This window comes from Camellia sinensis, chromosome 11 (genome assembly GCF_055761805.1).
Source record: "Camellia sinensis isolate YWXY chromosome 11, ASM5576180v1, whole genome shotgun sequence".
Taxonomy (NCBI): Eukaryota; Viridiplantae; Streptophyta; class Magnoliopsida; order Ericales; family Theaceae; genus Camellia; species Camellia sinensis.
In genome coordinates this window covers 11,579,999-11,652,087 of record NC_138971.1, presented here as the reverse complement: position 1 = coordinate 11,652,087, position 72,089 = coordinate 11,579,999, and the positions used below count along the sequence as shown (strand labels likewise).

The window sequence follows — 72,089 nt, the reverse complement described above, 5'->3', positions numbered from 1 at the left end:
AGTAATAATTTGGGCCTTTTAGCCCCATTGAGCTTGTTTCAAAAGAAGGTAAGATTGGGTTGAATAATGCAGTCTGGGTCTATAAAAAATATCTCTGTTCAAAGGCCCAAAAAAATAAGAAGGAATTGTTATTTATTGGGTTGCCGAATAAAACATTCCTTGTCTAAAATAATAATAATAATAACAATAATAATAATAATAATAATAATAATAATAAAATTCTTATTTAAAGTCTCAACAAAATTAAAACCAGGTTAAACAATTACCTTGTCTCCAACTTCCTAATCCCTAGTCGAAAAAGATTGTTGAAACTGATGCATCTAAATAGGGATTTGGTGGTAGTCTTAATTATATTAGAGATTACTATCATTAATTAGCCCAGGATGCTTCCATCCTTTATAATCGACTCCAGAAAAATCCTCCACTTTGGTCTGAGGAACATACAATAGCAGTACATATACCATATAAGGTGTTTGTGATTCACCAGCTAATACAGTAAATGCATTGGCACCTTCATCTTCGGAATCTTCCTGTTCGTGATTGCTGATGACAAATTTCATGGAGGAGTCATCTTTGGAGAGAGTTTGAAGAAATTGCTCCTTCATGAAATCCATGTTTTTTATAATTAATTCTGTTTCAGACAAATTGGGAAATTTTTGCCTTAATTCTGTTTGAATTTGAACAAAGAGATTTGAAGTAGCTGGTTGGCTGGGTAGTGCTTTAGGAATAGCATCCCAGCAGGCCTAAGTATGAGCCTTAATTTTTTGGACAGTTTTTGTTAAGGTAGGGTTCATACCCTTATCCCACCATCTGACAAAGAAAACTCTTTTAAGACACGGGATTTTATTATGGTAATCACATTGAAAGTCCCATTTCCATATCCATGGAATTCCAAAGCGGATAACGAAATGGACTAATGATTTACTGATAGAAATGTCCTTGTTTGCTGGTAAATGGGAATAAGCAGCATGCCAATCATTATATGCTTTCCGGACTGGTATTGGTAAAATTTCAAACTGGAGCCCAAATTTATCCCACCAAATGAGGAACCAATTTGGTAAATCATTTTTGAGAACATCAGGGCAAATGCGGATAAACCATGAATGGTTGTTGATTGGATTCTGGTATTAAAATGCATGGGTGAAAGCATCAATATAGTCCCAATAACTATATTGAGTTTCACGATTTCGAATATCCAACTGGCGCGTTGTATGCAGATGAATGCCCCAAGTGGTAATAGGCATAATATTTCTGATGGTAATCTTGCTATACTGGATTGGACTAGCTGTTTTAGACGGATCATGCAAAGTATGCTTGATCTCGGCAGATCCTGTCTCAATGAGTATCTGTTCATACACATATCTATATTGGTCAAAGTGAGGAGGAAATTGTTGCGTGGTAAGCTACTGACACTTAATTTCCCATGGATTTGTCATCCATTTCTCATTTGCTGGTTCAATGTAGAGGATTGTTTTCTTTGTAATACTGTTAGGGGTATACTGTTCATCAGGCTTAAGGAGAATATCCTTAACTGATTGACTAGTTGCACTTTTACTAGTAGAGGCATGGAGCCTAGGAAATTCTGTTTGATAGGGGTTAGAACCCCTACCGCGACCTCTGCGGCCTCTGCTGGTCATTCAAAAATATGGGCTTGACCCTGCAAATATTCACGGGTTAGAAAGTCAGGTAAAGAATTCTATTCACCTTCGATATATTCAATATCAAAGTCAAATACTGATAAAACACTTTACCATGCTGCAAATATCTGTTTGGATGCTAAGTTTAAAACATCTTTTTTGAAAATATGTTTAGCTGCTGAACAATCAACTCTTATAAGAAAATGTTGATTAAGAAGATCATCCTGGAATTTTAAAACACATTTAACAATTGCTAAACATTCCTGTTTAATAGTTGGATAGTTTAAAGCTGCGCCTTTCCAACTGCCAGAATGAAAAACGTAAAAGTTCTTCTGTTGAAGTAGTAGGATTAATTTGTTCTAAAATCCCACCAAATCCCTGTTTAGATGTATCAGTTTCAACAATCTTTTTCCACTGGGGATTAGGAAGTTGGAGACAAGGTAATTGTTTAACCTTAGCTTTAACTTTTTGTACTGCTGTTGTATGTTCCTCAGACCAAGGTAGAGGATTTTTCTGGAGTCGGTTTTGAGGGATGGAAGCATCCTAGGCTAATTGATGATAGTAATCTCTAATATAATTAAGACTACCAAGAAATCTTTGTATTGGGTTTTATCCTTAATTTCATCAGGAAATTTGAATGCAAACTCAATGCTCCTGTTGATTGGTATAATACTCCCATTATGGATATTATGTCCAAGGAAACGTACTGTTGTGTGGAAAAGTTTCATTTTAGGTGCAGATATAACTAATTCATTTCTGATAATAACATTCTTAAATATATTAAGATGTTTTATATGCTGATCAATTGATGATGAGAAAATAAAAACATCATCTATATATCAGATAGCAAATTTTGTGTAAGGAGTAAATATATCATTCATAATATGCTGAAATTCTGATGGGGCATTTTTTAATCCAAATGGCATAACATTCCATTCATAACGCCTAAAGGGTACTGTAAAAGCTGTCACGACCCGCTCCCCGTACCCAAGGGTTAAGCATTGTGATAGCTAGTAACTGAAGTTACCTCCGACCAATTCTTAAACAAATTAACAAACACGAGCGGAAATAATATTTAAGTAAGGGTACCAAAATAATCATTGGAGCTTCTATTTTTATAACAAAATTTATTGACCAAAAATCCGATATTTACATATAAACATATCCATAAAAGTGTTGTATGTGTCTATTCCGTAGCCCAGCATATAAGACTTTTCAAAAGCTATTTCTGAAGTGTATTGTTTCCTGAAAATTGGTAAACAGCTATAAGCACATGGCAGAGTGAGAAATATTATACTAAGAGTATAAGGGACACAAAATAACCATGGATAGTTATGTAACTAAAATATTTAAGATAACTTAGTCTGAATAAATAACCTTTTAAGTGGCAAAATTGAGATTATGTAAATAAATAACCATAACCACGGTACCGAACAGAACAGAACAGAGGTCACATGAATGATAGTCAGAACAGAAATACGGATTCAAGAGGTGGCTCGTACGGATTGTAGAGGTGACTCCCACAATAGTGTAGCACTTATCTCCGCACAGCACTTTGCTCCGCACAGAACAGAGATCAATGGATCCATGATAACAGAGAGTCACAAAGTGATCAAACAGATGCCAATGATTATTTAAGTCCCCCAAGAGGTGGGACTCCCGTGGTGGTACTCTCGTGGTGATACTTACAAAACATAATTATTTATAAAGTTACAGTCAAATATTCTTTAAAATATAAACAAACATATCCATGGGTTTCATTTTAACAAATAGAGTTTAGAAATTAATCCACGTAATTGAAATATTTATGGAACATAACTTATATTAATATAACTAATTAAATACAACTTGTATAAAATCAATTATGGTAAGTCAAAACATACGTAAAATATATTATGATAACTCAAGGTATAATATAACTCACCTTAACTTTAATACCTCCCTTTTTCTTTCTACTATCAAAAATCTTCTCGACTTCCGTTATTTTTTTCCCTTTCTTTTCTTCCTGTCTTTCCTTTCTCCTTCCTCTCTTTTTTCCTTTTCTTTCCTTTCTTTCTTTCTGTTCCTTTCTTTTCCCTGAGTTGATCAACTCCTCCCTATAAATAAGGAGGTAAAAGCTTCATTCGGCCAACACGTGGCCAGGCGCGAACCTTCTCACAGATTCAATTAGATTTATACTTATCTTTAATAAATATTTAAGATAATTACACTTTAGTCTAATTTTCTAATATAACTATATAAATAAATTAATCCCTAATTAAATTACACTCTACCGTATACCAATAGAAAATTAATTATTTATTTTACTTATCATTATTATTGTTGTCAATATTATTATTTATTTACTCTTACTTTTATATTTATTTATTTACTATCTTTAACTTTAATTTGGCCCAACTAGTATGATAATTCTATATTTCTATTAATTTGGCCCCAAATAATAATCCCTAATTTAATTACACTTTATCTCATACACCCGTTACATTTAATATTTTATTTTACTCTTACGGAATATTTAATTAAACAATTAAGGTTTTTCTCATTTATAATTAAATAATACTAATATAAAATTTAAAGGACAACTTAAATTTTCGGGTTGTTACAATCTTCCCTCATTTTAAAAATTTCGTCCTCGAAATTTGTCATATGTGTAAATTAACCACTGCGCACTCTGATAAATATATATTTGATGATTAATCAGATATAAAATATTACCTCAAAAAAAAAAAAAAAAAGTTTACCAAAAATACTCACTGTCTAGTTGTCAAAAATTGTTTTGGGTCAAAATGAGAAACAATCGATGACTTTAAAAACTTTTCAGTAGTTTTATTTTCGAAAAAAATAAATAAAAATAAAATGAGAACACAATCAAACAAGCGATTGGAAGTGAAATGACAGAATTATATGCAAGAGTTGAAGGAATTTGAGATGAACTTCCATTTCTTTTTTCCGTGAATCTTCCATTGATGGGAAATAGTTTCAAAATTAGTATCTTTAAAATTTGAATCCACTAATAAAAAGTCGAAATGAATTATTATTTTTTTTTTGAATACTGAACTGGAAATTATAGGTATTTAATTACATTATAATTTTGGTAGGTGCTTGAACCCGACACCCTCTATATATTTTCTTTCTTTTGCTATAACAAATAAAAATTATATCTAATATCCTTCACAAATTATGCACAAAATAAATAAATAAATTAATATACATATATAATCATAAAAAATTGTAATATAATTAAATCGACTAACAAAATATAATATTTAGGTATTAATTACCCGCTATCGTACTTCTTAAATGTGCGTGTATCCTATGCTCCAATGATGATTTATTTATTTATTTATAAACCATTGCTCTGATACCATTTGTCATGACCCGCTCTCTGTACCCAAGGGTTAAGCATCGTGATGGCCAGTAATTGAAGTTACCTCCGGCCAATTTTTGAATAAACTAATAAACGCGAGCGGAAATAATATTTAAGTGAGAGTACCAAAATAATCATTGGAGTTTCTATTTTTATTACAAAATTTATTGACCAAAAAGACCGATATTTACATATAATTATATCCATAAAAGTGTTGTGTATGTCTATTCTGCAGCCCCGCATCTAAGACTTCCCAAAAGTTATTTCTGAATTGCATTGTTTCCTAAAAATTGGTAAACAACTATAAACACATGGCAGAGTGAGAAATATTGTACCAAGAGTATAAGGGACACGAAATAATCATGAATAGTTATATAACTAAAATATTTAAGATAACTTAGTCTGAACAAATAATCATTTAAGTAACAAAACTGAGATTATGCAAATAACTAACCATACCACGGTACCGAACAGAACATAACAGAGGTCACATGAGTGACAGTCAGAACAAAGGTACGGATTCAAGAGGTGGCTCGTACGGATTGTAAAGGTGGCTCCCACAATAGTGTAGCACTTATCTCCGCACAACACTTTGCTCCGCCCAGAACAGAGGTCAATAGATCCATGACAACAGAGGGCCACAAAGGGACCAAACAGAGCCGATGGTTATTTAAGTCCCCCAAGGTGTGGGACTCCCGTGGTGGTACTTACAAAACATAATTGTTTATAAGGTTATAGTCAAATATTCTTTAAAATATAAACAAACATATCCATGGGTTTCATTTTAAATAAATAGGGGTCAGGAAATAATCCACATAATCGAAATATTAATATAACTTAATATAATTTATAAAACATAACTTGTATAAAATAAATTATGGTAAATCAAAATATACGTAAAATATATTATGGTAACTCAAGGTATAATATAACTCACCTTAACTTTAATAACTCACTCTTTCTTTCCACTACCAAAGACATTCTCAGCTTCCATTATTTTCTTTCCCTTTCTTCCTTCAGTCCTCCCTATTTATAGGGAGGTAAGAGCATACGTGGCCCACGTGTCTTCAAAAGATTTGATTCATAAATTATATAGATTTATACTTATCTTTAATAAATATTTAAGATAATTACACTTTAGCTCAGTTTTCTAATATAACTATATAAATAAATTAACCCCTAATTAAATTACACTCTATCGTATACCAACAGAAAATTAATTATTTATTTTACTACCACACCCATATCATTATTATTGTTATCAATATTATTATTTATTTACTCTTACTTTTATATTTATTTATTTACTATCTTTAACTTTAATTTGGCCCAACTAGTATATAATTCCATATTTCTATTAATTTGGCCCCAAATAATAATCCCTAATTTAATTACACTTTATCTCATACACCCGTAACATTTAATATTTTATTTTACTCTTACGGAATATTTAATTAAGCATTTAGGATTTTTTAAATAATACTAATATAAAATTTAAAGGGCAACTTAAATTTTCAGGTTGTTACAAAAGTAGTTTTGTATCTGTCTGATTCAGCAACTTGTACTTGCCAATATTATGATTTTAAGTCAAATTTTGAAAATAGGACTGCATCCTGTAATCGATCTAAAAGATCTTTTTTATTTGGAATTGCGTACTTGATCCATTTCAAAACATCATTAAGAGGTTTATAACTGATTATTAATCTAGGTACACCTCTTTTTATTTCGGCATTTTTATTCACATAAAATGTTGTACAATTCCAAGGGGAATGACTTGTTCTGATTACTTTCTTTTGTAAAAGACTTTGGATTTCTATTTTGCACATTTCTAAATATTCTTTCTTCATTTGGCTAGGATGAGCTCTGGTGGGGATAAATTTTTCATCAAAGTTTGGTTCATATGGAAGAGAGACTATATGACGCTTCCTTTCCCAAGAGGCATTGGGAATATCACTGCAAATTTCTGATTGAAATTCTTTTTCTATTGTTTTAATTTTATTTTGCAAAGATGGTTGTTGTAAACGTTGCTCAGTGGTGAGAAAATGAATATCGGTTTGAAAAAAATTTATTTGTTTTTCTTTAAAACTGACAAGATCTTTTATTTGGTCCGATTCTTTAGTATAAGGTTCTGTTATGAATTCAAAAACTATGGGTTGATTTCTGATGTTTGTATGAATACCTATGGAATCTATCTTTGTGATAGGCATGAGTAAACATAAAAATGGTGTCCCTAAAATAATATTTTGAGACATATTTCTGATGAGAACAAAAGCTGTTGGTAGACAAATTCCTTGATTACAGATAAATGCTTATGGAATTTTATATTTGATTTTCATAGAAGTTCCATTTGCACTAGTTAAAGATTGTGTAGTTTTGTGGAAGTATTGGGTTGGAATTAATCCTTCCTGGATACCGTTCATATCTGCTCCACTATCAACTAAGGCGATAGCATCTTTAATAATAAAATCGGGTTTTATTATGAAAGTAATTCTGATATGCCATTTCTGAAAAGTAATTTGATTCATTAACATCAAATATTGATTTTCGGGTTTCTCCTTCTTTTCGTTTTGATCAGAGGGTTGCCCTTTATCTTTTAGTTTACTGTTAATCTTTTTAATGTCATTAATGATTGACTGATTAGCTATTTGGAGATGTTTAACTTCTGTTTTAATTACATTAATTTTCATTTTTAAATCTTGAATTATTACTGGTTTTTCAATAGTAAATGATGATTGAATTCTGTTCAACACATCTTTCATACTGTAAGAATCAACTGGAATTAATGGAGGTTCTTTAATAGCTTGTTGGTGTTGATAACAAATTTCAAGAAATTTGATTTTCATATCTGGATCTTTAATTTGGTCAGCCAAATCTAACATAGATTTCTGGTCATCAGTTAGGACATGAATGGTAGGACCTCTAAGGTATAAGTCATTCATTTCAACAATAGATTTCCAATAATTGATTTCAGAAATCTGATTTAGGTTTGTGGAACAGGAACAACTTGGTTCTGGTTCTTTAACTTCTTCACTAGAAGTTGATGGAGAGTAAAGCTCAGCAAGTCCATCAGACTCAGAGCTAGTTTCTGATCCTTCTTCTTCTTCTTTTTCTTCTTCGAGCGCTTGAAGTATCTGTTGAGCTATATGAGGATCCAAGGATAGTTCATTAATTTTGGTTTCTAGTTTGGATCTACATCGATTAGCATAATGACCTGTTACCCCACACTTGTAACATTTAACATCTTTCTTAGTGGGCTTTGACATTCTGTTAAGAGGAGAAAACTTTTTCTGGTAAGAAGTATGACTAAGTTTCTTATTTTGCTTGCGATATTGTTTAGTAAATTTCTTCGGATAAGATTTCCTGGATTTAAATGGATATTGGATTTTTGTATCATAGGCAAATTGATCACAAAATTCACCTAATTCTTTCTTTCCGATAAGATTCTGTTTTTTGAGTTAATACTGCAATTTGAGGTCATTACATAATGAAAGACCTTTATCAATGACTACATCAATAAGCTGGCCATAAGTATACTGGTCATAGGGTATAGTCATACGATTATGGCGATCCCTAAGTTTTTTCCGAACTCGTTCAGCAAAAAGAGTTAGAAGGCCATCAATAAATTTGGCTTTCCAGTGTTCACTGTTGGCATCTGGACGCTGCACAACCTTTAGAAGGAAAACATCTTTATACCATTAAAAATGGGTTAAAGATGGACAGCGTAAATTCTGGTGTAGTTCTCGACTACGATCATTTGTGCCAGAACTGGGTCCAACGAAATGGAGGATAATGGTCTGGACAAGAGTATAAACAACATTCTCTTTTTGGGCAGGAGCATTAGTAGTAGGATCATATTCAATTTTAGTGGCTGTTAAAATTTCGTTCTGTTGAGTGGTAGTGAGAATATTATCCCACCAACCTTTCAGTATACCTGTAAATCCATTAATAATAAAATGGACAATTTGATGATCGGTATTACTATTCTGTTTACATACGGTAGCATACATAATCATTTGATGTATGCATTAAAAAATACGGTAGTTTGTAGCACCATCTATATTCCATTCATAAATGGTTTTTCCATGGTAAGAATTATGGGCTTGGAAATATCCTTCTTCATAAAGAATATCTTGAGGGGTAAGTCTATGATAATAATACCTACTAGATCCTAGTTGGACATTTCTGCTGATTTCTTTGGAAAAGTTAACTTTATTAACAGATTGAACATCCTGGAAATTCTTCTATAATTCCTGAATTAAGGAATGAGTGATTTCTTCACTATAATCTTCTGGTGGATCATTCTGTTGGGGAATAGACATCATATGAATAGAACTACTCCATTCTGGAGGTGGTACTCTTCCTAAATTAAAGTTAGACATTTTCTTTAACAGAGTTTTCATAAATTCATTATCCTGTTTGTCAGAACGTAACTTCAAATTAGTTACTTCTAAGGGTGGTTTTACATTAATAGGTTGAATAACAGGTTCTGTTGGAACAAATTGACGATCTTTAAAATGGTCAATTGATTCTTCAATTCTGGTTAATTGTTTACCAACTGTTTGAAAATACAAATTAGTATAATTGTTCTGTTTCATGATTGGTAGAATATCTTTTCGTTGGATTATTTCTCTTTGAGATGTGTTTGATGGAATTTCCACATATGCTGTTGTCATTAAAGGTTATAGAGTCGTAGTTCATGTCAATTCAAATTTTTACATAAATTTAAAATTAAATTAGATGAAAATTTAAAGAATGGTTAGAGATGTTCTTACAATTTACAAATATCTCATTTTTTGTTGTGTGATGGCACCAAACTCTTTTACTCGACATCTTTTGTATATCTATTTTTGCTCATTACCAATCAATGCTAAAATTTTCTTTTGTCCAAATTTAACGTTTGAGAATATATTTTTTTAGTATGACACAAAAAAATTATTAAAAATATAAATCATCTTCATACGTCTTTTTTAAGTGCTAAAATAAAAAATTATCATAACATTTTATAATAATTTTATGTATAAATTTTTTATTTGTGCAACACTACTCTTTTTGTACCATAGAATAATCCCAAAAGGGTCAAATGTGTCCAATTAGCAGTGTTTTGTTTGGGGCTCCCCAACCATTTGTATGGGCCTTCTAGGGTCCAAATAAGCAGGGATGGAACTAGGAGAAGACTATAGGGGGCCATAGCCCCCTGTTTCTATGAAAATTATTCACCTTGCTTGTTTTTTATTTTTCAAAAACACTTTTCAGAAAATTCTACTTTCTTATTTTTTGTATTTTTTTGTTTTTATTGAAATTTTTTTCATATTTTAAGCAATTTTTTTTTTTAATTTTTAGACACACCTAACATAAATACACATAAAAAGTATAATTTTTATAAAAAAAATCTTTTAAAAATTCACTAAATATCAAAAATACAAAAAAAAAAAAAAACGAGAATTCAGTATATTTTTCTTATTTTTATGTATTTATTAATTTTTTAAAATATTTTTTCACAAATTTTTTACCTTTTAGATACATCTAAGTAAGGTGCATTCAAAAAAGTAAAAAAAAATGCTTAAAATTTTAAAAATATTCACTAAAAACAAAAAAACTCGAAAAACAAAAAACTCAATTTTCAAAAAATTTAATCTAAAAAACTCAAACCAAACATACAGATTGTTTGCCATAGAATTTTAAATATATATATATATATATATATCATTTTATATATAAAATGGGCCCCCAGTATAAAAAATATATATGTCATCCTTCTTTCATGTTGAATTCTCTTTCTTACATATAAAAAAAAACTTATTCATCTTATTAAAAATTGCTTCTATGGTATTTAATTTTTTTTTATGTATATATATTTTATATATCATATATACATACATGTGTGTTTTATGTATATGGTGAATTTTTTTTTTTTTTTTTTTTTTGGCCCGTCTAGTAATGAAATCCTAATTCTGTCCCAACAAATAAGCCAATACATAGCTTTGATTACGGGTTAGCAACCTATTGTATTAGATCTTATTCGTATCTTGTCACGTCAAGTTGATATAATAATTACCTTAATATTAATTCAACTCGTTTATTATTTCATGTTATCATATTGTGTTATTTTCAATGCATGTCTTATTCGCATCCTGTTAATATGCTTAATTAAAAATTTAACTGTATGAAAAGAATAAAAATTTTACTCACAAAATAAAGTTAATGAAGTTATTCTTTATTGAATAAAATTATTCATAAGAATATTTTATATCAATTCAACCTTATTTTCTTAATTTACATTATATCCTATTATTATTATGCTTTTTACTAAATTAACTATATAATGGTAGACAAAACACATTATCTTGAATTAAAACTATATTTATTAGCTTTAAAATCTTACTTTATATATATTTTTTAATAAGGTAGATCGAGTTATATAAGGGATTAAAAAAGGTTTGGCTTCTTTTAAGGTGGTTATTTCAATTTGAGAGAGCGTTTGGATTTGATATGCCAATTTTGAGATCGATTTAAACAATTCGAACCGTTCAATTTTTAAAACTCATTAAGTAAAATATCCAAATAAAAATAAAGATGATCGAATTACTGAAATCAATATTACAATGGACCAAACCCATTAAAAAATGCCATGGCACCCTCTAATGAAAATTATATTAAAAAGTGTAACTAAATTTTTATTGAAAAAATCATTTGTGTCAACTTTATATTATGCAAGTTTGACACTAATTTGACTTATTTAATTGAGTCATATCAATATATATATTTATATATTCATGCCGAAAAATAGTCAACTCTAAGCTGCTTCTTTCGCATACAATTTGAGTCGTGCTATCATGTCAAAAATTCTAACCCTTAGAGTTGATAAAGTATAGACATGATGTTTTAGGCTAATCCCACCAAAGTATATTGAATGCATAGAGTTGAATCTAAATGGATTTTGGTCTATTTTGAGAAGTACAAAAAACGTTAATTTTTTGTTGTTTTTTTATAAAATATAAAATAATAAAGAGATAATGTGATCAAAATAATTCGATAAATCTATAAGTTGGCTTTTTTCTTAATTGTCAAAATAAGCCTTAATTGATTATTTGGGCCTTTTAGACCCAATGGACTTGTTCTAATAGTAGGCAAGCTTTGGGTTGGATAATGCAGTCTGGGGTTATTTTATCTATGGGCTTTGAGTTTAGTAATAATTTGGGCCTTTTAGCCCCATTGAGCTTGTTTCAAAAGAAGGTAAGATTGGGTTGAATAATGCAGTCCGGGTCTATAAAAAATATCTCTGTTCAAAGGCCCAAAAAAATGAGAGGGAATTGTTATTTATTGGGTTGCCGAATAAAACTTTCCCTGTCTAAAATAATAATAATAATAATAAAATTCTTATTTAAAGTCTCAACAAAATTAAAACCATCCTTGTCCAAATGTCCTCAGTAGTAAAAGTGGTAAAATATATAATAATTACAGTAATTATTAAATAACAAATTTTATAATGTATAATTAAATAATATTATGAAAAATAGGTTAAAAGTTAATTTTTTGAACTTTTTTGTTAAGAAAACGTGTAAAAAAGTAGAGAAATAATATGATCTAAAAGAGATTAAAAGTAAAAAAATGCTTTTAACATCTATCCCAAATATTATGAATACAAATTTTATAATGAGATTTTGGCTAAGGAAATGAAAACTATTTTCAAAATATATACAACCAAATAACTTTTGAATTTTCAAATTTTTAAAAATTATTTTCAAAATATATGCAATCAAATAAAATTTTAAATTTTAGTAAGCTTTTTTGGGCGAATTACACCGTCTTTGTAGTTTGGAACTCGTGTCATTTTGATTCTTGACTTTTCAATTGTGATACATTTGATTCTGAATTTTGAATCTTATTTCAAACAAGAACAATTAAAGATATTTCCTTTACAAACGGTCTATTTCAAGAGTAAAATTATCATACAACTTATTTTGTGTTGATTAACTTGTATGCTGTTTGAAATGTAATGATCTTTTTTTTTTATGAAAATACTGGAACTCTTGGTCATAAAGTTCTATTTGGTTTGATTTTCATAATCTATTTTTAGAAAAAATTTCTAAGAAACGAAAAATTGAATTGGTGAAAAAATTAAAAATACATTATTTTTATATAATTTTATATTTTGGAATGGTAGAAATAAATTTTTAAATTAATTTTTTATGTATTTATTTTTGTTAAATTAGTTTACATTTTTTCGAAAGTCAAACATAACGACAACTTTAATATCATTATTAAACTAATCCATTAAATCAAAAAATCTAAAATTAAAAATATTTCATACATTAAATATATCAATTACACATTAAAATCACCCATTACATTACATGATAATCATCTAAAAATATCTGTTAATAACAAAAATAATCATCTATTACATTATGGCCATGTTTGTTTGGGCGGACTGGATTAGCATTCCCATGACTAATAATCCTAGGATAACCAATCCGTTGGATTATGTATCCTATCTTAACTAATAGTAAGTGTAAAATAATTAATCCGTACTTGAATTGTTTAACCAAACATCGGATTAATAATTTTATTGGACTATTAGTCCAATCCCAAGCTCATGTCTACCCAAACAAACATGGCCTATAACTATAAAAAAACCCATTATATGATCATTATTCAAACATATAATAAAATTAATTTAGTAAAAAAATAAAAATGTAAAAGATTTATTATTTTTATATAATTTTATCTTTGATGAGTAGAAATAATTTTTAAAAAATCAAAAATAACTTCTTAATATTTATTTTTGTTAAATTAATTTCTTTTTTTGCAAAAGTAAAAAATAACATATATCTTCTTTCTAACGGAATCTCATCGTTACTGGACTCCTGAAACTTTTACAACTTCCAACTTAAAACCAGCAATAATACAAAGACTCAGTTAAAACCAGCAACAATACAGAGCCTCTCTCTCTCTCTCTCTCTCTCTCTCTCTCTCTCTCTCTCTCTCAAATTACTGTTTTAAGGAGATCCCAATCACATATGCTTTATGTTTGGAGATTACTCTTTGGAGTACTCCCTATTATAATATACACACGCAAAATCGAAGCCACCATAAATTCCATTACGAACCAGTTAAGTAGAATCGAAAGAAGTAGAAACTTATAACAGAGTAATGCCATCAAAATTGAAAACCATTTTTGCATGGAAAATATTACAACAAATATGATCCTGTCCCATGGACAAACAAAAATAATCCACATTTTCTCACAATTATCTTGAATCGTTCAAGTATTTTAATCATCATATCAATGGTTCCTTCACGTTCCTTCTTTTATATATCGTGGGACCTCTCTGTGAAATCTCTCTAAAATTTAACTCAAAGGTTATTTTTTGAAAAATGTTAATTTGTTTAGAACAAACAAGAACATAACAGCAACAGTTGTCCCAAATCCAGTCCCAAATCCCATCCCAAATGACATTTTGACAATAATCTCTCCCCACATCGACTTGCTAGGAGAGATTACTTGAGGAACTAGATTACTAATCGGAAACGGGGACGAAAGTTTACCACTACGTAGACCTAGGTTGCCTTCAAAGCTCGAGTTTGGAAAGGTTTCAAACTGCCCTCCCGTAGGGATTGTCCCGTACAATTGATTGTAAGCAACATTGAACTTGGATAGAAAGCTGAGATTTACCAACGAAAGAGGTATAGCTCCGGATAGATAGTTGTGGGACAAATCCAAAATCTCTATGTTTGTCATACCAGACAAATCCTCTGGAATGTTTCCAGATAAATTGTTGCATTTTAAGTCCAAACAATGCAATTTTTTTAGGTTCCCAAACTCGGGCCAGATGGATCCTGTGAGAAAGTTATTGCTGAGGTCAAGTGTCGGTGGAAACCTCCAAATTTGATTATATTGCAACCTGCTAACGCTCGTGACTCGTTCGATGACATATGGGAATGGCAAGCCTAGAGAAGGGTCTTCCGGTAAGACTTCCCTGGAGATGAAGCACTCTAACCTAATCAAGTTCTTTGGTATCTCCCCGGTAAAAGAGTTGTTCGACAAGTCAATGAAAAACAGAAACTCAAAATTACAACCATGGAGGAATTGTTCCATCCAATTGATTCCCCGATAAATCCAACGATTGCAAATTTGTTAAACCTCTCAACCACTGGGGGAACACACCAGTGAGTCTGCAATTGCCGATAAGAAAGCCTTCAAATTTTTAAACCCTAGACTGGGACAGGAAGGCAATTGTTCACCATGAAAACTAGAGGTAAGAGCCAAAATAGTCAAGTTCTGGCGATGCTGCAAGATATCAAGGGCAGCTGAGAGGTTAAAAATGGTCGAATTCGATAATGAAAGCCTAGAGAGGCCATGAAAATTCCTAAAGCTTTCGGGGATTTGCCCGGTAAAGTTGTTTCCTGCAAGACCGATTATTTTCAGTCGCGGGCAGAGTGGGAGATTATCAGGAATTGGCCCGGTGAATTGATTACCGGTTAAGCTGAGCGAAACCAGACGGATCATTTCAGAACAATTCAAATCAATTACACCATTCAAAAAATTGTTTCTCAAAACTAGTGAAGTAATAGTCCTAGAATTCGCCAGAGAACTGGGAATTCTACTGGAAAAATTATTGGATTCAGTGAAAAATTCTTGTAACTTTGCAAATCCACGAAAAACATCTGGGATAGGCCCTGAAAACGAATTCCATGATATATCCAAATGAACAAGATCAGAGAGATTACCAATTCCGCTGCTGAGCTCACCTGAAAACCGATTATACTGAATACCCAACTGGTTCAATCTCGGTAGCCGGAAAATATCCTCCGGTATATCTCCGGCGAGAGAATTTTGACCAAGCCAGAGGTGTTCTAACGAGCTGCAATTCCCAAACCCGGATGGAATTCTACCAAAGAAGTGATTCACCGCAAAATCAATGATCCGAATTCGAGTTGAATTGATACAAATCCCGACAAGAACGGAGCCTTCGAATGAATTAGCAGAAATGTCGAAGATCTCGAGAAAAGAGAGGTTGATACTCATCGGAATTGAACCAGAGAAATCGTTTTTGCTGAGGTCGACGACTTATAGATTCGGCAGTTGAAACAGAGATGGAGGAAGAGAGCCTCCAAGGAAATTGATAGAGAGGTTTAGGGTTCTGAGTTGGTCTAAACCAGTGAAAGTAGTTTGGTTGAGTTTGCCAGCTAATATCTTCCCCGAGAGTTCCAATTTCATAACCCTACCGGAATCGATAGGATCGTTGAAGAAACCGAGTGAAGAAGATGAATTGCAGGTGATTCCTGACCAGTTACAGCAATTTGAGGTTCCCCAACCATTGATAGTTCCTGAATCTAATCCAATCAAGAAAGCCTCCAAAGCCTTGAGATCGTTCGAATTGCATGTAAGGTGTTAATGTATTATATTAATATGTATTATATTAATGTATCCTAATATTATATTAACATGTATATATTATATACACATATAGCTGTATCATACTAATGCATATATTAATATATCATATATAGCTATAGGATGCCAGAGCAGTGCCTTCGCTTTCGGCTGCTTTATCTTATTTTATGTTCTGCTTTCATAATGATGTTGTATCAAACAACTCCTATAAATGGAGTCCCTTCTTACACTTTCAGATACATTCAATACAAGAGTTTTCTTACTCTCTCAATATCACTCTCTTATTTGTTTCATGGTATCAGAGCACAGGTGTATTGCCTAGTCTCTTTTGCATCGCATTTTTATTTTGAGCAAATTGTTGCATATCTCGTCCTTATCTAAATTACAGATTGGACCACACCAAAACCTTCGTCTCCTCACGACGAATCCAACGCCACCAGATTCATCATCATCCGACGTTCCACGCGCCTCCACGCGCCGCCAGAACTTTCATCCACGCGTCTCCTCGCCTCTCAGACGCGCTCTACGCGCCTCACACTTGCCCTGTGCTATCGTGCGCCGCGGCCTCATCTGCTAACGTAAGCCGCGTGTTTTTGATGTCAGCTGACGTCAGCCCTGGCTGCTTCCGTGCGCCGCTTGCTACCTCCGCTATCGTGCGCCGCGCCTGTCTGTGCTAACGTGCGCCGCGCCTGTGACACAGCAGTGACGTCATCTTTGACCAGATTGTGACGTCATCTTTGACCAGAATTGTTGACCAACTTTGACCAGCCAATTTAGTGCCTTCTGGTCATCTTTTTTTTGGTCCGTTCACTCATTTCCCACTGATTTCGACCCTCTACATTCACTGGTAACCTCAGATTTTTCAGATTCGGCTTCGATAGTACTGCTTTTTTCTCATGGATCGCTTGGACTCCTCCAACCACCCTATTTCCGTTGTTCTTGACGGAACTAACTATGTCTTATGGGCACAAGCTATGTCTGGGTTTCTCAAAGGAAAGAAACTTTGGCGCATCATCACTGGAGATGTGTGCAAACCCATCCCAGCCACCACAGAATCCGCTGCCACCACGGACTCCGTTGCCAAATATGTTGACCGTCTAGAGGATTGGGATAGCAAAAATTATCAGATCATCACTTGGCTCCGTAATACTTCTATTACTTCTATCAGCCTTCAGTTTGGTCGGTTCCAACTTGACTCTGCTTCCTCTCCAGCCAAAGCCATCTGGGATTTTTTACAAGAACGCTACCAGACTACTGGCCTTGCTCACCAATATCAGCTTCTGAGTCAACTTCACCGTATGCGCCAAGACACAACTCAAACCATTAATGATTTCCTCTCACAAATGTATTATGTTTGGGATCAACTCGCTCTCTCTGAACCTCCCTGGGATTGTACTAAGGATGCTGCCTTGTTCACTACTTACCGTGACCAACAACGCTTGGTTCAGTTTCTCATGGCTCTCACTTCCCGTTTTGAGCCAGTCCGCGCATCTCTCCTTCATCGCACTCCTTTACCCACTCTTGAGCAAGCAATTTCTGAACTACTGTCAGAGGAAACCAGGTTTGGTACTCTCCATCCACACCCTGTGGACTCTGTTCTTGCTACTCCCCAGCTTCGAAGTTCTCCTTCACCATCTTCCCCACAGAAGACACCTATCTGCAACTACTGTCACAACCGCAGTCTTCCATCGACTCATCTTCTGGTTAATTGTCCGGTTCGTCTTTGTCGGTTTTACAACAAGACTGGTCCTGATCATCTCCAGCATGATTGCTTCCGCAACCCTGCCCGTGCCTCTCGCAATGGTCCCTCCCCCGGGCATTTTTCCCGCAACAACTCTCACCGTTCTGGGACTCCGTCTAAACCCATGCCTGCTCCACGCACTGCTGCTGCTGCCTCAGAGGATTTACCTACCTCTGTCCCTATAGATCCTTCCACTCCAGTCTTCTCTCACACAGATGTTGAAGCCCTGTTTCACAATTGGCAGAATTCTGGTACTCCTCCATCTCCTGCTTTGTCTGTCACCGCGGGTAACACTTCCTGGTACTTTGACTCCGCTTGTTGTAATCACATGACCTTTGACCCTACTATTTTTACTCATCTCTCTTCTACTTCTCCTGTTCCTTCTATCCATACTGCTGATGGGTCTCTTCTATCTGTAAGTCATGTTGGTTCTGTTTCCACCTCTCACTTATCTTTATCTCATGTCTATCTTATGCCTGCTCTCACTTTAAATCTTATATCCATTAGTCAATTATGTGAGTATGGTCTAACTATTACCTTTTTCCCTACTGGTTGTTTGGTGCAGGACCCTCGGACGGGGCAAACTCTTGGGATCGGCCGTAAGCATGGACATCTCTACGAACTTATCCATCTTCATGTTCCGGATTCCTCTCAGATCACAGCTCCTACCACTGCTACCACTGCTCCTCCTTTATCTCCTTTTCAGCTTTGGCACTGTTGTTTAGGCCATCTTTCTGTTAGTCGTTTAAAATTTTTAATTTCTCGTGGTCATTTAGGTCCTGTAAGTTCTGATGCTTTAGATTGTGTGTCCTGTCAACTTGCCAAACAACCTGCTTTGTCGTTTAATAAAAGTGACTCTGTTTCTCTTGCACCATTTGATCTCATCCATTCTGATATTTGGGGACCCTCTCCTACTCCCACTATGGGCGGCGCCCGCTATTTTGTTGTTTTTGTAGATGATTTTTCTCGTTTTACATGGTTGTTTCTTATGAAAAATCGATCTGAGCTCAAACAACTTTATTACAATTTTGCTGCAATGGTTAAAACACAATTTTCTAAAACTATTAAACTTTTTCGTTCCGACAATGCCATGGAATATAAAGATTTTGACTTTCTTTCTTTCCTTCAGAGTCATGGTACTCAACCTCATCGATCCTGTCCCGGCACGTCTCAACAAAATGGACGTACTGAACGGAAACATCGGCATATTCTCGACACTACTCGCGCTCTTCTTTTGTCTTCCTCTTGTCCGGAACATTTTTGGGGAGAGGCAGCTCTCACTGCTGCTTACACTATCAATTGTATCCCTACCCCTGTCATTCATAATCACACTCCTTATGAGCGTCTGCATGGCACCCGTCCCCCCTACACCAACCTTAGAGTCTTTGGCTCTGCCTGTTTTGTTCTTCTCCAACCTCATGAATGTACCAAACTTGAACCTCGTTCCCGCCTTTGTTGCTTCTTGGGGTATGGTATTGAACATAAAGGGTATCGTTGTTGGGATCCTCTCTCCCAACGACTTCGTATCTCTCGTCATGTGGTCTTTTGGGAACACAAAATGTTTTCCTCTCTCTCTGCCTTCCGTTTGTCCATTCCCTCACCCTCTCTTTTTTTTACTGACCCTTCCACAGATCTATTTTCTGATGACCTTACTCCACCACCCTTGCCAGCCTCTCTCGAGTTTTCTGATACGGTTGCTCCACCGTCCTTGCCAACCTCTCTCGAGATCGCCTTGCCTACCGGTTCGTCCCCTGCACCTGCTCCCTCTGATGGTCCTGCTCTTGCTCCATCGGGATCCTCCCTTCCTGCTGAGTCTCTTCCTCTGGCTCCTCCTCCCTCTGCTCGACCACATCGGGTAACCCAACCTTCTACTCGTCTTCGTGACTTTATTGTTGGTTCTACTGCTTTTTCTACTTATGAACCGACCTCCTATCGTGAGGCTCGCTCTAATCCTCTTTGGCAGCAAGCTATGACTGATGAATTGCAGGCTTTAGACAAAACTCATACTTGGGACATTGTTGATCTTCCTCCTGGCAAGACTGTCATTGGCTGCAAATGGGTATACAAAATCAAGACTTGTTCTGATGGATCTATTGAGCGCTACAAAGCTCGCCTTGTTACAAAAGGCTTCAATCAAGAATATGGTATTGATTATGAGGAGACCTTTGCTCCTGTTGCTCGTCTCACCTCTGTTCGCAACTTGATTGCTGTTGCTACCGCTCGACAATGGGATCTTTATCAACTGGACATGAAAAATGCTTTTCTTAATGGTGTTCTTCTCGAGGAGGTCTACATGCAACCTCCCCCTAGGTCTGCTTATCTCCCGCATCAAGTCTGCAAACTTCGGCGTGCTTTATATGGTCTCAAACAAGCTCCCCGTGCTTGGTTTGCCAAGTTCAGCTCCACTATTCAGAAATGTGGTTTCACCTCCAGCTCTTATGATACTGCTCTTTTTATCCGAAAAATAGCTCAAGGGACCACCCTGCTTTTACTTTATGTAGATGACATGATTATCACCGGTGATGATATCGATGGTATTCTTCGCCTTAAACAGTTTCTTAGCCATCATTTCGAGATGAAAGATCTTGGTCCTCTCAGCTATTTCTTGGGTCTTGAAATCTTCCATGATTCTACGGGTTCTTTTCTCTCACAGGCTAAGTATACCTCTGATCTTCTTACACGTGCTGGTCTTACGGATTGCAAGACTGCCTCTACTCCCCTGGAACCTCAGAGTCGTCTTACACCTCTTGATGGCACTCTTCTCTCTGATGCTACACTCTATCGTCAGCTGGTTAGCAGTCTTGTCTATTTCACAGTTACTCGTCCTGATATTGCCTATGCCGTTCATATTGTCAGCCAGTTTTTGTCGGCTCCTTGTACCTCTCATTATGCTGCCTTGCTTCGTATCCTTCGGTATCTCAAAGGCACCCTGTTTCATGGTCTTCATTATTCCGCCCGCTCATCTATTCAGCTTCGTGCTTTCTCAGATGCTGATTGGGCTAGCGATCCTACTGACCGGCGCTCTACTACTGGGTTCTGCTTTTTTCTGGGTGATTCTCTTATTTCTTGGCGCAGCAAGAAACAATCTGTTACTGCTCGTTCCAGTACCAAGGCCGAATACCGTGCTCTTGCTGATGCTACTCAAGAACTTCTCTGGCTTCATTGGCTCCTCGCTGACATGGGTGTTACCCCCTCTGGTGCTACTGACCTCTTTTGTGACAATCACAGTGCTCTTTAAATTGCTCACAATGATGTTTTTCATGATCGCACCAAGCACATTGAGATTGACTGCCATTTTATTCGTCAACACGTCACTCGTGGTACTGTCCATCTCCATCCGATTTCTTCTGTTGATAAACCTGCTGATATTTTCACCAAAGCTCATTCTCCTGGCTGCTTCGTTAAACTTGTCTCCAAACTCCAGTTGGTTGATGTTTGTCTTCCTTGAGTTTGAGGGGGGCTGTTAATGTATTATATTAATGTATCCTAATATTATATTAACATGTATATATTATATACACATATAGCTGTATCATACTAATGCATATATTAATATATCATATATAGCTATAGGATGCCAGAGCAGTGCCTTCGCTTTCGGCTGCTTTATCTTATTTTATGTTCTGCTTTCATAATGATGTTGTATCAAACAACTCCTATAAATGGAGTCCCTTCTTACACTTTCAGATACATTCAATACAAGAGTTTTCTTACTCTCTCAATATCACTCTCTTATTTGTTTCATAAGGTTTTGGGAATTCGAAACTCGAACTGGTGAAGATAACACAAGAAGGAAAATGAGGATTACCCACAACTCCAATACACCCATCTTAGAGAAACAATTACTATGCGCTTGAGAGGGAGAGAGAGAGAGTCAGGTTCCAGAAGAAGATGAATTGTGAAGTGGGTTTTGTTTGTTTCGGAATTTTTGTTGATAAAACGAACAAGAATTGATGAGAGAGATAGGGATGGATGGTTTTTGGTTGGGAGAGAGAGCGAAGCAGTACAAGAGGGTGTGAAAGAGGGAAAATTATTTATGAATTTTTTGACGAGAGAGATAGGGATGGATGGGTCTTGTCATGTTGGTTTGAATTTGCGAAATTAGTTTTTGAAAGTTTTGTTGAAAAAATAAATACTACATTAAAATATATTTTTAAAATTATTTATCTCCTATGATAAAATTGTATAAAAATATTAAGTATTTTTAATTTTTTCTTGAAATTAATTTTTTATTTTTTTTAAAAGGACAAATTTCAAATACACTTCTGAAATTTGCATAAAATATGATTTTTGTCCTATGATTTTGAAAATTATATCTGGCCCTTTTACAATTTTTAATTTAAAAACCATACGAATAATGTGACATCATCTGTTAGTACACTAGTATGTACATTAATTGGTACATATAGCATTATTCATAATAAATAGCTTATTTTATCAATAAATCATTGAGTCAATTAATAATTTTTTAATGATATTAGAAATTTATTTCAATTAATAGTTTAGGTAATATTATCATTGTATAGGAGAACAATTATAAATTTTATTTTCTCAATTAATTTTGTTAAGAAAAAAATTTTGATAGTGAAATTTGTAATTTTTAAAATCACAAAAAAAAAAATGTATTTTAAACAAATTTTAAAAAATGTATTTATATTTTACCTATTTAAAAAATTAATGAAATAAGTTTATCAAAACTAAACCAAAAGTTATGGAAGTCATGTAACGATGGAATTTTGTTAGAAAGAAAATGTTTAACTTCATCCAATGAGTGAAAAAAATAAGTTGATTGAATTGATAAAGATGGTGTTAATAAGTTGATTAGTAGCTATTTGGGATAACTTATATAAATCACATTTTTTTTTTCAAAGATTTTTTTTTAAAAAAATTATGTCAAAAAATTTTGCTTTCTCAATTGGTCTTGTGTGGATAAATTTATGAGCAAACTTCACTCTATCCTCTTGCGGTTTGGACCCAGTGTGGATTACCCCCCTAACATTTGAAAATCACCACATAACTTCCACGTGATTTATGGACCAAAGTACACGTCTAACTTCTATTAACAACAATGGTAAATTGACATTTATACCCACCCTTGTCTTTTTTATATTTTCATCTGTAAATCAAAGTATTATAACGCAGCCGGAAAAACATTTAGATCATACCTTTAGGTGATAGAATCTCGTGGGTAAATCACGTGCTTCTAAAATGCGAACAACAAACCCAGCAGTGGAGTGATACTACAAAAGGAGTATCACCCACACAAGTCACAGTGCAGAAGCTGGATCGTTCTCATATGGGAGAGAGTCAGAGAGAGAGTCAGGGAAAAAAAGTTATGGGTAAAAAACCACATAACGTATATGATATCGATATTCTTCCCATCATATCAGATGTATATAATCAAATATATAACAACCAATATCTATCGATCAATCTATTCATATCTATTGATATGATAGATATAGATATCCTAAATGGTTATCCAAATAAGTTTTGAATTAAAATTCAAACTTACATGGATAAGGTTCAAAAGGTTCAAAGGGTCATGCCACATGGGCGCCCAATTTCTAACATCTCCCACTCGCACATGAGTTGGCATGACACTACCACATCTCTATCTCAATCTCCTCAAAAATGAACAATCTCATACTAGCCAATGCACCGTGCGACTGCTACGAACACCTGCATGGGGAGCTCTGTACTAGAAACTCAAAATGAGCCAGCATAGAGATATTAACCCAAAAAGAACAGAAATAGTGTCTCATATACCCTAGACCCATCTAATTACACCGGTCCAAAAAACATCTTTAATCCCTTAAAAAGAGCATGTTCGACCCTCTCAATTCTTGCAATATATTCACACTCAATCTGCCTCTCATACAGAGCGATGTGAGTTCCCGGCAATGAATATACAACAGTAGTGTAATACTAGATGATCTTCCATTTGCCCTCATGCCATTTAGTTTAGGATTGACCGTTTTCCCAGTGATGTCCCTTAAGGCCGAATCATACATGACCGCAGGCAACATACCAAAGTAATAGAACATCAACCCCTTACCTTATGACGCAGTCAAAAGTCACAAAAGGGTACATAAATAAAAGTCATATCAATAATGACACGTAAGACTCACACGGTGAGGAAATAGGGATCCATTCTCTCACCTCATTACTCAGTCGCCAAGCACATATAGTATGAATACATGCTACGGTGGAGTAACTCTTTCAAAAGAGTGACGCCATACTCGATACACCGTACAGATATTACTCTAGTCGCTTTCTAGCGTTTAATCCGAATTCTCTATTTGCTCACCTTCCAGGCGCCAAATGAGATCTCGCATCTGGCTAATCATAACAGGCACAACATGAAAAGTGGGTACTAACATCCATGTTTGGTCCTTAACACGACCTCATCTTGGTTGTAACCAAGGCGACATGCATAGTGGATAATTTAAGCCTCTCTTGGCTCCAAATAGCGATTGCTCGTGTGAGTAAGCCAATCTTGCCTGCTGACATCATCATCTGCTAATCATTACACCACAAGAAATGTCACTTTTGGCTACCAAAATTTTGGTCGCCAAAAGTCACTTATTTAGTCGCCAAAACGATTTAGCGACCAAAATTTTTCGTCACTAAGCTCGTCGCCTTTACCCTGTCGGCGATAGTATTGGCGACTAAAATCTGTTTGGTCGCCGAAAGTGTACACATTTGGCTACTAAATTGGCTTTAGTCGGCAAAAGGTATGTTTCCGCTACTAAATATTTGGTCGCCGAAAGTACACATTTGGCTACTACTTTGAGTTTAGTCGGCAAAAGATATGTTTCTGCCACTAAATAATTGGTCGCCGAATGAGGCTTTTTGGCTACCAACCTGTTGTGGTCAGGGAAGGTATCACTTTTAGCTACTAAATAATTGGTTGCCGAAAGTACACATTTGGCTACTACTTTGAGTTTAGTTGGCAAAAGATATGTTTTTGCCACTAAAGTATTAGTCACTAAAAGTGCTACCATAATTTAAGAATAACTATTATAGACCAAACATTTTTGTCACCAATAGAATACATATTTTTAGCGACTAAGTAATTTTTGTCATTGTTACTTTTGCCCACTAAAAGTTTCATAGCCAAAAGCCTGCTCACATTCACTTCTTCATTTTTTGCCACCAAACATTTTAGTCGCCAAATGATACCATTTTTTCCCATGACTAAAAAATTTAGTGGCCAATACTTTCTCTATCTCTTTCTCAATTGTTTTAGCTACTAATTATTTGGTCGCAAAAAATTAATGGGTTATGTTTTTGCTACTAAATTCTTAGTCACCAAAACATTTGATTACATATTTAGCTACCAAAATATTTGGTGGCCAAATACTTTAACGTTTTTTTTTTTTTTTTTTTTTTTTAAATAAAATTTTCTAAACCACCTGTATCCATTATTAATACAACCTGTACCCTGTATAAACAATATAATCCATCAACGGTAAATATGTTATCAAGCATTCAACAACGGATACACACATTTTAGTTCCAACCATCCAAAAAATTAATATTGAACATCCACTTATATGTATATATATATATATATTACAAATTTCATAAGAACCAAGTCTAAGCCCACGTCAATAATTTAATTCAATACATAATACTGGAATAACCAAATTCATTGTGCACCTACAACTTTTGTACCACAACAAAAATTATATTCTGTACTGCCACAAAACTATTATGTACCACGTGCTATGTTAATTGCTACCAAATTAGCTGATATTAACTCTACCAACAAAAAATTTTGTACAAACCACTATATATACGGATAGAGATATAAAAAAAATGCCCTCCCGTACTTGTCAACAAAAACATATCCACATTTGTATGTCCAAAAACATCTGCAAAAAAGGGGGAAAAAATCATTAGTTCGGTGCGTGTAATGGCACTTCTGGACGACATATATATATCGTAATAATTTCAAACATTAAAAGACAAGGAGAGTAATATCTATTAACTAATGCAAGACATCCAAACATGAACCCATCATGAGTTCTTGTTTTAGCTTTTTTATCTCTAAATCTATCGAAGTAAATTTTACTACTTAAATGTGAAAGTAAATTGTGTAGGTATTATGAAATTACAAAAATTTTGGGTGTACTTACCATTTCATCCAAAAATTATTTGGTATAAAAATGTAAGAAAACCCATCATTAGAGTTTGTCTGGTTTCCATAAAACTCACTATGCTTATGCTTTTGTGACCTCCACGAAGCTTCCAGTTACGTTAGTTCAGTGTTTTTCTGACCTCCATGGATGGAAATTAATATGGTCTTTTTCTTCATAAAAGATTCTAATTTTCTCGATATACTCATTGAAATTTTGGAAACACTTTTCTTAAAGAAGAAACTAATTAGTAGGTTTATAGATGTAGATATGCTTCTGTTTGTGAATGAGTAATGCCTTGGGTTCTTTATAGGCTTATGGGGACGAGCTATATAAGATTATGCTTAACTATTCTTCCATTACACCATCTAATTTTGATACGTATCTTCAATACTTAGCTTCTTTAGTCCTAAGTTCCCTATTTTGTTGCTGAGGAATTATCCTCCCATCAGCCAAATCTTGAGGCCATGTTATATATATGAACTGTCTATTGTTCAACTGTTGCACATTTTGTAGTGGTGATAGTTAAACTTATCAAATACACAATTGCGCCTAAACCTTAGCTGAACTTTACAAATCCATTGTTCCAATTTCCAAAGGACTAGGTCAACAGGATATATCATTCGTCACATTTAGTTCTTGTCCTACTTACGTATCGTCTGTCCCTACATGTCACATTTATCACCGGGAAGCTTCCCGTTACGAAAAAACAGTGGTTTAGGGGCTGTTTTGCATTTTCGCCCCCCGAACCCCTTTTTTCGACAAAGTTTATGACATTTTCAACTCTAATTCCCAACGTAGGTGTCCTATTTACGTACCGTCTGTCCGTACATGTCACATTTATCACCGGGAAGCTTCTCATTACTAGAAAACAATGTTTCGGGGGCTGCTTTGCATTTTCGCCTCCCGAACCCCTTTTTTCGACTAAGTTTTATGACATTTTCAACTCTAATTCCCAACGTGGGTGTGCTATTTACGTACCGTCTGTCCCTACATGTCACATTTATCACCGGGAAGCTTCCCGTTATGAGAAAACAGTGTTTCGGGGGATGCTTTGCATTTTCGCCCCCCCCGAACCCTTTTTTTCGACTAAGTTATGACATTTTCAACTCTAATTCCCAATGTAGGTGTGCTATTCACGTACCGTCTGTCCCTACATGTCACATTTATCACCGGGAAGATTCCCGTTACAAGAAAACAGTGTTTCGGGGGTTGCTTTGCATTTTCGCCCCTCGAACCCCTTTTTTCGACTAAGTTTATGACATTTTCAACTCTAATTCCCAACGTAGGCGTCCTATTTACGTACCGTCTGTCCGTACATGCCACATTTATCACCGGGAAGCTTCCCGTTATGAGAAAACAGTGTTTCGGGGGCTGCTTTGCATTTTCGCCCCCCGAACCCCTTTTTTCGACTAAGTTTATGACATTTTCAACTCTAATTCCCAACGTAGGCGTGCTATTTACGTACCGTCTGTCCCTACATGTCACATTTATCACCGGGAAGCTTCCCGTTATGAGAAAACAGTGTTTCGGGGGCTGTTTTGCATTTTCGCCCCCGAACCCCTTTTTTCGTTAAAGTTTATGACTTTTTCAACTCTAACTCCCAACGTATGTGTCCTATTTACGTACCGTCTGTCCCAACGTGTCACATTTGTCACCGGGAAGGTTACCATTACTTTTAAACAAATATTCGAGTTACTATTCAAAATACCACTGTTGAAGTTTACATGTTACTCTAAACGAAGATTGAAATTCGCTATGTTTTTTTAACATGTTTCTACTATAGTTAATCTTAATCAAGTACATATTTTAAATACAAGTTCATTGTTAAGAAAACTCAATACCAAACTCTAGTAACTACACAAGAAATCATTAACCCCAAATAACTCAAAAATTGATGACATTTTCAACTCTTCAAGCGAACATATTTAAACAAAATAAGTGTGACATTAATGAAATTGTTCTTACCAAAAAACAAACGTCGGATGCCCAACTTAGATTCCCAAGAGTTGTGACAGTTTGGCGACTACGTTATTGAGATGCTCGACCTTTGTATTTGTCTCGTCCCTTGCCTTTTGTCCCTCCTCCCGCTCTTTCAACATCTCATTGGATAATTGAATGCGCTCCTCTCGTTCTTTCAACAGCTCATTGTAACATCTCTCGCGCTCCTCTCGCTCTTTCATTAACTCGTCATGATCCTTTTGCCGCTCCTCACGAAGTGCCTCCACCTCAGCTCGCATTGCCTCCATGTCCTTATCGTGTGCTCGCGTTACAAATATGGTAGACGGTTGTGGGCCACTCCCAAATCCAAGCAAGTACCTTTTCTTCTGTCCAAGCACTTGCCTTGAAATCTCCTCTTGTGTCAATGGCATCCCCGACTCGATGGCAGCCGCTTGTACATTGACCATCTCTTGCTGTCATTGTAAATAAATAAGACGAAAAAAACTTTGGCAACATATATGTATTATTGGGTACTAAGTACAAGAAAATATTGAATACATACATTTCTTTGTCACATACTTACATGCAGCTCACGGCATTTTGGATGGATCCAGTTATTCGTTTTCTTTGAAGTGTGGCTGTCCTCATAGAACTTTGGGAAATCCAACTCTCCATCTTTTGCTACCTGTTAACACATCAATGTATAAATCAATGACACTTTATGCACCAAATAGACAAATTTGATGCAACAGATTTTTAAACAAATTGCTGGACAGATTTGGAGACAGATTTTTAGACAGATTTGCTGCCAGATTTTCAGACAGATTTGCAGCCAGATTTGGAAATAGAGGCAGCAGTATTCTAGTTCGAAACTTGAACTCGTGAAGAGAACACGAAAGCGAAAGTGAAGATCACCCACAACTCCAACACACCCATCTCAAAGAAACAATTACTATGAGCTTGAGAGAGGGAGAGAGAGAGGGTGGTAAAGTCAGGTCTCAGAAGAACCAAGTTGCTGGGCGATGAATTGTGATCTGGGTTTTGTTAGTTTCAGTATTTTGTTGATAAAACAAAAACAAATAAGAATGGATGAGATGATGGATGGGATTTGGGTTCTGGGTTTGGGTTTGTACAAACAATCAAAGAGGAGAGTGAAACACATAGGTGAAGGAAAAAGACATGGGGAAGTTTGACTTTGGAAGAGATTTCTAAATTTCCAATCAAATAAATAATCAAATATCTTATATTTTCTCAAAAAATAATACTACGTATCATGAAATAAATATCATGAAAAATTTTATGAAACTAATCCAGAGTGATTGTATAACATACAATAAAACACTGTAAACACTATAAACTAATCCAAGGGTGGAGAATCTTCATGAAGACTTTTCATAATAGTTCTTTTATGATACCTAACATTATTGTTTACAAAAATATGAGATTTATACCCATATGAAATATTTGGTCATGTCTCCTAGGATTTTTGACAATTATAAAGACCTCTCTTATAATTTTAATAATTACAAAAATCTTTTTTATTTTTTTTTGACATTGTCAAAATTCCACTCTCCTATTAGTTTTGAGTCAAACGGTGTTAATTTGATTGTGCAAATGACTATAATACCCTTTACACCTAATATCTTTTAATTATAATTTATCTATATATTAAATTATTATTTTATTTCTCACATTTTTTTCCCTTGACTTTGTATTTTTTTTTAATTATAAGTTTTGAACTTTTATAAGTTTAAAAAAAAAAAATCAACCATTAATGAAATTAAGAAAGAATATCCATATTTCTTATTTGAATTAATTTAATAAAAATAATTTAAATGAAAGAAACAAAGATGGAGGTATAGATTTTAGATGTAATAAATAAAAAATTATTTGAGTATTTTATTATTTTCAAATAACTTATTTTTTCAAATAAAATTCTATTTTAATTAGATGTAAGAAATGATAAATTTAAATAGTTTATTATTCTCAAATAATTTCTTTATCTTTCATTTCCTATCATCTAATTTTAATTTATTGTACTTGATTAGATATTTTTCGCTTTTATAGTTATTTTTAAAAAAATTACTATTAAGGTGAGAAATATTGACTTTTTTTTAATGATAATTAAAATTTGAGAATAATATAGGATTGTGAAAAGATAAAATGATAATTTTTTTATTATATTTGAAAAATCTAGAAATCCGTTAGTTATTGATTTGTGATTATATATCAATTTTAAGCAATAAAACAATCCCAATCAAACAATCAAGACAAAATGACACAACGATTTTACGTAAAAAAACTACAATTGGACACCTCCAATTGTGATAAAAAACCACAAGTAACAGTTACAAAACAATCTACTAAGAAGACATAAAGGAATTACACAGGTATACTCTCAATTACCTAGTGAATCCACGCCCGAATTGAACCAACCCTTATGTGCCTCTTCTAACCCCGTCTTCACCTAGGAATTGTCTTGACGATGAGCCACTCTAGAATCCACCAAAGCTTCAGGCTCGAATTCTTCAGAATCCACCGAAGAACAACTTTCTCTTTTATGTAGAACAAACAAATAATCCTTTGATGTATACTCTTTAAACCATGAGTTGAATACTCAATCAAAACATCAAAGAAAACTAGCAAAATATCCCCAGATATAAACCTTAATATCCAAAAACAAGATCTGGAGCAGTAATCCTAATTTTGGATTAAAACAAATACATATAGAAATCTAGGACTGCGAAGCTCGCTCGAGCGAGAGAGTCTTCGCTCGAGCGAGAAACCAAAAATGCGTGTTTTTCATAAGTGGCTTCACTCGAGCCAAACAACTTTTGCTCGAGCGTACATTCATCATTCTCAGGTTTTTTTTTGCCAGACACAACCTTCACTCGAGCGAAAACTCCTTCACTCGAGCGAGCAAGGGCGGACATGCAACTTTGAATGCAATTTTGCATTTTGCTTCAGGGGCGCCGCCCCTCAACCCCGCCTGGGCGCTGCCCCGGACCCGCCAAAGGGCGCTACCCCCTGGACCCCCATGAGCTGACCGGGCAGCTCGATCCCCGTCATAATCAGCGAAGTGGCAATCGTGAAAGCATTAGCATCACAAATTTCTCTGCACGGTACAATTCGAATTGGATTCACATCTAACAAATTCATAGCCTCACTGAAATAAAAGTGTGAAAACAAGTACAATTGAAAGAAGTTTTGTCAAACGGGATTGCCAAGAATAAAAACCTAACAATATTTATGAGGTAACATTGTGTAATTTTTATAAGTCATTTTTTTATTGTAAATATGAATTGTTATTACGTTTATTTTTCTAAAAAAAAATTTAATACACAAATATGTTTACAAAATAAAAGATAATTTTTTGTTTTGTAAGTTGCTATGGTGTTGGGTGATACTAGCTAACATTGATGAAAGATAAAAAATGAAGAAAAAAATTGAGAAGAGAACAAATAATAATAATTAGCTTGCTTGGTTGTGTTTTTCCAAAAACACTTTTCAGAAAATTCTATTTTCTTGTTTTCCGTGTTTTTTTGTTTTTATTGAATTTTTTTTTATATTTTAAGCATTTTTTTTTTTACTTTTTAGACATACCTAACATAAATATACCTAAAAAGTAAAAAAATTGTGAAAAAAACTTTTAAAAATTCACTAAATACCAAAAATATAAAAAAAATACAAGAATTCAATACATTTTTTGTATTTTTATGTATTTATTAAAATTTTAAAATATTTTTTCACAATTTTTTTACTTTTTAGATACATCTAAGTAAAGTGTATCTAAAAAGGTAAAAAAAATGTTTAAAATTTTAAAAATATTCACTAAAAACAAAAAAACACGAAAATAAAAAAATTGAGTTTTCAAAAAATTTAATCCAAAAAACTAAAACCAAACACACTGAATAATAATAAATTATATGGTGTTTCTACTTGCTGTAGTGACACTATAAAAAAAAAATTAAATGGAAAAATAAATAGAAAGAAATAAAAAAAAATGGAAAGAGATGGATAATTTCTCCAAATATGTATTTTCATATGAAAAAAAAAATCAAATATCTATATGTATTTTTAAATTTTTATTCAAACTCTAATTTCTCAAAATAATTATTTATAAGATCGGTGATCTTTTTAAAAAAATAAAACATCTTTTATACTTTGTATCGTAATTTTCAAATAATGATTGTATTTAATTTAGTATAAGGTTTAATAGTGATCAATTTATTAGCTTCTTTTTTTTTTTTTTTAAGATAAGGCAATATTTGGTTATTCTACTATATATATACATTTGTCTTAACAATTTAGAAATTTTTAAAATGTTGTATAGAATTTAATAATTTTGTTTTTATTAAAATAATGTAGAAGTCTTTACTATTTTTTTATAAAACTTCAGGAAAGGTGAGTGAAATTTACTATTTGAATATATAAGGACAATCTTGCAATTTTTTACTCATAGTACATGATGTCAGCATGACATCAGCATATTCTGTTAAATAAATTAATAAAAGATTAATGGTGTGGGAATTTTAATAATAGCTTCAAAAGTAAAAATGATTTCTGTAATTATTGAAACTACAAGATATGTCTCTATAATTGCCAGAAACTCCAAGGAGGTGAGTGTAATTTACCCAATTATTTTTTTTTCAATTTATTTAACTTATTTTTATTTAATAAATTATAATTAAAATTATATCAAACAGTTTAATACAAACTGTTAAAAAGTTATAAGCTGTGTGTATAAGAAAAATTTTATTATACACATGTTGGAGAAAGTGTATCATATACACTCTTAATTATGTTATTTTTTTAATTATGATATTATTTTAGTTATAATTCATAAATTTTTTTAATAATATTTCATATTATATTTAGTTATGATATTATTTTTAATTATGATTTAAAAAAATAAAATTATATTAGTATTTTTTTAATTATAAAATGTATAGTGCTTATCGTATAATGCCTAAGAAACACTCACATGCATGGCAGTGTGAAGAGAAATTATTGGAGGCACAAGGCGGTGCCTGACATCTCACGTAATGTCAGTATATTCTACCATGTCAACAAAAATCACTTCACTCCTTGACGTTTCATCTATCCAGATTTTCTCAATTGGCTGATTATTTAGTATTTTCGAAATATAAATATGTGATGTTTTATAAAATTTAGATCGATAGAGAGACACAAAGACTCACAATTTATGTTAGAAATGAAAAAATAACATGAGAGTAACTAGTTAATGATTGATTTAGAGTATGAACACGTAATATTCTAGAAATATTAAATAATTTCTCTTCTTAATATTGGCCGTACATTATAAAACGAGTCAAAATTTCAAATTTATAACCCATTTGATTCTTCTCTTTCAAGACTACTCAACAATACAAGAAATTTGATTTTTTTTAATTTTTCATATTTTTTAAAAATTTGTACAAATATTTTTTAATATTTTTTATATTTTTAAATTAAATGTTTGTAACCCATATTTTTTAATATTTTTAACCCATTTAAATATTTTTTATTTTTATATGTACAAAATTTTTAAAAAAAATCACTAAATACAAAAAAAAAAAATAAAAAATCAATATATTTTCATATTTTATTGTATTCAATAATTTTTTTTTAAAAAATTTTGTACAAATTTTTTAGAGAAATTTTTTAGAAAAAATTAGTAAAAAATTCACTCTAGCAATTGTCAAAGCCATTAGGTTTAGTATTTTTTTTTTTAGTGAGTGATTCACACTTTGTAAAATATTTTATTTTCAACTTTACCCTTCGATTTTTTTTTATATGTTTGACTTCTCATTGACTATTTATTCAAATTTATATTTATCTATTCAAATTTTTTTGTCTATCTATTCAATTTTTTTTTTCTATGTAAATTTTCTATATGTTCAAATTTTTCTATGCAAATTCTCTATCTGTCCAAATTTTATTTGTGCAAATTTTTGATGTCCTCATATCATCTGATGAACAAAAGAACAAAATTTACATGTTTTTCCCTATATATGTACAAATATCTATTCGAATTCAACAAACACAGATCTATAGATCTATCCACTGACAGATATACATCCACAAAACAAACACAGATCTAGAACTTGAACTTCTGCAAAAATGGACTGTTCGTTTTGGCGTCGTCTTCGATCTAACCCTGTCGCTCCTTAGCTGACTCCATATAGTTCAAATCCTGAGCCCAGGCCCGGCCTATATCACATACACATACACTCAAAAAATGCAAGAGATCGCAAGTCAACTCAGCTCCAGAATCCCTAGAATAGATTTCGCTTCGTTCCTTCAAAAACATTGTTACTTGTCAAATCCTTCAAGCTACAAAGTTAAATCAAAATATAATCAGATTGAATTCGATTCATAAAAACCTACAGTTATACATCAAAGCTTCAAAGCTCAATCTATGCACAAAAAAATTTGATCTTCTCTAATGCAAAGTCATGAGTAGCGAGATAGAGAACTTCGATAGAGTATAGGGGCACAAATATATAGATTTTGAGATGAATCAAAACCAGAGGAGATTGAAAAGTTGTGAGACAATGATGGAGAAGCAAAGCAAAGCTTGTTATTGTGTGTTGTTTATGAAAGCTGACAAATAGAGAAGAGAGAGATAGAGAGCTGGGAAGAACTCGAGCTTGGCGGCCTGCACAGCCTTGTCCTTGAGCTGTGCTAGCGTTATCTGAAAACAACATCACCAAATCTCCATCATTCCAAATCAATTCACACAAACAAAAGCACAGATGGAATAATTCAAGGAGCCATTTATTCTTTAAAATCAGATAGAATAATTCAACATTAATCCTTCCCCAATGTTACTCATCAAAAAATAACTAAATTAATTAAAAATCCTTCTGTAGACGAATGAATCAACTTTTTCAAATGATGAATCATTGTCCAAAACAAATAACAAATATCAATAATCACAATAAAAGCAATAATCACGACAAATACACAAGAACACTCAAAAGTCAGGCCAAGTTTGGCATACCCAAAATAATCCATCTTTTTATCTTTTTTCCATCACATCACCTCTCTACTTTTCTGCATATCTTTTCGTAAAAAGATAAAGAGTACACTTATTTAGGTCATCCCAAACAACCCTAATAGCAATCTATCTACATCTTGAGTTATTGCCAATCTCACAAACATGTTGCAAAAATTTTATATGAAATAGCTGTCTTAAACCAGCAATCTGTCTCATTCTTCTTCTACTGTTAGGAGAGGATTCTGGTGACGTGTCGGCTGCTGATTGGGTTTGGTTGCTGAAACTAGGGTTTTTGAGTCGGTGGTTGTTGTTGTTGATGGTGATAAGGCCGTTTCTTTTTTCCTTCCTCTGCCTTCATTTCTCGCGAATTTTCAATCACAAAACAACTGAATCAGCTGCTAAATTCGTTTCTCTATTTGGAGATACAGAGGCAAGATCTGGCGATGATACGGCGGACGCCGAAGATCGGTGGCTACTGAGGTGCTCTAGGAGAGAGAGAATAACGATCTGTGAGAGAGAGAGAGAGAGAGAGAGAGAGAGAGAGACAAGGGAGTTGTGGTGCAGAACTCGTTGGCGGTTAGGGTTCCGGTGGCAAACTTCGAGGCACTATACTCTGTAGCGGGGTGGAGGCAACGGGGTCTGTGTGGAAGGCACAGGAAAGAGAGAGAGTGGGGGGAAGAGAGAGATAAGGGGACTAGGATCCTCTCCAGTCATAGTTTCTTCCAGCAGTGTCCGGCACTTTGTACCAGATGAAGACACACGGCGAAGAGTTGATCTAATGGACTGAAATGAGCCACATAGTGCAGATGGTGAGAACATATTGAAACGGTACCGTTTTCCGAAAAACAACATCGTTTTGACTACAACAAACGGAGTGAAATTTTTTTCTTTTTTTCTTTTTCTTTTACCTGGGCAAACAACAATTACCTTGCTTGTTTCCACTTTTCAAAAAACACTTTTCAAAAAATTCTACTTTCTTATTTTTCGTATTTTTTTGTTTTTACTGAATTTTTTTAATATTTTAAGCAATTTTTTTACTTTTTAGACACACTTAACATAAATACACCTAAAAAGGAAAAAAATTGTAAAAAAAATCTTTTAAAAATTCACTAAATACCAAAAATATATAAAAAAAAATACAAGAATTTAGTACATTTTTTGTATTTTTATGTATTTATTAATTTTTTAAAGCACTTTTTCACAATTTTTTTACTTTTTAGATACATCTAAGTAAGGTGCATCTAAAAAAGTAAAAAAAAATGTTTAAAATTTAAAAAATATTCACTAAAAATAAAAAAACACGAAATCAAAAAAGTCAGTTTTCAAAAAACTTAATCTAGAAAACTCAAACCAAACACACTGAATGACGTTCCATCTCTCTTTCAATTTCAGTCCAAAAAAATTAAAAAAAATGGGACCAAGAATACCCTAGAATAAGATCGATACATTATCAACTTGGAAAACAGCCGGCGTGCATAAAGCAGCAGCAGCAGCAGCGACAACTGCCGGTGTGCATAGACCAGCAGCAGCATCGACGGAAAGAACCCTTCAAACATCAGCAGCAACACCAGCAAAAAGAACGTTCAAACCGGCGGAAGGGACACTCCATTGTGGTACGTTATCAACTTTTTCTCTATATATATCCTTTGAAGAGATGTTGTGTTGATTTGCTTGAAGGTGTTGTGTTTATTTACAATATCAACTCTCTCTCTCTCTCTAAATATATATATATATATATATGTACTATTGTTTGTTTTGAAACAAAATTAACTCCTTTTTATATATATATATTTTTTGGTAATGCTATGGTAATGCTTTTATCAAGATTGCCTGAGTTGTGGGTAATGCTTTGTTTTCTATATATGTTTGATGAAATATGTTTGATGCTCTGTTTTCTATATATCCCACAACTCAAGTAAGTCATTCTATGGTAATGCTTTTTATCCAATTAAATTATAGAAATGTTTTATTGCTTTTGATGCTTTGTTTTTTTAATTTCATTTGGTACTCTGTTTTTTTTTTGTTGTTGTTTATTCTTAAACAAAATTAACTCCTCTCTCTCTCTCTCTCTCTCTCTATATATATATATATATACATATATACTATTGCTTATTTTGAAACAAAATTAACTCCTTTTTCTATATATATATTTTTTGATTCTTGTATCAAGTTTACTGATTTTTTTTTTATTGTTTTTTATTCCAATATCAAAGTACCGTTTTTTATCCAATTACATTATAAAAATGTTTTATTGCTTTTGTTGCTCTTTTTTTTTTTATATTTTATTTGGTGCTCTGTTTGTGTTTTTTTTGCTATTTATTCTTAAACAAAATTAACTCTTCTCTCTCTCTCTCTCTCTCTCTCTACATATATATATATATATATATACACACTAGGGATAACCCGTGCCTGAAGGCACTGCCAACAATTTTTTTGGTATCACGTGCTACGAAACTCCATGGTAATAAATCAATTCAAAATGGTAATATCACTCCAATTTAAAACTTCACATATAAGAAACTGAAATTGTTTCTACACATTGAATTAGCGAAAGCATTTATAAATTTCAAATAGCAAATTTCAAAATTAAAGTTCAAAAAATGAATTCTATGTTTGAATGTAGCATAAGCAAAGAATCTAGAAATATTTGCTAAACTTAAAAGTCCAAATAGCAAAGTTTAGATTTTTATTCACGTCAAAATGACACATCTATACACTATAGCAAGTTAGAATGGAATAACCTTCACTAAAAGAATGTTATTGAATTAGTATCATAACTAATAACACTTTCACTTTATCAGGTTTCAATGCCTTCAAATAAAGGTCAATGAACATTTTAGTACAAAAGAATCATCCTAGCTAACCTCCCCCCCCCCCAAAAAAAAAAATATATATATATATATAAATAATAATTAAACATGAGAGAGAGCCAACCAACAACACACCGGTAGAAGCAACGTAACCTAATGTTTCTAATATGGATCAACGACCAGCAACAAAATCACATGCTTAAATTCGCTTCAAAAAACCAATAGCTATGAAAAATCACATCAAAATGCATATGAGAAATCGAAAGAAATTGTAATGAAGAATAATTGCATCAAAAGAAACTGTAACATGAAAAATCGCATCAAAATACATGTGAAACAGGAAAATCAATAGCTATGAATCAAAAAGAATTGAACATAACTATTATGGTCAATTGAATTATGTCATTCAATGGCGAAGTGAGAATAGACACATGTATGCATTACTAAAGTAAACAAATGAATAGAAAAGCAAATAATAGTATAGATATACCAATTGAGAATGCCGATATATCATACAGACTTCCAAATAGAATTAAACTCAGATTTTGTAAGGGGAGCGAACAATTTTCTTTATTAAGGCTAAGAGAGTCTTATTATAAGGAAGAAGAATTTTTGAAGGCTATAAAGCCAAACAAAATTAAATCTTCAAACGAAAAACCAAACAAAATTAAATTTTTAAACAATTAAAGCTTACGTTGTGTGAAGTATTCATTTTTAGATGATCATGCTCCTTTGAGTTTCCATCTCTGTGATAATGCATAACTCATTTTCTAGTTGAAGCATTATGTATAACAATTAGTAGGCAACAAAAAAAAGAATCAAACTTGAAATCAATGTTAATGGGCAAATCTAACTAAAATTAAACCCAAAGTTCATTAAATAAAATTAACTGTACTATTTTTTTAAACAGAGATTACAACCAAATACTTATAAAAAGATACTTACCACAACTAAAAAACGAAAGAGAGAATGAAATTGAATTAAACATAACTAAGTAGAGAAATGGAACAGTTAAAAAGAGAATCAGAAAAACATAATTAACACTCCAAATGACATAAATAGAATAGTTACATAGGGGAACTAAATTAAACTAAATAAAGATAAGTTTCCGAAAATCAGTACATGAAAATTGATTTTAGAAACCCATTCAGCAACCCATTTTAATAATTGTGCTGGTTCATTTATCATTTTAATATTTTTGGAATCAAAACCATTCAAAAACACATTTAAATCTAACCCATTTAAAAAAATCATTACATGAAAATGGGTTTCTAAAATCTAAACCATTTCAAAAAATCATTACATGAAATTCACGGCTTTTCCTCACTTCATACCCAACACCACCTTTGCCTCAAACCAATCAACTGACATGCCTACTAAAAAAAAGAAAAGGAAAAAGGGATTAGTTGGTTTGTATGCTTTCTAGGTAATTGATAACATGGTGTATACTCCAAATCAATCACCAAGAATTTGCCCACAACATTTAAGAGGGCACTTCACCAAAATTAAGGGTTGAAAGTGAAGCCACCTTCTTCTTCACTTATGAGGTACCATTATGCATAATCGTCCAATTAAAAGTATAAAGTAGGTTTAAACTACTTCAAACATAAAGTAAGTTTATGCCATCACTCATTACTCCAGGATGACTAACTAATAACGTAGATGGTCTACTGAATTAATTTAGTTCCAAAACCAAATATTTGAAGAAGAAAAGAAATAGTCAATTGGCTTAAAACTGACTTTTGTTAATCTAGACCTCTTTACTGTTTTTCTTTTACAAATTCTTTCTAGACATCATTGAGCCAATCTTAGCATTGTTTAGAGTCTTACAAAATAACTGGCAAAGCTGAAAGTATAATTTTTTTTAATCACAAGTTACAATCCTCACTCTGAAAGTAAAATAAAAAATGAGAGGAGAAGAAGAAGAAGAAGAAGAAAGAATGAAAGAAAAGAAAGAAAGAAAAGAAAGGAAAGAATAGGCTCAGCTCTTGTACAAAATAACAGATGGTTTTCACCCAACGAAACTAAAATATGTTAAGAGTGACAGGGGTAAAGGGAAGAAGAAAAACAAAATTGACTCTAACCTATCCAATCAAAATTTTAATTTATTATAATCATATTTGTTTGTCACATTTATTTTAAAATGAATATACAATTGTGCCTTCAGTGTCTAAGTTTTAAAATGAAAATTTTAATTGATTATAAGCACTGGTAGAGTTATAGGCTGTGGAAAAAGTAATAGACAAAGTTATTCTACTGAATCAGCCTGATCTAAATTTCTCTTCCACCCCCAAAATCACCTATATCAAGAAGAAAAATTACAATAAAAAGAAACTCAGCAAATAAACTTCTAGTTCCCTAAACAAAGATATAAAATTGTGAAGAAAAAAAAAGGCTCACTTGTTTGATGGGCCATTGTGTCATTACTCTCCATTTCTTGAAACATTCACCAATAGACCCACACAACACTTCTAATCATTTTATAACCTGAATTTTTCAAGTCTAATCATAACAAAGTAAAATCAAACATAAAGGCATTCTAAACAATGCTAATTTTTAAAATTATAGTAAAAATTATCATAATGATTATCATCAAAATTGTATGAAATTCAAAAATTAAAATAGAAGACCCAAATTATCACCATAAAAAAATCAAGTACTTGCTCTTCTTGGTTCTGAACCTAGCTAATAATCCAGAAGATAGCCAACATGTAAATGAAGCTTATCTAATAAAAATTTAAGATACTTAATTTTCACAACATGTAAAATGAAGCCAAGTCGAACAATAGATAAGTAATAAATTATTAACAAATCCATCAATGGAAGGCAGACCAATTACCTAATCAACCATTGCAGCAAACAAAGTCACAACAACTTTTTATGAGCTAATCAAACACTCCTTCAAGCCAAGGCATATGTACCTGAAACAAAAGGAAGAATAGAAAATATAAGTAAGCAAGCTCCATTATCCAAAATCAACCCCCTAAAAATTGCCCATTGTTTGTTATTAAAAATAAGATCCAACTCCCACCATTTGATTCACCAATTTGAATATAAATGTTTTATAGAGAGGCCAATTTGAGAGAGAATAGACAAATGCATGCTCTTTACAACTATCAATTAGTAACCAAACAAATGTGACATTTCAATCCACAAATGTGAGTGCCAAAAAGCATGAAAAATCATTTTTATGAACATATGAAGAAGCAAACCAAGCTGAAGGTAGTAAATAGCAATTAAGCACAATCACTGTTTCAACCTTCCATACTGAGTGACAATTTTTGAACATGAAAGATCCATTCATAGAAAAAGACCTATCTCATCTTAGAGCCAAAAAACAAATAGAAATCACCCATTCATAGAAACTCATTTCATTGAAAAAGACTTATGTAATCTCATAGTAACCTATTTCATATTCATATAAACGAAATCAAAACCATAAAGAAACACAAACAATTATGCCCAACTTCTCTGCACTCCTCTTTCAGTTATCCATAAAGAAATTGAAGGGAAAAAAATTCAATCAACATTACATAAACAAACCTGCTATAAGAAATGAGTAAATTTAACAATATTAGAAATGAATAAATTTATTTCAGTAACTTACAAATAACAGTATTAAATTTAAAAAAAAATCGTAAACTAAAATCAAATTGATCAATTTAATTCCCGATGGAAGCCAAGCATCCTATTAAAGAATTATGGTACCTTTAATGAGTTAACATGGTGCACTGAAATGCTAAGAATAACAATTGCAAAATAAATAAATAAAATAATCAAATAACTCAAACTATTCAAATCCACCCACAAGCAAAATATGAAACCAATCATTTGAATCCATTTAATTTGCTCATAGAAAGCAGCCAACCCATTGCCACAACGAAAAAACAAGATTTAGATTTAAAAAAAAAAAAAAAATTGATTCCTAGTAGAAGCCATCGAAACCATCACATACTGTTAAAGACACACACAACATCACATAACATCATAGATTCCTGGGCAAAGACACACACACACAACATCACATAACATAACATATAATATTGTCAAAGTTTAGTTCCAAAACTGAATCTAAATTCATAAGGTGGATTGCGACCTCTTCCCTGAGCACAGCAGCTGCAAAAAAAATAAAAATAAATTACCTATGCAACCAGATTGGTTTAGGACAACGAAGATGTATAATTTTACTCAACAACACTATTGCAGTGACAGAAATTGGGTACCGATATTTTAGACAAACTAGTTCATTTCAGATGATATGTTGACACACATTGAGTGTGCGAACACCATTAAGTGTATAAACATATTGAGAGACATAAATCGAACCTTACAACCATATCAGATGACATTTTAGACAAACCAGTTCATATCAGATGATATGTTGACACACATTGAGTGTATGAGCACCATTGAGTGTATGAACACATTTAAAGGCAGTTTATTTAGGCTTTTGCAAAAACCTAGTGCAAGAGAAGTATTGGATGAGAGCACACAAACACAAAATTTGGGAATCTAACTGCATTAAACAAAATTTGGCTATCTAAATGCTATTCACAATGGAACAAAAATCAGAGCACACAAACACAATAAATAAAGGAATAAATAAACTCAATAACAGATGAGAGTACACAATGTATCTGACAAAAAAAAATAATCATCAAAAAAATTCTGCTCATAATTTTGTTCAAAAAAATTCTGCGAGTTCGAAGGGACTCAATAACAGAGGAGAGGGACTCAATAAACAGTTTATATAACCATATCAAGGACTCACAGATGTCAATGAAACACCACCATATTTCTCTCCCATTGGCAAAAAGTATACAGTGAAGGTGAGAATAAGGATTGCTTGATCATAGAAGATAGCTTCCAAGCTTCCAATTTTACTTGATCAGTTGCTTCTCTGAAGTTATGGTCTAAAATGAATTAAAATCAATCAATTTTTTTTATTTTTTATTTTTTATTTTTCCTTCTCAAAGAGTAGGGAGTAAATTCACAGAAAGGAAAAAAAATTCCTAAATGAAGACATGAAATTTACACCAATTTATTAGTAACCCAAATAAACTCCAAATTCAGAAAATTTAGTAACCGATAAAACAAGTTGTTTATAGAAACAGAGCATTGATTCCACTAAAAAACCCTCAATTTTGCCAGCACTTCAACTAAACCCTCAAAAATTTCATAGTAAAACAATCCAATTCCAACCCCAAATCATGAAATTGAACAAAGAAAGCGAACCCTAACATGCAAATCAGAATATCATGAAAATGTACTTGAAAGAAGTCAGCAAACTTGAACATTAACATGCAAACATTTATGTAAACATAGCTATTGCTGAAGAGAACGTGTTCATACTCAATACTCAGAGAGAAACGGAGAAATGGCAAAATGGAGAGAAACCTGGTGGTCGTGTTGATTGAACAGCGGTACAGTGATGATGTGGTTGTGGCTGGAACAAATACAGAGAAAGGGAAAGAAAGAGAAATCAAATTACCTGATTAACAGGGGTTAGCAGTGTTCTAAGTAATTAACTAAATTACTTAGAACACTGGTTAACAGGGGTTAGCAGTGTTCAAATTACCTGTTTTGAATTGCAGAGGCAGTTTATATAGGCTTTTGCATAAACCTGGTGCAAGAGAAATATTGGATTAGAGCACACAAACACAAAATTTGGGAATCCAACTGCATTAAACAAAATAACAGAGGAGAGAACACAATGTAAACCACAAAAGATGCTGTAAACCACAATTAGGCATAAAAGATGCTGTGAACCACAACCATCTTCCTCAAAACAGTTCATACACTCAATGATGATAATTGCAAAGGTACTGAGCACAAATATTGGCAGTTAGGAAATTTTTTCTGGGTAATTAAGCAGTCAGGAAATTACCTATACCAACAGATTGGTTTAGGACAATGAAGATGTATACTTTTACTTAACAACACTATTACAGTGAACCAGAAATTGGGTACCGATATTTTAGACAAACCAGTTCATATCAGATGATATGTTGACACACATTGACTGTACGAACACCATTGAGTGTATGAACACATTGAGAGGCGGAAATCAAAACTTGCAACCATATAGACAAACCAGTTCATATAAAATTTCAATTGAATCTTGTAAAAATAAAAATTGGTCTACTGGAATGCAATCAAGAAAGAAGTAATAACTATAGATTCTACGCAAGAGAAATCCACACTAAACTGAACTGATCTACAAAAGAGAAAGAAAATAGAAATTAGGGTGAGAGCGAAGACTCACTGTCATTAGGGCAAAAATCAAAACCTGAAATCCACTGAGAGAGAAGGGGAATTGCAGCAAGGGAAACACGAAAACAGGCACAGCCACAAAAACGAAAATAGAGAGAGAATGAGAGAGGCAAAAATCAAACCTTGCGAGTGCGAGCTCGAAGGGAGGGTGGGTGTTGATGCTGAATTGGGTTTTTGCTGTTTGTTGATGGCAGTAGACTGATGTTGATCGGCGGCGGCGGTGGTGGTGAGCGGCGGCATCTACTACAATTTCACTGTACTACAACACCTTGATGAAGATTGTGGGTGATGAGAGAGATCCACCATAGATGGAGTTGAAGAGAGAACGTGTAGAAAGGGAGTTGAAGAGAGGTGTTTGGGCAGACGTGGGAGAGAGAGAGTAGAGAGTGTTTCATCATCTGAGCCATTGATATTTTTAGAATGATTTTTAGAATGATCTGAGCCTTTGAAATCAATGATACATTTTATACATTTTCAAAAATCATTCTGCTTTGTTATATAGCGCTTTATTATATAGATTGTTTTTTATTCTTGTATTAAATTTAGTGTTTTTTTTTTCAGTTTCGATTCGTAGCTCGAAATTCGGAGGCTCGAATTTGACTCGGCATCAAAACGACGTCGTTTTGGTGTCCCTTTTTTTTCGTGTTTTTTCTGAAGAAGAAATAAATTATTTCTAGATGTTGATCTGCATAATTTGGTCTAGAGAAGAAGATGAACATCCAGATCAACATCAATGAAGATCAACATCCAGATCAACATCAATGAAGAAATAAATAAAAGAGAAGAAAAAGATGAACAATTTGGTCTTTGATCTGAAGATCAACATCCAGATCAACATCTCTAGACGTGGATGTCTGGTTCAACTCCTCCGTCTAGAGTTGTGTTTATCAACATCTAGATCAACCTCAAAAAAAAAAAAAAAAAAAAAAATCTGGTTTGCAGATCAACAACAAAATTTTGTTCTGCAAATAAATAAAATTTTTTCTTCTTGTTGGTTCGACAAAAAAAATATACAGAACAGAACAATTTTTTTTCGGATTCATCATCATCAACAACTTTTTTTTATTTATTTTTTTTAGATTCAGAACAAGTAAAAAATAAATAAATATATATAACATAATTTTTTGCACCGCCATCATCCTAATCAAATTTTTTTGAACAGCTTCAGATTTTGAACATCATCATCATCATCTTCATCATCTTCAACATCATCATCATCTTCAACAGCTTCAGATCACCGACCAACAGCTTCAGATCACCGACCGCCATCACCGATCTTCCTTCTCTTCTCTCTTCCTCTTCTCTTCTCTCTCTCTCTCTCTCTCTCTCTCCCTCCTCTCCTCTTCCTTCTCTGTCTCTGTGTTCGAAAGAATGAAAGGGAAAGAATGAAAATGAAAGAAATAAAGAAGAAAAAGAGAAAAAAAAAAAAAAAAAAAAAGACAGCCCAAAATGATCGTTTTGGGTTGTCGAGCCATTCGGGCCACAGTGATTTCAAGCTACCACTCATTTTTCTTTTTTTTTTATTGTTTTTTTTAACTGTATCAGACTAATGGTTTTTTGTCCAATTATATTGTAAAAAATGTTATTGCAATTGGGGCTCTGGTTTTTTTATTTTTTATTGCATTTGGGGCTCTGGTTTTTTATTTTATTTTTTATTTTTATGTTTTTTATTCATGTATCAAAGTGCATTTTATTGAAAGATAAATAACTTGTTAGTGTTATTATAAAAAAATTTAACCTGATTTGTGAATCTGCCTTCTCAAGTTAGTATAAGAAAAAAAAGTAATTTATTGGATTTGTTGCCTAATTTATTGGTTGTTGATGGTCGTGAATGTTTGGTCTTTAAATATTAACTTTTCTGTAGGACTTTCACATAGATTTTGATCCTTTTTGGTGCAAAATATGCTTATTTTGTCATGTGTTAGTGAAGGTCAAAGTTTCAAAAACTGGGGGAGCATACTAGATGAACAAGTGGATTGCAAGCAAGGATCAAAGTTGCAGGGCTAGAAGTAGTAGAGAAGTATTGTGCAAAGCTGAGTGGTTGGTGTTTGCTTTGGTTGTTTCCCTGTTTATGAATCTACTAGCTTTGTGGGCAAAAATGTAAACCTTTGAATGACAAAATGTGAACTTTCTATTTATTTTGAAAGTACTGTAATGGAGATTAACAGAATGTAATGGTAGTGCAACATTCAACATTGTAATGACATTGGTGAATTTATTTTGATGAATGAACAAAAGATTTATTTTGTATCATGACTTTGGGGCACCAATTATATATATATATATATATATATGGATGAATATGTGTGTGTGTGTTCGATTTTTTTTTTTTAAATATATTTTGAGAAACATGCCCTTCAACAATGATGCAGCAGCAGCTGCTTGCTAAGGACGCAAATTGAATTGGTGTCACTGCCTAGTCCTTACCAAGAATAAAATGATTTTGTTTCAGATTGCATTGGAGTTACAAGATAATTTCTTTTATCAAAGACAAGATAAAACATAGTCAACCCTTGGACCTACAATGCATATAACAAAATATCAACCAACAAATTAGTAATTAACACAGAAGATGCTGAGCCTTGAACTCTAGGAAAGCTATAAAGCAATGGAAAAATCTACAAACCAACTTCATTTTAGACCATTGCAACGTCTCTAAACTTCCAATAAATTTGGCTGGACAAAAGTTCAAAAAAACAGAGTTCACTTGTCTCCAAATAAATGTTTACCACCACCAATGAACTTCCCAATAACCGTACGGGGACAGCTTTGACATCAATTAAACAAAGTTCAAAAACTAAAGGTTCACCAACAACAAAGTTCAAAAACAAAAGATCACAGCATCAATAGTTGGTCATCAACAACAATCTTTCACTTGTCTCTTATGTTGTGTTTGGTTGAGGGATTTGAGGAGGGATTTGGAAAGGGAAATGGAAAAAGTAGGTGAAATATGAATAAAACATACCTAAATTTCACATAGTTTCACACACCTTTTCCCTTTCCCTTTCCAAATCCCTCCCCAAATCCTCCAACCAAACACACCATTAAGATGTTTTGAATTTGAAGGATTTGAAGGTGTATGGGTCTTCTGACCAATGTTTAGATTGTCAACCTTTGAAAGAGAAAAAAAAAAAAAAAAAAAATTAGAACAAGTTAAAAAATATATAAATCAAGAATATCCATCATAATTCATATTATATGCCTGACTACAATGTGTGATATTTGAGCATTGTGATTGGTATAGCACATTAGTTCCTTGACGTAAGGCTTGGAAGCTAGTGAATTGAGGCTCTCCATTCCATAACCAAGGCATTGAATTGGGTACTTGACCATATGGTGTCACTACATGTGAGGGCATGTTTGGAGGTACTTGTACATCCTAAAAAAAAGAGAATTTATATGAAATGAACTTAAATAAAGTAAATAATGTGAAGAAAAGAACAAAAAATTAAGTAATAACTACTTTTCTTTTCTTTCTTGTTGTGGCCAAAATTAATTAAAAAATTAAGTAATACCTCAACAGATGTTCTTTTCTTTCTTGATGCTTCCAATGACTTTTCCTAACTACTTTTAATCCGTTGCCTTCCACATTGGGAGTCAATCTTTTTCTTCAGCCCCTTCGCTTGAATGAAATTTTCGCTGCCCTCATTCATAAACATTTTAGAGCTGTCATCATTCATATCAAGTGTTTAATCAATAACAGTAACTGTAACTTGCTTTCAACAAGTTGAAGCAAATTTTTCCCTTACTCAATGGACAATTAATAGGTTTCTTCCAATTCGGAGGCCCTACACGATATCTTATTGAAAAGGGAGCATAATGTCTTATGTCTTCTACTTTGTTCCAACTTAGGGTCAGCTTGAATGTCACGTCCTTTGAAATCTTGAATGACCTGAGCTCTAGCTAGTTTTCTCCACCTTTTTAGATTGTATTGGCTTGGAATTTCCATTATGGTCATTTCATCTTTAAGCATTTTAATCATATGACTGCACAAGATACCTTTCATTTCAAACAAACTACAAGAACATGACACATTACCATCTTTGTCCCTTATCACTTGACGCATTCTAGACTGCCGATATGCTCTCATAGTATAAACCAAACTGTTAGTATATTATTCTATGTTAATGTATATCAGCTGTTAGTAGGGTATATTTCTTTTCCTTTTACTTTATTTTATTATTGCAACTTTCGGCTCCTCTCCTATATAGAGGAGTTCAACTGAACCTTTGTAACATCCATCAACAACATTCAATACATAAATCAATATACATAATTCATTCTCTCTGTATCTCTCTCTATCAATTTATCTTACATGGTATCAGAGCAAGGTTAAGAACTTAGTATTTTTCGCTTCCCCGGCGGGCGGCAACCTCGCCTTGGCCGCCCGCCGGACCTCAATCTAATCCGCTAGAATTTTCTACACATACCTTGAAGTTTCTTCGAGTCCACCATCTTCACGCCCAACTCCTTCGAGTCGCTGTCCTTGACTCACCCAGTCAACCCATCACCGAGTTCAGTCGGCATCGTATCATCATCTCCAGCATACCCATGGCCATTCCAGCCTCGGGAATCGATGTCGCCAAGCCCGGCTCCGACCGCAATACTCCCGGCAGCGAGCCCAGACAAAGGAGATGGCATACCATTTATAAACAGTAACCCGGCGGTGCCATTGCCAACCGGTGAAGTAGACTCTGCTACAATACGCCCTTTGCCCACATCTTCTGTCCATGGAGCACAGGTGGTGGGCTTGCTTGCACTTCAAATGAACGGGTGATACTCCAAGTGACAACCAGTACATGTTTCCGCCTAGCACGCCTCACATGCAAACGGCCAACAAGTCGCCCCCGGTTCCGCTACCCTGTAAACTGAAGGGCAGTCGGGAGATGGGCCCAACTTGTATTTACCACCACTAGATGCCATAAATGCCCCCAGAGAAGCCCTGCAGAGTTCTTCCAACTTTTCACAAGATAACAGAAACCTCAAATCCATGAGCAAGATGTGCTCACCACACATCTCACGGGCACAACCAAGGGGGAACCCATCACGGCTTTTAATTGCAGATTCTAGTTGTTCAACCAAGCACGATTGACAGAACTCATGTCCACTCTCCAACCTCTGTGTGTGTGTGTTATTGAATTCCAGAAAAGAAACGCTACCCACGTGATTTCATCTCTCTCGGTGCTGAGAGAGAGAGAACAACACTTTTTCTTAAAAAAAAAAAAAAAAGAAAAAAAAGAAAAAGAAAAGCAGAACGCAGCCTACAAGCATATTACATTTCTTTAATTTTGTTATGAATTTTCCACTCTGCACTCAAATACTTTCCCACCACCCTACACTAGCACTCACTTCCCTCTTTTATTTCTTTATTTAAACCACTTTTCCATACTTTCCCAACACCCCACACCAGCACTCCCTTCCCTCTTTTATTTCTTTATTTAAACCACTTTTCCATACTTTCCCACCCACCCACCCCAGCACTCCCACCCACCCACCCCAGCACTCCCTTCCCTCTTTTATTTCTTTATTTCAAACCCTTTTCCACGGACAGTGAGCCCGCCCTTTTCAATTCATTTTTCATTACATTTTTTTTTATTATTATTAAAAAAAAAAAAAAAAAAAACAAACAAACACACAAAAACAACAAAAAACAAAAAAACACGACGCAGAGGAAGATCTGCACACCAAACTCACTCATTTTATTCATGTCGGGCTCACCCCGATCACCCATGTTTCCACATAAAAAAAAAAAAATAAAAAAATAATAACAAAAAAAAAAAAATACAATAAAATAAAATAAAATACAAACAAACCACCACATTCACAGGTGGGATTTTTTCTCTACTCTGCCGCCGGCCTTTTCTTCTTGCCTCCGTCCTGGGCGGTCCTTGCCGGTGTTGCCTCCGTGTTTCCCACTCCACTGGGCACGATCACTACTCCCTGCTCCTCCACTGCAGCATATGGCGGCCCTCCAAATCGGAACATCACGGTGGCCTTCCGCTTCAGCTCCTTGTTTTCTGCCCTTAGCACGCTTATCTTTGCTCGCGCATCCTTATACATGCGTTGGAGCAGAGCCAGCTGAGAGTTTAATTGCTGCACCTCATTTGTCCTACTCTGCAGCCGGTGCGACAAGTTTGTGACCGCCGTCATGGACTCCACACATGCCTTCAAAGTATACTGATTCGCCTCCACATCCGTTTGCACTGCCATTTTTTGCTCCACCGACTGCATCGGAAAGTTCAACGGAGCAAACCCAGTGGTGTTTGGTTGAGGTTCACGGGACACCGCACCAGTTATCTCTCTTGTGGACTCGTTGAGGTCGGGAAAGAGAGTAAGCAGAGGGCGGGACGAAGAAGCCATTTTCTCTCGCAACAGAGTGTTACAGACTCTCTCTCTCAGCACAACGGTGTTACAGCCTCTCTCTCTCAGCACAACGAAGAGTTTTACAGAGGATTTCGCAGGTTTTTTTGCTTCTGCCTCAGCCTCAGCCTTCGTCTTGGTTATATAGCCAAGGCAGACACGCGCATTTTGCGCCGCTCGGCGCTCGCCGACAACCTGGCACGCCTTTTCATGGCACGCCTTTTGATGCATTTGGGCACGCCTTTTGATGGCACGCCTTTTGAGGGTGCGGGCACACCTTTTGAGGGCACGACTTTTGAGGGCTCGATATCTACATCCATGTATATCTTTTGGGCAGCCTATATACACACTCATGCAGTGTCTTCTACACCGGCCAGCTTTATCAATCCCTTTGTTTCAACCTCAAATAGGTTTCTATCTTCACACCTATTTGAGTTTGAGGGGGGGTTATACATGTATCATGGTGAGCATGGTTACACACCATGGGAACCACTCAAGCCACCCCATGGCGCACTCCCTAAGTCGCCTCCTTGGTGCACCACCACAAGCTTTTACAACGGTCCGACATGACCCCATAAACTGTCTGCTACATCGGTCCGACATGACCCCATAAACTGTCTTCTACATCGGTCTGACACGACCACACAGTGTCTGCTACAACGGTCCGACATGACCCCATAAACTGTCTTCTACACCGGTCCGGCATGACCCCATAAACTGTCTTCTACATCGGTCTGACACGACCACACAGTGTCTGCTACAACGGTCCGACATGACCCCATAAACTGTCCCGACATTGATTCCGGTCAACTGCTACATCGGTCCGACATGACCCCGTAAACTGTCTTCTACAACGGTCCGACATGACCCCGTAAACTGTCCTACTACAACGGTCCGACATGACCCCGTAAACTGTCTTCTACATCGGTCTGACACGACCACACAGTGTCTGCTACAACGGTCCGACATGACCCCGTAAACTGTCTGCTACAACGGTCCGACACGACCATACCGTGTCTTCTACAACGGTCTGACATAACCATACAGTGTCTCCTATCCCATTTTTTAATTTTATTTGTCAGCTTATTTTTCTGTTTTGTTACTCTCTCCAAACTCAAGTTGGTTAGTACCTATCCTCCTTGAGTTTGAGGGGGGCTGTTAGTATATTATTCTATGTTAATGTATATCAGCTGTTAGTAGGGTATATTTCTTTTCCTTTTACTTTATTTTATTATTGCAACTTTCGGCTCCTCTCCTATATAGAGGAGTTCAACTGAACCTTTGTAACATCCATCAACAACATTCAATACATAAATCAATATACATAATCCATTCTCTCTGTATCTCTCTCTATCAATTTATCTTACACAAACAATCATCCTCTTCAACACGATTTGTTATGCATAAGTCAGGTGCCGCCTCATATTGAGCTTGAAAGTCTTCAAATATATTCTTTGTGTAAATACCTCCTGCTTGAATCAACATTGCAACTGCAACTTTTATCTTGGGCAACTTGTATGATAACGCATACTCAGCTTCACGTTTCTTATACTGCTTCACATTAAGACCCTTTCAAAGTGTACAAAAAATTGTACCAAATTGTAATTCGATCTCAAGTACTCTTTCAAATTAGCATTCAAACTTTCATTATGTGGTCTTCATCCCCGCTGACCATGCCCATCTAACATATGCTCTTGCCCATTTTTGCCTCAATTGAAAAATGCTTTGCAACCAAGTATTATGATGAACATTATACTCATCTAACAGAGCATTCCAAGCTGTAAGAAATTCATTTTCCTCTTCATAATTATATATAAACTTTCCCAATGCACCTCTTACCTCACCAAGACCAGTAAAAATGCTTCTCATATGTTTCAAAGCATTTTGCATCATATGCCGTGTGCATAGTCTATGATATGTGTTAGGCATCACACACGAAATGGCCTTAGCCATTGCCCATCCTGATCTGTGAAGAAAGTTTTTGGATGCTTATTTGACATTGCCTCTAAAAAAGTGTGAAACAACCATATGAACGAATCTGCCATTTCATCATACATTAATGCAGCTCCAAAAATAATGGTCTCTCGGTGGTTATTGAAGCCAATGAAAATAGCAAATGGTCGACTCTCTTTATTAATTTTGTATGTTTTGTCAAATGTCACAACATCCCCAAACTGACTGTAGACAATTATCATCTGCCCAAAAAATATTTGTTATTTGCTCCTCACTATCCAACTGCATGGCATAGAAGAATGAAGGATTTTCTACCGTTTGATCTTGAAAATATTTTAATATGCTCTCTGCTTCTCCGAATGCCAACATTTTCTGTCTTTTTGTTCTCAAATAATTCTTTAGGACTTGTTTCAAAAACCCAACACATTCCCTTTCTCCTTCCTCTCTACCCATTAACTCATATGACGACCTAAGAGATATCCCAGAGTCATTAGCCAAATCAATTTCAATAGATTAAGAGGTGGAAATTTTTTGTTGAGAAGGAAGCATATGAGCACATTCACTTACTACAAGGGGATGGTTGTGCATTTCTACGAAGTTGGTAACATTATACTTCCCAGTTTTCCTATTTAATTTAATGTTCATTGAAGTACCACAACCAGTCCTTGTCTCAGCCCTTGCATTCTTCACAATGTAATCTCTTTTATCAGCTTTTCTATGTCCCTCCTTAGAACAAACAAATGCCCTTGAAGTAATTTCACCTGTCTTACTTTTGTGAGCATATTTTCTTCTAATACTAAATCCAACTCTTCCTCTATAAGAATTATAAAAATCATATGCAAATTGCTCAGATTCAAATTCCATACCAAGTATAGGTCCAAATTGTGTATCATCCTTCCCACATTGTGCATCAGCCATTTTTGATATATACAACCCCTACAATGCAAAAAATTAATTTATCAGATAAAAATCTCTTAAACGTAAATGGCATGGATGAAATTAGGCAAAAAATCCAATAAACTAAATTTTTTATTAACTTAAAAAAGTTGATTCACAAATTAGGTTCAACAAAAATTATATATAACACTAACATGTTATTATCATTGAATAAAAAGCACTTTCATAAAGAACAATTAATACCAAAAAAAAATAAAATCAAACAGAGCACCAAATGCAATAAAGAAAACAGAGCACCAAATGAAAAAAAAAAAAAAAAAAAAAAAACAGAGCATCAAAAGCAATAAAACATTTTTATAATGTAATTGGATAAAAAGCATTACTTTGATATAGGAATCAAAAACAATAAAAAAAATAAGTAAACTTGATACAAGAATCAAAAAATATATAGAGAGAGAAAGGAGTTAATTTTGTTTCAAAATAAACAATAGTATATATATATATATAGAGAGAGAGAGAGAAGAGTTAATTTTGTTTAAGAATAAATAACAAAAAAAACACAAACAGAGCACCAAATGAAATTAAAAAAACATAGCATCAAAAGCAATAAAACATTTTTATAATGTAATTGGATAAAAAGCATTACCATAGAATGACTTGCTTGAGTTATGGGATATATAGAAAACAGAGCATCAAACATTTTCATCAAACATATATAGAAAACAAAGCATTACCCACAACTCAGGCAATCTTGATAAAAGCATTACCAAAAAAATATATATATACAGAAAGGAGTTAATTTTGTTTCAAAATAAACAATAGTATATATATATATAGAGAGAGAGAGAGAGAGAGTGAGAGTTGATAATGTAAATAAACACAACACCTTCAAGCAAATCAACACAACATCTCTACCAAGGATATATAGAGAGAGAGAGTTGATAATGTACCACAACGGAATGTCCCTTCCATCGGTGTGAACGTTCTTTTTGCTGGTGTTGCTGCTGATGTTTGAAGGGTTCTTTCCGTCGATGCTGCTGCTGGTCTATGCACATCAGTGGTTGTCGGTGCTGCTGCTACTTTATACACGCCGACTGTTTTCCAAGTTAATAATGTATCGATCTTATTCTATAGGGTATTCTTGGTCCCATTTTTTTTTTATTTTTTTGGACTAAAATTGAAAGAGAGATGGAACGTCATTCTTGTTTACCCAGGTAAAAGAAAAAGAAAAAAAGAAAAAAATTTCACTCCGTTTGCCATAGTCAAAACAATGTTGTTTTTCGGAAAACGGTACCCTTTCAGTATGTTCTCACCACCTGCACTATGTGGCTCATTTCAGTCCATTAGATCAACTCTTCACCACGTGTCTTCATCTGGTACAAAGTGCAGGACACTGCTGGAGGAAACTATGGCCGGAGAGGATCCTAATCCGAGATAAGGAGAGTGTAAAAACTTCGTTTCGCATTGACTTTTTTAACTGATTTTTTTGTGTTTGAATTTTTTTAGCCTTGTTTAGTTTGGTTTTTTTGACTTTTATGAGAGAAAAAGTATAATGATTATAATTTGAATGTGACATTTTGTCTTCTTAATTTATGTAACTAATTTTGTCTTTTTGTACTTTTTTTAGCTAAAAATCTAAAACCAACCGAAACTTAAATGTTAGGGTTAGTGTAAATTGTATTGTCTATATGATATATTTAAGAAAGAGTATTCTGGTGATTTTGTTTGAATTTGTCCTCTTGGACAAAGTAATTGAGAGCTTGGGCCTTTGACCAAATAAAATTAGAATTTGAATTTATGGATCAAGGGCCCAATTTTTTATTTTTATTTTTAAGTATATTAAAATTAAGTGAATTAAAAAATAAAAAATAAAAATAATTATTAAAATAAAAATAATTAAAAATATATAAATACGAATTGAAAACTCAAAAAATTATTTTTGAAAATTGAAAACTAAACAAGGTGATATTGTTTTGCTTTGTTTGATTTTCATAATCAATTTTAAAATATGACTTTTTGAAAAAGATTGGTGAATTACACTAACGGTCCCCGTAATTTGGGGTTTGTGTCATTTTGGTATCTGACTTTTCAATTGTGAGACATTTGATCCTAAATTTTGAATCTCGTTCCAAATAAAGACAATTGAAAACATTTTTTTCTTTGCAAACAGAAAATGCTCTATTTCAATAGCAAAGTCTTCAATTTGATAAAATGTAAACTAGTTTAACAAAAATAAATGTCAAAAAGTTATTTTTAAATTTTTAAAAATTATTTCTACTCACCAAAGATAAAATTATATAAAAATGATAAATCTTTTACCAAATTAATTTTTAGTATTTGTTTGGATAATGATCATATAATGGGTGATTGCTTTTATTATTTTTTTATAGTTATTATATAATAAATGGTTGTTATTGTTGTTAACCGATATTTTTAGATGATTATCATGTAATCACTATAAGAAAATACACTTTTGGCGACCACTTTTGCTGACTAAAAATATTTTGGTTGCCAAAAGTTGTGGAATTGGCGACCAAAAATTATGTTAGTCGGTAAAAGTACAATATTTAGCTACTAAATTTTTTTAGTCGGGGTATATTGATTATTGGCGATTAAAAAAAAATTTAGGCGCTAAAAATGTCACAATTGGTGACTAAAAAAATTTAGTCACTAAATTTGCCACAATTGGCGACTAAAAAAATAATTTAGTCTCTGTATAGTTAGTTTTGGCTACTAAAATTATTTAGTCATCGAATGAAAAATAAATCTAACTTTTTATTTTTTGCAACCAAAAGTTTGGTTGCAAAATATTTATTTTTAGCGACTAAAAAATATTTTAGTCGTTGTATAGATAGTTTTGGCAACTAAAATAATTTAGTCGCTGAATGAAAAATAAAAATTTACTTTTTATCTTTGGCGACCAAAAGTTTGGTCAGCAAAAATTTAATTTCAGCGACTAAAAAATATTTTAGTCGCTATATAGATAGTGTTGGCAACTAAAATAATATAGTCGTTGAATGAAAAATAAAAATTTACTTTTTATCTTTTTTCAACCAAAAGTTTGGTCGCCAAAAATTTATTTTCAACGACCAATAAATATTTTAGTCATTGTATAGTTACTTTTGGCTACTAAATTTATTTCATGCACAATTATTTCATTAATAACAATATTTCAATCTGCAATTCAAATGCGCCCTTACAACCGATTTTGTGTGACATTCCCACACAAAATAACAAATAATTGCGTTTTTTACAATATTGTTATACACGTCGGTTAGAATACCACTACTATCTCAGAATTCAGAAACAACATTCTTTCCGAGGTTGATAAATGTTTTAACGCCTTGACGGATAACGGCTGCATATTCACTAGATTGTGGCGGCATTGAAATGAGGACACGCCGCAACACAACAAAACGATCTATTTTCGTGCTCCTGACCATACAAGCAGTTCGTGGGTCACAACTAGACCACTGGAAAACATCTTTAAACTTAGGCGTATAGGTAGGATTAGGAAAGCGGTCCAACACAACGGCAAATTCACATTGTCTGTTGTCAAATATACCAGATGTATCCAACTCCACAGTTTGAGTAGGAGCATCACGCATGTCGCTTTCCAGCCCAGGCGTATCGGCGACAATGTCACAGAGACCACCAGTTTGGCGTAAAACTACACCCTGTATATACAGTCTTAGCGGCTTCAATTTTCACCCAAGTCGTTCATCTTTTTCAGTACCAACATCGGGCAAGTCAAAATGGAAAAAATGAGGCTCATCAAACGGGCAAAAATCGTCAATCCTCCAGATGGAATCACAAAACGATTTAGACGAGAATCAATTTTTTTTGTAATAACTCCATTTTCGCTTAAAATAATTTCGTTCGGAAACACCAGATCTGCTGGATGTTGTCCAACAACGACTAAAATTTAATTTTGTTCTGGGAATATATGGTCGCCGTTGCGAAAATTGAATACTAGTAGCCATAATTGATGGTGAAACTCCGGCAATTAAATGACTCACATCGATTTTATTTTATAGGCGTAAAATGTTGACCGTGACGTGGGTCAACGTTAACAGTTGTAAGCTATAAGAACAGTTAAGTACACGACGTTACAAGCGTGTACATATACTAAGTATGGCACAGAAAACATTTACGGCCCATACTAACAGATGGCATAGGATGCAACAAGGAAACAACGCGTGGGCCATACGTTTGGGCCCACTGATTGAATTCAAATTTCCCGCTAGCACTTGCCATGTTCAATCTTTTAATCCAGATCGCAGATCTAGGCGCGGAGCGAAGCCCCTATCCGACAACACGCCAGGGAGCACTAATGAGAGGATGACACGTGGCGCGGGGGGGGGGGGGGAGCGTCCCGGGTAATATTAGTGGGACGCTCCGGGAACCATATATAACTCACTCCCTCACTCTCTAAAATCAGTAAAGGTTTTAGAGAGTGACTTGCATCATCAGAGAGAGTAAGTGACGTCATTGAGAGTGAGTTATGGCCTCAATGTGACGTCGTTTTATATATAATTATTCTCCCAACTCTATGCAATTAACCTTTATATAAGAATATGGATTATACATTCCAAATTCATAAACGAATTGTGTGTTTGATAATTCGGAGAGACAGCTGCGCTAAACCTATTCTAAAATCATAATGTCAGGGGAGATCAACCCAGTCGGCCTTACGGATGCTCTTCATGAGAATGAAGAAGGTGATTTGGAAATGGACATCATAGATGCGACATCGAACATACCGGTGTCGAACATATCCATAACCAATCCCAAAATAGGAGACGCAATGTGGCAGAAGCTAACATTCAAGTCAATGATAATTGACAAATGCAAACTAAGTTACAGACCACAGTGTCCATTTAATTCAACCGGTCGTGTGGAAGTTGAAATACGAGACACACGACTACGAGCAGATGATCAATTACAGGGCCGTTTTACCTTCCCAGTTACATGCCCAGTGGATATCACATATTTTGGAAACGTGTATGCTGTCGCAGACAAGAAAGGATGCCCATGGACAGTGTCGTACAAATTGTTGAAAACCAATATCAATGACGATGTGAGATATTGCAAAATGAAAGCCACATTGGCGTTTCAAACATCGTCATTCCCAGACGAAATTGTTTACAGATCGCCATTAATAACTGTGCTGTCCAAAATATTCACAAACATGCACGTGGATATTTGGCACGTACAACGCAGCGTGGTTGAAGCAAGGCTAACATGCTATCAGTCCGAATCACGCTTTAGGTCCACAATGACATTATCTGCACCAATGGGCCAATACGACTCTTCGGCCCAAAGGTTATTGTCCACAAGGCCATCCGTAAGTTCAATTCGGACTGGGCCAGACTTATTCAATAGACACGACCAAAATATACAGACACGCGGCCCGGTGGATCAGCCTACCGACCCATTAGACATAGGCCCATCAGTAAGTGAAGCAGGGTCCAATAACTCTGAATCATCAAGACTCACTATAAATGAGGTGTCCAAATTAGTAGCAGAAGTTGTAAAGGCAGTAGTAGAAGGTTCCACATTGGCCCAAAATGGAGTTATTACAAAAAAAAAAAAAACGATTCTCGTCTAAATCGTTTTGTGATTCCATCTGGAGGATTGACAATTTTCGCCCATTTGATGAGCCTCATTTTTTCCATTTTGACTTGCCCGATGTTGGTACTGAAAAAGATGAACGACTTGGGCGAAAATTGAAGCTGCTAGGACTGTATATACAGGGTGTAGTTTTACGCCAAACTGGTGGTCTCTCTGACGTTGTTGCCGATATGCCTGGGCTGGAAAGCGACATGCATGATGCTCCTACTCAAACTGTGGAGTTGGATACATCTGGTATATTTGACAACGGACAATGTGAATTTGTCGTTGTGTTGGACCGCTTTTCTAATCCTGCTTATACGCCTAAGTTTGAAGATGTTTTCCAATGGTCCAGTGGTGACCCACGAATTGCTTGTATGGTCAGGGGCATGGAAATAGATCGTTTTGTTGTATTGCGGCGTGTCCCCGTTTCAATGCCGCCGCAATCTAGTGAATATGCAGCCGTTATCCGTCAAGGCGTTAAAACATTTATCAACCTCGGAAAGAATGTTGTTTCCGAATTCCGAGATAGTGGTGGTATTCTGACCAGCGCGTATAATAATATTGTAAAAAACGCAATTATTTGTTATTTTGTGTGGGAATGTCGCACAAAATCGGTTGTAAGGGCACATTTGAATTGCAGATTGAAATATTTGTTATTAATGAAATAATTGCAGATTCTAATACTGTTATTAATAAAATAATTGATCATCTGCTCATAGTCGTGTGTCTCGTATTTCAACTTCCACACGATCGATTGAATTAAATGGACACTGTGGTTTGTAACTTAGTTTGCATTTGTCAATTATCATTGACTTGAATGTTAGCTTCTGCCACATTGCGTCTCCTATTTTGGGATTGGTTATGGATATGTTCGACACCGGTATGTTCGATGTCGCATCTATGATGTCCATTTCCAAATCACCTTCTTCATTCTCATGAAGAGCATCCGTAAGGCCGACTAGGTTGATCTCCCCTGACATTATGATTTTAGAATGGGTTTAGCGCAGCGGTCTCTCCGAATTGTCAAACACACAATTTGTTTATGAATTCGGAATGTATAATTCATATTCTTATATAAAGGTTAATTGCATAGAGTTGGGAGAATAATTATATATAAAACGACGTCGCATTGAGGCCATAACTCACTCTCAATGACGTCACTTACTCCCTCTGATGACGCAAGTCACTCTCTAAAAACTTTACTGATGTTAGAGAGTGAGGGAGTGAGTTATATATGGTTCCTGGAGTGTCCCACTAATATTACCTGGGATGCCCCCCCCGCGCCACGTGTCGTCCTCTCATTGGTGCTCCCTTCCGCAATTCGCTGCGTATGGTCGGATAGGGGCTCCGCTCCGCGCCCAGATCTGCGGCGTTAAAACATTTATCAACCTCGAAAAGAATGTTGTTTCCGAATTCCGAGATAGTGGTGATATTCTGATCGGCGCGTATAATAATATTGTAAAAAATGCAATTATTTGTTATTTTGTGTGGGAATGTCACACAAAATCGGTTGTAAGGGCGCATTTGAATTGCAGATTGAAATATTGTTATTAATGAAATAATTGCAGATTCTAATACTGTTATTAATAAAATAATTGATCATCTACTCGTAGTCGTGTGTGTCTCGTATTTCAACTTCCACACGATCGGTTAAATTAAATGGACACTGTGGTCTGTAACTTAGTTTGCATTTGTCAATTATCATTGACTTGAATGTTAGCTTTTGCCACATTGCGCCTCCTATTTTGGAATTGGTTATGGATATGTTCGACACTGGTATGTTCGATGTTGCGTCTATGATGTCTGTTTCCAAATCACCTTCTTCATTCTCATGAAGAGTATCCATAAGGCCGACTGGGTTGATCTCCCCTGACATTATGGTTTTAGAATGGGTTTAGCGCAGCGGTCTCTCCGAATTGTCAAACACACAATTTGTTTATGAATTCGGAATGTATAATTCATATTCTTATATAAAGGTTAATTGCATAGAGTTGGGAGAATAATTATATATAAAACGACGTCGCATTGAGGCCATAACTCACTCTCAATGACGTCACTTACTCCCTCTGATGACGCAAGTCGCTCTCTAAAAACTTTACTGATTTTAGAGAGTGAGGGAGTGAATTATATATGGTTCCTGGAGTGTCCCACTAATATTACCTGGGACGCTCTCCCCCGCGCCACGTGTTGTCTTCTTATTGGTGCTCCCTTTCGCAATTCGCGGCGTGTTGTCAGATAGGGGCTCCGCTCTGCGACTAGATCTGTGGTTCGGATTAAAAGATTGAACATGGCAAGCGCTAGCAGGAAATTTGAATTCAATCAGTGGGCCCAGACGTATGGCCCACGCGTTGTTTCCTTGTTGCATCCTGTGCCATCTGTTAGTATGGGCCGTAAATGTTTTCTGTGCCATACTTAGTATATGTACACGCTTGTAGCATCGTGTACTTAACTGTTCTTATAGCTTACAACCGTTAACGGTGACCCACGTCACGATCAACATTTTACGCCTATAAAATAAAATCGATGTGAGTCATTTAATTGCCAGAGTTTCACCATTGATTATGGCTACTAGTATTCAATTTTCGCAACGGTGACCATATACTCCCAGAACAAAATTAAATTTTAGTCGCTGTATAGATAGTTTTGGCAACTAAAATAATATAGTCGTTGAATGAAAAATAAAAATTTACTTTTTATTTTTTTTCGACCAAAGGTTTGGTCGCCAAAAATTTATTTTCAGCGACTAATAAATATTTTAGTTGTTGTATAGTTACTTTTGGCTACTAAATTTATTTAGTCATTGAATGGAAAACAAAAATTTACTTTTATTTTTGGCAACTAAAAGTTTGGTCGCCAAAAATTTATTTTCAGTGACTAAATAAATTTTAGTCGTCATATACCAACTTTTGCCGACTAAAAGAAATTTAGTGGCCAAATATCTAGTATAATTTTATTTTTAATCTTTGGTGACTACCTCATTTGGTCGGCAAATATACATTTTTGGTGACTGAAACACATTTAGTCGGCAATAAAACTCAATTTTTTTTTGTGGGAACACATACCGCCCAATTTGAGTTCATATTTAATTTTATTATTATTATTATCATTATTATTTATTATTATAATTTATTTTTTTATTTATTATCATTTTGGAGGGATTTTTAAATTAATTTGGTGAGGAACTCTGGAGGGATTTCAAACACACTAAAATGAGTTAGGGCTTAAAACGTCTCTCTCTCTCTCACTCTGTGACTCTCTCTCTTTCTCTCTCGCATCTGCCCTCTTCCGATTCTCTCACGCCTCTGTCTCTCTCATTCCATTACTCTCTCTCTCTCTCTCTCACGCCGATTGCCCTCCTCCTGATATTGAATCTCTGTCGCTTTGTTTCCATCACCGTCGGGTGAAGAGCATCACTGCCATCGAGCACCACCGTCGATCCACTATTGGAGCATTACCGCAATATGTCCTCTCTATTTTGCTGTCTCTCTGTCCTTCTCTCTGCCTCTCTTCCCCTAATATCTATCTCTCTCGCTCTATGACTCTCTCTGTCTTTGTTTTCTATTTGACTAAAGTAATTTTGTTCTACAATGTCTCACCCACCAGGGCCATCACCATCCCCATTTTCTAGAGCATCTTTAACTCTCCTTAAAAACAATTTGAGGTATAAATATCCCTCTCTTTCTATAAAATGATTCAAGGAACATGTAATTTCTTGTTTTTCTTTTTTTGGGTTGTGAAAGCCTAAAATTCGTAACACTTAAATTTTATCTTATAGTTTCATCTTATACTTAATTTATACTTGTAGTGCCGGATAAAGATTGTTGAAGCTGCCTTACTAAACTTTACTTCTGTGATCTTCATCTTATACTTAATTTATACTAGTAGCGCCCGATAAAGGTTTGGAGTTTTGCTGTCTAATTATTTTTTAGTTGCCAAAATATAATTTTCTATGATCAAATTGAAATTTGGTCAGCAAAAGTCGAAGAGGGAAGACGACTAAAATATTTTGGTCACAGATAATAACATTTGCCAACCAAAAATCAATTTTGTCGCCAAAGGCGTGAAAATTTTGGAGGGAAACCATTTAATTGCCCCCGCCTGTTCTCTGTTTAAACCAATCAGATTGTTCTCTCTCTCATACAGATTCTCCTTCACCACCAAACCTCACCCCATCTCACCTCATTCTGTGACTTAGGGCTTAAAAACATGTCCATCTCTCTCTCACTCTGTGGCTCTCTCAGTCTGCGACTCTCTTTGTCTCTCGCATCTGCCCTCCTCCGATTCTCTCTCTCGCATCTGCCCAACTCCGATTCTCTCTCTCTCTCGCTTTTCTCTCCATCGTCGTTGGTACATGAGCACCATCGGCGTCGACGCCAGTCGCACATGAGGACCATCGCAAACTAACAACCTATATCATCTTATCTCGTAGTCATGATCCATCATTGGGTCACTAGCTAAGGTATGTCCTCTCGATTTCTCTCTCTCTCTCTCTATATATATATATATATATATGTATGTATCTCTATATCTCTATCTTTGTTTCCCTAATTTTGGCCTTTAGGGTTTTTTTCTTCTTTCATCCGCATACCTTCTTTATGCAAACCTACCCCTAAATCAACCCAGCCACCACCATTCATATAGTGGACAAATGGTTTCCTTCACTCTTCCCGTCTTTACCTCCATACCTGCGAAATCCATTCTTGCAACCCCTCATCAAACCTTCCTTTCCTAAACAATTGAAAGTACCAAGTATTCATTTTAAATGTGGTATAAAAAGCATGATCTAAGATTAAACATTTTGATTTAATTGCCTTGTATTTGTATGAAGTTGGGTTTGCTCTGAAACTGTGTAACAAAGCTGATGCTAACGTTTAGAGCCCTTAGTTTTGCTTATTGTAACTATGTAACATTCAGCCACTATAGAGTTCAATAATCTAGATTTTGACAATATGAGTCTAAATAATTTGGAATTTGACTGTATGCTAGCATCTATTAACTGTTGACATTGTTACCTTTATCTTCAAATGGAACTTGGATTTTAAACTGTATGAAGAAGTTGTGGGAACAGATGGTATGTAAATGAGACAACCCTCGAACCACTTAAGGGATGTTTTTGGGTTTGAATTTGCACTTGGGGCTTTGGGTTCTTTGCTATCTTATGTACAACTACTTGCTGATGAGAGCAATTATGGAAGTTATAGTATTTGACAGTACAATCTTCACAGCTACATGAGGTTAGATTCTATTGCCATGACAGCTCTAAATGTTATGGAGCACAAAACTGATGCTAACAAAGCCATCCTCTGTTTGTTGTTTTCCTGGGTAAGCTACCTCTTTTGTTGTAGTGAAGGGCTTGTTTTGTAGTGGCTTTTCACTAAAATATGTGGTGCAAGTATAAAATGAGTTTGGGAAAAAATTGGAGAGAAGGGAAGGAATCTTGGCTCTTTTTTTTTTTGGGTTGCTCTTTGGCATTTTTAGTGACTTTTTGGCTAAAATATCATCTTCCCAAATGCAGCCTAGCCTAAGTGACTTTGCTACCAAGCTAGAGTAAATTGAACATAAAGAATGACATAAATTGAAAATTAAAGACCAGAATGAGACAATTAAATAGAAAACAAAATGGTGAAAGTTATGATGTCCAATGCTCCAAGTTTCAGGTCATTTGTTAACTTCTTATGCAAGATAAGTAAATATTATTCAAAAAAGAAAAAAGAAAGAAAGAAAAGGGTCTAATGGGTTTTTGAGAATATAAGGGTTTTGGAGTTATGCATTAATATTAGAAACCAATTTGAACATGAAGAATGTCATAAACTGAAAATTGAAGACCGAATTGAGCCAATCAAATACAAAACCAAATGTTGCTGGTGAAGTTATCCTATGCTCTCAAGTTTCAGGTCATTTGATTTTGCATTGCTGAATTAACAGGTTAAATCAAGAGGCAAGTTTTGTGTCCTGTACACATTAGGAAACTATTTACTTGAAAATTATCTTATGGATGAGAAAGAATCTGAAGTTACACCATCTAGAGATTGGAGATGCCTTTGCTCAACTATCAATGATAGATCTCTTAGGCTGACCCCAAAAGGGCTTAATCTCGTACATGTTAGCTTATGGTGATGGATAAATAATCTTGAGCATACGCAAAAGGCAGGTAATCTTATTTAGATAAAGGAGTACCTTTACTCACTCTCTAAATAATTGTACATGGATTGGGCAATCTTACATTGATTTCTTCTTCTCCTTTTCAGTTTTATTTTTTACTTGCAATTAGTGATCCAACATCCTTTTTACTGAACTTTGCTAATACTTGCAGAGCTTCTCAAAAACTGTTGAAGAGAAGGCAAAATGGATCTTCAACAAGCTAAAAGGTGCGGATACACATAAATCAATTTTTGACCAAATTATAAAAACATATACGCTACAATTTGTGATCACATGATCCTAATCAAAATGCAAGCCTAGTTACCTTTTTGCACTGACAACAGTTTAAGCATATCCAGGGAGAGATGGACTTTTGCCGACCAAATTTTTAGTCGGCAAAAGTACGAATTCTTGCCATTAATGGATGATTATTAGGTTTTTAAAGTGTAATTTATATATTTAATATATGAAATATTTTTAGTTTTGCATTTTTTGATTTAATGGATTGGTTTAATAATGATATCAAAATTGTCATCATATTTGACATTTGAAAAATAGAAACTAATTTGATGAAAATAAATATAAAAAAAATTATTTAAAAATTTATTTCTACCCTCCCAAAATATAAAATTATATAAAAATGATTTTTTTCTCTTTTTTTTTTTTTTACAAATTTAATTTTTCATTTCTTAGAATTTTTTTCTAAAAGTAGATTATGAAAATCAAAACAAACAGAACTTTATAACTAAGAAAGTGCTAGCATTATTCATTAAAAAAATATATTTCAAATAACATATAAGTTAACCAACACAAAATAAGTTGTATGACATCTTTCCCCTTGAAATAGACCGATTGCAGAGGAAATATCTTTAATTGTCCTTATTTGAAATAAGATTCAAAATTTAGGATTAAATGTATCACAATTGAAAACTCAAGGATTAAAGTGACACAAATCTCAAACTACAGGGACTGTTAATATAATTTACTCGAAAAAGATTAATAAAATTTAAAATTTTATTTGATTGTATATATTTTAAAATTTTAAAAATTCAAAACTTGTTTGGTAATTGGTTGTATATATTTTGAAAATAATCTTCATTTCCTTAGCCAAAATCTCATTAGTATAAAATTTGTATTCATATAATATTGATTTAATCGCGCATCATAAAATTTGTTATTTAATAGTTATTTTCTTTTGCACAACTGTAATTAATATATGTTTTACCACTTTTATGAGGACATTTGGACAAGGATGGTTTTGGGGTGTTTTGAAAAGTTGGTTAAACGTTGATTTTTTGGTTTTTTTTTTTTTTTTTTTTGTGTGTGTGATCTTGTTATCTTTTTATAAGTAAAAAATATGAGAAATGATATGATTCAAAATGGGTTAAAAGCCAAAACTTGACTTTTAACTAGCTTGTCAAATGAGCTTTTTAATTTTGTTGAGACTTTAAATAGGAGTTTATTATTATTATTATTAGTATTATAGACAAGGAATGCTTTATTCAGCAACCCAATAAACAACAATTGGTTGTCATTTTTTTGGGCCTCAGTACAGAGATTTTTTTTAGGAAAAATTAGTCTAAGGTCCCTTTTCTATTTTTAGTAATGGAAGAGATCCACAATATTATATTATGATGTCTAAGGTTCCTCAACTTCCACACCAATATATCACAGAGAAAATTAATTCTCTCCAGTCAATCCTTATTTTTTTTTCCCTCTGTCTAAACTCTGTCTTCTTCTGCTAAATTTACCTATTTTCCTCTCTTTATCATCTCTGCGTCTCTTTCTCTCTCTAAAATGTTCTCTCTCTAAAGCAGCAGTCTACACCTTCCATTCCTCCTCGTGTTCCACCGCCAATGGCCATGTTGCCGACGAGATCCAATGGCCACTGAGTAAAGATGAGGCTGCGGTTAAACTGGATTAATCGCATTACTTCTTCTCTCTTCGCGCTCCGAAAGTGGACGATTCAGATTTGGATTCGGATTCGAGCGATGATGAGGGCAGTGGAAAGAAGGGATCGGTGATTGATCCGGATAATTTGTTGAATTATGGGCTGATAATTGCATCCAAGGGGCAAGAAGGTTTGTTAAAAGAGTTTGATGAAGTTTTGGAGCATTACAGTAGCTTTTCGATACAGAAGGTGTCGGAGAAGGGAAAGAAATCGGAGGTGTTGGATGTAACGGTTGTGAAGGAGATGGCACCGAAGGATTTGGAATCGAAGAAGAAGAAGAGCTGATGGAGGAGCAGTGTGCTGCGTATTGGACCACGTTGGCGCCAAATATGGAGGATTATAGTGGGACTGCGGCAAAGCTGATTGCGACAGGGTCGGGGCAGCTGATCAAGGGGATTTTGTAGTGTGGTGATGTGACTGTTGATAGATTGAAATGGGGCAATGAGGTTTTGAGGAAGAGGATCAAACCCAGTGAAATTTACTGAGACAACTCAGTGAAATTTCAAAAAAACAAACTCAAAGAATGTGTTTAATTTTCTCTGCCTTTAATTGAGTAAAATTGGTGAAGTCATATGTATGTATTTATACTGTTCGTTTGTTTGTTTCGTTTGTTTGGTACACTCAGTGAAATTTACTGAGACAACTTAGTGAAATTTCAATAAAACAAACTCAGAGAAATTTGTTCTTTGGAGAGAAATTCTCTTAGAGGTCCAGAGAAATTCTGGAGAGAAATTTCTCTGGATGGGAATTTCTCTGGAGAGAAATTTCTCTGGGAAGTCCAGAGAAATTCTTTGGATGAAATTTCTCTAGATCAAATTGAGGGACCTTAGACATTATGAAAATATTTTGTGTCCTTTATGCTATAAAATCTTAATACTAGGGACCCTAAAAAAAACCCCTTTTTTTTAGTGTAGATTACACTGACACCTCCGTGAGATTTTTATTTAATACATATTTGCATTTTATATTTAAAAAATTATATTCCTCTCTTTGAAATTTATAATCTCATTATAAATTGTCCCTCTAAATTATTGATGTTATGTCCTAAATTTTTTTAAATGACTATCTTGCCCCTTTTTCTATAATTTTTTCTTCTTATCATCATGACTATGTTCTACGACTTTACATCATTAAATATTACCTGAACATATTTTTATTGAGTGATGATATACAAACATAAATTTTAGGATGAATTACACTAATAGTCCCTATAGTTTGGGGTTTGTATCACATTGGTCTCTGACTTTTTAATTATAACACATTTGACTCTGAATTTTGAATTTTATTCCAAATAAGGATAATTGAAAATACCATTGCTCAATTCAAGGGAAAAATCGTCAATTTGATAAAATACAAACTAATTTGATAAAAATAAATATCAAAAAAATATTTTTAAATTTTTAAAAATTATTTCTACCCACTAAAGATAAAATTATGTAAAATTGATAAATCTTTTAGATATTTATTTATTTTTATCAAATTAATTTTTATTATGTGTTTGGATGGTGATCATGTAATGGATAGTTTTTATTTTTATTAAATTAGTTTTTATTTTTTTCAAAAGTCAAATATGACGACAACTTTAATATCATTTTAAACTAATCCATTAAATTAAAAAATCCAAAACTAAAAACATTTCATATATTAAATATATCGATTACACATTAAAATCCTAACAGCCACCCATTAAATGATCATCATCCAAACACATAATAAAAATTAATTTGATAAACTAAATAAATGTCAAAAAGATTTATCAATTTTATATAATTTTATCTTTGGTGGGTAGAAATAGTTTTTAAAAATTTTAAAATATTCTTTTGACATTTATTTTTGTCAAATTAGTTTATATTTTATCAAATTGATAATTTTGCCCTTGAAATTAAATAATGGTTTATTTAACTGTTCTTATTTGGAGCAAGATTTAAAATTTAAGGTCAAATATGTCACAATTAAAAAATCAAGGACTAAAGTGACACGAACCCCAAACTACAGGGATTGTTAATGTAATTCACCCTAAATTTTATATAGAATTTTCAAACACAATTATATAGTTTAATGGTGACCTTTCACTTTAAAATAAAACACCCATAAACGTGATTTATATTTATAATATTATCAATATCACAACATTTTTATAATATTTTTGTATAAATTTTTATATATGAATATAATTTTTTTTTTATTTCCACCATTATATTTAGATTATATCAATTTATTTAGATATATTTAAAAGGTATAAAATTTGTACAATTTTTTTTTAAAAATCCATTGAACACAACAAAATACGATGATGTGTTGAATTTTTGTATTTGATGAATTTAAAAAAATCACAAAATATTATATTTTTTAAGTATATCTAGATTAGGTGTATCTAAAAAATAAAAAAAAACTAAAATATTAAAAAAAATCAGTGAAAATAAAAAACTATAAAAAATAAAAAACTCATTTATTTATTTATTTATTTATATGAGTTAAACTAAAGAAGATGATTGTTATTTCTCTTGAAATAACATGGACAAAATATCTATGTTATTTTATTATTTTACCTATAACCTATATATAAGAGCATCTCCAACGGTGCATTTCTTTTTTCATCAAATCTGAGTAAAAAATGACCCATTTTACCAAATCTGATATCACTCGCTCCAACGGTGAACTTTCATCAAATTTGCGCCGGGACAACCGGTTGGTCGACCGATTAGGTGAAATTTTTTTTTTTTTTTTAAACTTTTTGAACCTTTTAGTGGTCGATCGGTAAGGTAAATTTTTTTTTTTTTTTTTTTTTTACTGTTTGAACCTTTTCTTGGAACTGTTTGAACCTTTTGGTGATCGACCGGTTGGTCAGCCGGCCGGGCAACCGGCTGGTTGACCGGTTGGTGTCCCCCAACGGTCACAAACAGTGTTTTGATGAAATCGGTATTCTGTCCTCAGTTTGATGAATTGTTTAGTGAAATCTCATTTTGATATCGATTTGGTGCAACCGTTGGAGCATCAAATAGTAACTTTTTCACCAAATTTTAAATTTGATGTCAACTTTAATGAACCGTTGGAGATGGTCTAAAAGAGTGAAAGCAAGCAGGTTGAATCTAGCGCATCAAATTCTTCTTTTTCTCTTTTATCCTAGTAGATTATGGCAATCTCACCTCTGTTGCCCATATATAAAAGAAGGGAAGCAGGCAGCTCCTTTTGAATCTAACGCCTTGAAGTCCCTCATATGTCTTGGCTCAATTATTGATGCTTCGGTGAGTCGGTTTGGTTTGTTTTTTTTTTGGTCCTCCATTTCGCCTGCTAGTTTTTGGCTGAGGATGGTACTTAGAATGATTCAGCTGCTTGATATTGACGAGTCACCTGCTTGATTCTACCTCTTGGGAAAGCAAGACACAACAAAAACAAGCCGACTATGAACTAATAAGGAGAAATAGGATTATATATATACTTTCTGCTGCTGCTAATGTCAGTCCTATTTGTATCTGTAGCAAACAAATTAACTGGTATGTTCATCTTCTCTGTCTCTCTCTCTCTCTGTGGGTGTTCCTGTCTTACGCCTGCTTGTATTTAATGTTATTATACACTCATGGCCTCATTTTATTAATGATGTGTTGTTTTTTTATGAGATTCCATGGCCTTATTTTATTGATGCTTTGTTTTTTGTTTTTTGTTTTTTTTTTGGTATGAGATGCTTTGCCCACCATGTGTGTGCAAATATCTTTGACTAAGAGATTGAGATGTTTTGGCTTCCATATATTGTTCACCATGTGTTTGATAATATGCCTGAACCAACTTGAAAAAAACAACTCAGCAAACAAGAAATGGCAAACAAGAAAACAAATATACAAAGAACACACACACAAAGAAAAAAGAATCAAATCAGCAACTTCCTTAAATTAATTGAAAAACCAAACCAGGAAAACAAACAAGAAATGGCATAACCAAATAGCAGGGAAAAACAAAAAAACCAGGAAAGTAAGCTTAATATACATAACCCAAAAAAAAAAAAAAAAAACAACACATCATCAATAAAATAAGGTCACGAAATCAGAAAGAAAACTTGAAAAAAACATTTCTTGTGTACAGCAGATTGGTGAAAACAGAGTCGAGCAAACATTTGGTAGGACTGTAGCTTAGGTCTTGCAAAGGAAAATTAAGAGTTTTAAATTAGACTACATTATTGTTTTGTGTTCTTCTTGAATTTTTATGGGCTGCAAAGATGGCTTTTTTCTTTGTGAGCTGATTTATTTAGTTTGGATAAAACTCCCTAGGGTTTAAGCATCAGAGAATCAATACAACCCATGTCTGAATTTTTTCTTGGCCATTGGAGGCATTGTTGAAAAAGCTAAAGGTGAAAACCCTAAGAAGTTAAGCTCTAACTTAACCTATTGCTGCCACAATGTACTTATCTCTCTGTTATACACACATATCAATTTTATGCATTATTAAAATACATACAGATGTGTACACTTATTATGCATATGTGGACATTCAAACATACACAAACACTGACACTCAAGTTCGTGCACAAGTTTCTCAAGATGACTTTGAAGCAATGATAATTTATCTGTTTGGATGACGAGAAAATACAGGAAAGGATATGAGAAGTTGGAACTTGGAAGTTTGTAACAAATTGGGTTTGCAATGATTGTTTAGAGATTTCGTGGTTTATTTAATAACTGCAAAGGATATCTCATCCTGTTTTCCAATTTGGGTTTGCAATGACCTCTTTTCTGGTTTTCCTCATGAATCAACTATTTGAGAATGTCTGACTGATGATTGTCAATAGTTTGATATTCTTCCATACTTCTGAAGTTTTTTTTTTTTTTTTTTTATATTTGTTTTTTCTAATTTATATGTAGGCTA

At 33.9% G+C, this 72,089-nt stretch overlaps 1 long non-coding RNA gene and 1 pseudogene across 48 annotated transcripts; both read right to left on the bottom strand.

The window, feature by feature from the left end:
• Positions 1-14,139: 14,139 nt before the first annotated feature.
• LOC145802150 (phytosulfokine receptor 1 pseudogene) lies at positions 14,140-16,399 on the bottom strand (annotated as a pseudogene). The gene has a single exon (XR_014344536.1). The product of XR_014344536.1 is annotated as a phytosulfokine receptor 1 pseudogene (transcript).
• A 17,759-nt stretch (positions 16,400-34,158) lies between these two features.
• On the bottom strand, positions 34,159-44,733 carry LOC145801854 (uncharacterized). 47 transcript variants are annotated; one of them, XR_014343524.1, is made up of 8 exons: positions 44,437-44,731; positions 43,620-43,664; positions 43,439-43,487; positions 42,108-42,157; positions 40,881-40,962; positions 40,442-40,543; positions 36,600-38,811; positions 34,159-36,158 (listed from the first exon to the last, which is right to left on the bottom strand). It is a non-coding gene; the product is annotated as an uncharacterized LOC145801854 (long non-coding RNA). The 47 variants fall into 47 exon arrangements; XR_014343522.1 differs by having other exon boundaries at positions 40,442-40,528; XR_014343525.1 differs by having other exon boundaries at positions 34,159-34,925; positions 38,736-38,811; positions 40,442-40,528.
• Between the last annotated feature and the right edge of the window lie 27,356 nt (positions 44,734-72,089).